The sequence below is a fragment of the Triticum urartu genome, chromosome 7 (genome assembly GCF_003073215.2).
Source record: "Triticum urartu cultivar G1812 chromosome 7, Tu2.1, whole genome shotgun sequence".
Classification (NCBI taxonomy): Eukaryota; Viridiplantae; Streptophyta; class Magnoliopsida; order Poales; family Poaceae; genus Triticum; species Triticum urartu.
In genome coordinates this window covers 92,697,254-92,769,342 of record NC_053028.1, presented here as the reverse complement: position 1 = coordinate 92,769,342, position 72,089 = coordinate 92,697,254, and the positions used below count along the sequence as shown (strand labels likewise).

The 72,089-nt window shown below is 43.9% G+C and overlaps 1 protein-coding gene, 1 long non-coding RNA gene and 1 pseudogene across 2 annotated transcripts; 1 reads left to right on the top strand and 2 right to left on the bottom strand.

Moving 5' to 3' along the window:
• Window positions 1-25,614: 25,614 nt before the first annotated feature.
• Window positions 25,615-26,705, bottom strand: LOC125520477. Its single transcript, XR_007288688.1, has 2 exons — window positions 26,197-26,705; window positions 25,615-26,085 (listed from the first exon to the last, which is right to left on the bottom strand). It is a non-coding gene; the product is annotated as an uncharacterized LOC125520477 (long non-coding RNA).
• A 986-nt stretch (window positions 26,706-27,691) lies between these two features.
• Window positions 27,692-28,731, bottom strand: LOC125518465 (annotated as a pseudogene).
• Window positions 28,732-29,630: 899 nt separating this feature from the next.
• On the top strand, window positions 29,631-32,308 carry LOC125524791. Its single transcript, XM_048689820.1, has 7 exons — window positions 29,631-29,855; window positions 30,395-30,467; window positions 30,563-30,639; window positions 30,749-30,818; window positions 31,140-31,297; window positions 31,372-31,444; window positions 31,934-32,308. Exons 2-7 carry the CDS (start codon window positions 30,446-30,448, stop codon window positions 32,092-32,094), a joined length of 561 nt encoding a protein of 186 aa, XP_048545777.1. The 5' UTR covers window positions 29,631-29,855; window positions 30,395-30,445; the 3' UTR covers window positions 32,095-32,308.
• Window positions 32,309-72,089: the final 39,781 nt, after the last annotated feature.

The window sequence follows — 72,089 nt, the reverse complement described above, 5'->3', positions numbered from 1 at the left end:
CCAAATATACTCAGACATGCAGGAGTAGGGGTGTTATCTCTCCGGAGAGCCCCGAACCTGGGTAAACTAGTGCGTGCTACTCGCATACCCGCTCCCGGTCCTATCGGCAGCAGTCTTACCCTCACACTAAGCCCCTGTGGCATCTGTCGACTCGCAAGCCCCCCGTGAGAATACCACGACATCGCTTAAGTCAATATGGTGCATATTGTGGCGTAATACACGAACAAGGAACGAAGCCGTACAAGTATAATCATATGCAAGAGGAAAAGCTTCATAAAGGAAGCCCCCAAATAAACGGGGTATTTGAATATGTGTGTCACAAACAAAGTTTGGACAAGGAAATTTTTTACAAGCAACTTTTTTCCAAAAAAGTATAATGCTTGGTTGAACCGAACACAAGTTAAAAATTAAAACTTTGAGCATGAAAGCGACTTAGCTGGTTAATGTGTTCGGCATTGATGACGCGGTCGGAGCTTGATGCGGGACGAGGTTCCATCCCCCAAGCCGGTCCCGAGGTGGCGGAAAGGAGAGCTCGACACGCCGAAGTGGTGACATAGAACGGTCAATGCAGACCGGCAGAATGATGCCGAAGTCCCTCGGCGCTGCTGCTGGTTTCGCAGTCCGAGCGGGACCATCTTCGTCATCTCCGCCGCGACGTCGCCGTCGTCTCTCCGGTAGCGCTCGGGGGCTCGACAATGACACGCCCCTGGAGCGGCCGCGAGGGGCGGCGCGTCCTTGCTGCCGGCGTCGCCATCTTCATCATCACCGCGACGTCGCCACCTCTCCGGCGCCGGTCGAGGGCTCGACATCAGCACGCCCTCGGCGCGTCCGTGAGAGGCGGTGCGTCTTCGTCATCACCACCGCAACGCCGGCTGTCCGTTTGCGCGCGCCGTGCGCGGTGCCTTGCTTTGGTCGGTCGTGTCCGTCCACACGCCGCTCGCGTCTGCTCCCCTCCATGTTGTGCCTTGCTCCGGCCGAAGCACGCATTTTCCACTCCATACCATCTACAAGCTAGCTAGATGCTAGTCAACAATGGTCAAACCGTAACTATACACAAGCCAAATAACGCTTGCACGCTGCTCATACACTACCTGGGCACTGCCCGTATGCTACCCAGTCGACGCGTCGTTCGTTGCTATCACCTGCGTCCGGCCTCCGCCCGTTGCTGCCGCTTCCATGCTACCCGCTCTTGTGCATGTCCGTCCGCCGCACTCCGCCCTACCGATTCTTCACGGCCGCCCTTGGCCTCGTGGCGCAGCTCCGCCCGCATTCGGCCTCCCTCGCTCGTCTCCGGGCTGCTTCTCCCCCGGCTGCCCATATGCTGCTCCACCAAGCGCTGCTCCACCACCATGGTCGTGGCTACCTCAACGCCATGGCCCTGAGCGCCCTTCTCACTCTCCGCCTCATCGTGCTGCTGCAATCAGTCCATGGCGTTCTTATCCTCCTGCCGCCCCATCTCGCTGCTCGTCTCCATCCACGCCCGCGCGTCCGAGCTCCCTCCTACGCTGCTCCGGCCATCGTGGCCGCGCCCCATCCGTCCAGCTCTTCCTACCGAGCCCGGCGCCGCGCTCACTGCCTCCTCCGCCCGCGCCTCCTCGGCCGAGCCCGCGGCCAGCAGCGCCGGCCCCCCTCCACCGTAGCTCGGCCGCAGCTTGCCCCGTCGTCAGCGGCCGCGCCATGCTGCTCCATCCTCCACGCACGCGCGTGGCTCCGCCCGCTCGGCCCAGCGCCCTGCAGTCCGCCCTCGTGTCACCTACTCTGCTTCGTCCGCGTGTGTCGGCTCCACCTCCTGCGCGCCCGCTCCGCTGCGTCCCTGCGTCGTCTCGTGGCGCCTCCGCCTACGATGCCCGGCCCTGCCCCACGGCCGGCTTCGTTGCCCAAACTGCCTACAGCTGCACGCCCGCGTCGGATTCCCCACAACCCGCGTGCCGGCTTCGCCCGCGCCGGATTCCCCGCAACCGCGTGTGCCGGCTTGCCTGCGCCGGATTCCCTGCAACCCGACCTGCCGGCTTCCCCGCAACCCGGCCTGCCGACTTCGTCCGCACGGCTTCCCCGGCCGCTTGCCGGCTCCTCCCGCCAACCCGGCGACCCGGACGCTTGCCGGCTCCGCGCGCGCCCGGGCTGCGGCGTCTGGCCGGCGCCTACCTCTGGCCCCGCCCTGCTCCCGGGCCGCCCATGGTCGGCCGCTAGCTTGCCGGTCCCGCGGCTCCGGTCTTAGCCCTCCCAGGCCGGCTGCCCCGCGCTGTGACAGAAAGAAAAGTAAGATATGCTGGCTGGAAAAAGAAAAAGAACCCGGCTGGTCAGGCCGGATGTGTAAAAAAAGAAAGAGAGAGAAAGGAGAGAGATGTGCGTTCGACTGCACGCGGCCGGCTGGAATTGGCGTCCGACTGCCAGATGTGCGTCCGACTGAAAAATTGTGCCTAATTGCCAGATGTGTGTCCGACCACCTGCTGTAAAGAAGGTGTTGGCCGCCTGCCGGCTGCAAAGAGTCCGGCTGCTGAGTCGGAGTCCGGCTGTCCAGTCGGATGAAAAAGAAATGTCCGTCTGGTTGAGCCCACAGCCGGACAAAGAGAAAAAAAAGAATCAACTTCAACAAAGAAGACAAAGTAGTTGCCGGAAGATACGGCCCGACTGCTCATTAGTCGGCCCAGATCTCGGGGGCTACACCCAGCGGGTGCGCTGACGCGCCCCGCGAAGAAGAAGACAAAGTAGTTGCCGGGAGATCCGGCCAGCAGTCGGCCCGAATCTCGGGGGCTACACCAGCGGGTGCGCTGGCGCGCCCCCGCGAGGATTGCAGACAAGAGAAGAGTTTTGTCCGGTTGCCAGCAGCCGGCAGAAGAGAAAAAGAAGAAAAAGGCGGTTGCAAGACGCCTCGCCGCCTAGCCGGTCGAGCTGACCGAGACGGACCCCCCCCTTCGAGCACCCGGGGCTCGAAGGCTGCACCCAGCGGGTGCGCCGACGCACTCCGTGAGCGCCGAGTCACGCCGGCTGTCTTCGACGACCACAACTACACAAAAATCAATGTGAGCTCTTCACCCGCATACTTTTGCACTACGCAAGCACGGATAACCCCGAGCGATGCTCGGGGGCTATCTCCGTGTTTTATTACAGTAGCATCACTGTTCGCCCCGGCGCCAGCCAGAGTTGGCCCGGGGCTGGCCGCTTGGCCTGAGACATTAGTTCCCGTAGACGGCTTAGTACCGTGTGTGGTACCAAAGGCCCACTCTTAGTCACAGACCGCAGAGCGGCTGTCCGACTAGCAAGAGTGAACGCTGGAGGCCACCCACGAGAAAAACGTCCGGGAAGAAAAATGATTCGGGCGACCCGGTCGTTTCTTTTATGAGTATCTACTCGGTTGAATCTGCTCCTAGACTCTGAGTACTGTACACTCCACTTCACGGCCCACTCTCAGCCAGAGACCGCAGAGCGGCTGTCCGGCGAGCAAGAGCACAAGCCAAAAAGCGGAGGGAACATGAAAAAGATTGAAGGGGGCTCGGACGAAACCGAGTCAGCACCCTCCACATAAAACTTGCAATACTAAAAGCAAACATTTGATATATCTGTGTGGACTAACTTTGTCTTTTTCATGATCATTTCCATGAACACTCACCAAAAAATCTCCGCCCAACTTTGCTAAGTTGCCCGGAGGCTTGGGGGCTACTGACGGAGTAATTGATCACGGGTACCCCGAAGACGGGAAGACAATATTTCAAGACATCGGGGCTAGCAAAGCCCCTCAGTCCGACTGCCCGGCCGCTTCCGCCGGCTCCCCGTCCGACTGCTCTGCCCGGCCGGCTGCCGACTGCTCTGCCCAGCCGGCTGCCGACTGCGCCAACCAGCCGGCTGCCGACTGCAGCCCGACTCGACATCGACAAGACACCGACAAGACATCGACAAGACAGCCACACCGCAGCCATACCTGGCCACTATTGCTGCATTGGCATACACTATTCATCCATCACCATCAACAGTGTGCAGTACTATCAATAGTGTAACTTGTCCCCTGGACACTAGTATATAAAGTGACCCAGGGGAGCAAGCCATCGGGCCATGGCCACAAGGCCTCACACGGGCTAGCAAGCTAACTAGCTATCCATCCATCCATCCATCCGTCCGTCCAGGGGAGTCACCCTCTCACACATGCATGCTAGCTAACAAGATAGCTAGTTAGCTCACACATTCATCCATTCACCCACGGCCAAGCATACACTTGTGCCCATATGCATATACCAAGTCAGATGCACTTGGCACTGATCTCAGATACAGCTCCAAAAGCACTCTGTACAGATATACCAAATATACTCAGACATGCAGGAGTAGGGGTGTTATCTCTCCGGAGAGCCCCGAACCTGGGTAAACTAGTGCGTGCTACTCGCATACCCGCTCCCGGTCCTATCGGCAGCAGTCTTACCCTCACACTAAGCCCCTGTGGCATCTGTCGACTCGCAAGCCCCCCGTGAGAATACCACGACATCGCTTAAGTCAATATGGTGCATATTGTGGCGTAATACACGAACAAGGAACGAAGCCGTACAAGTATAATCATATGCAAGAGGAAAAGCTTCATAAAGGAAGCCCCCAAATAAACGGGGTATTTGAATATGTGTGTCACAAACAAAGTTTGGACAAGGAAATTTTTTACAAGCAACTTCTTTCCAAAAAAGTATAATGCTTGGTCGAACCGAACACAAGTTAAAAATTAAAACTTTGAGCATGAAAGCGACTTAGCTGGTTAATGTGTTCTGCATTGATGACGCGGTCGGAGCTTGATGCGGGACGAGGTTCCATCCCCCAAGCCGGTCCTATCGTGGAATTGTCACGGCAGATGTCCTAATGTAAGGACTTAGTCGCGAGGCCAACGCATCTATGTGGTAGCTTGAAGGGGTTGAGCGGAATCGAGAGACGCAACACGCAAGACGAGGATTTAGACAGCTTCGGGCCCCGGGAAACATCATCCGGTAATAACCCTACATGCTGTTTGTGGCTAGGTCTCATTATGATCATGAGGAAGTCGCCGGTAAGCCGGCTCTCCTCTTTGTGTCTAGCCCTAGATATTGTTTCTTGTTGCCTGCCCTCTTTTGGGGAGCCCTGCCCCTCCTTATATAAGTTAGAGGGGCGGGTTACATGTGGAGTCCAAATAGGATTAGGACTAGCCTATCTTCTACTACAAGCCGGATACAAGTCCGGTTCTTGATTCCTTGTAAGGGAGATATTCCTCACGCCTTTCCTCTTAAGCCGGCCTACCATAACGTAAGCCGGCCTTCTGGGCCTTGAGCCTCCTGGCCCCGGGTCTTGTCGCTCCTCTGATCCGCTTGCCAGGTCACCATAAGTCGCCAGGATCGGGCGGGTCACTTAGTGTCGTCCAGTCAGGGCGGGTCATTAGTGAGTCGCCAAGTCCGGCGGGTTATACATCCAGCCGGGTCATACCGCGGGGTATATCCCCGACATTAGCCCCCAAGTTTAATTTGGATTTATCCATGTTAAACTGATCTGCAACATAAACACAAGAACAAACTTTGACAGGTTGTTACTCCGGGTTAAATTTCTTGTCGGCACCTGATCATCCTTAAGTCCTTGTCATTTCCTTCTGATAATGTACATGTCCATGAATCTCATAGCAAATCTCTTTAGCAGATATGTTCAAACTTTGTCAATGCAAAAAATCCAGATACTTCTTTTGAAAATCCGGGTCAATAGGCCAGCTTCAGAGTCAATTTGCTGACATTGGTCTCTTGTAGAGAAATATTGTAAGAAATAATCCACTTGAGTCGGCTTCAATGCTGTGACTTGACAAAAATATTGGTCTTCAAATATTCAACTTATATTCAGCCGGCTTGAGATATAAAACTTGCCGGTTTATGATTACCAAAATTGCCGGGTTATAAATAGATGATGCCGAGTCATAATTGTCGCCGACGCCGGTTTATGATTTTTGCAGACACCGGGTCAATCTGATTTACTCAAACTGAAAATTTGAAGATATTTCTCCCTTATATCCATAATACCTGTAGCCCCCAAGGGCCGGTTTAATCAGCATGAATAAGCCGGGACTTATCACCATGGCTTTAAATGAAATCCAGTTGTGTAGCCCCCATGAGTCGGCTATAGTCATAGTAGTGTAGCCGGGTCATCCTAGAATTGTCTTAAGCAAAGAGCAATATGCATTAGCCCCCAAGTGTCGGGTCATTATGTAATAATGAGCAGGGACTTTGTAAATATGATGATGTAAATTTGAGCAAGTAACGTGTAGCCCCCAAGGGCCGGCTTAGTAAGATAATACTGAGCTGGGACTTTTCATTGAAAATAATATCATATGATGTAACCCCCATCCTGGGGCTTGAACCCACGTCCACAAGGTTAAGAGCTTTGTGCTTTACCAACTGAGCAGTGGATCCTTCAATATATAATGGAATAAGGCTTGTGTATCTTGAATTTTAACAGGAGCAATTGGTAGCCCCCAAGGGCCGGCTCATTACAATGGGATGAGTCGGGTCTTCAATAAGGCCAATAAAAATGACTTTGCATTAGCCCCCAAGTGTCATGGTGCATGCTTGCAGCGACATGAGACTTGCATATTTGATGTAACCTCAACTTGAATAATGTAGCCCCCAAGTGCCGGGTCGTAAGCCTGCAGCGACTCGGGACTATTCCTCCATTGTAGAATAAATCATGCCATTGAATAATAGCTTTGCGCTAAAGCGACTTTGAAAACCTCAATCATAATACTGGTTATTGATAATCATAATAGAAATCCAGCCATGTTGGCTATTCAAGATTTGAATAATATAACCCGGTTTGAAAACCTCAATCATTCAATATCATATGAAAATCCAGCCAAGTTTGGCTATTTAAAGATTCAAATACCTTATCTGTTGACAAGTAAATCCGGAGTTTAAATACCCGGCGGCTCTTGGCCGATGGCGATTCAATACGCCTTCATTGTAAACCGGAATTTTATGACCCGGCGGCTTATAGCCTTTTGAGAAAAATCCAGAACGGATAATCATTTTGAAGCATCAACTTTGGTAATGAGCTTGAACTTAATCATTTATAGTCATATTTCTGCAAATCCTGCAGAGAGTTTAAACAACATATGCCCTGGCGACTTAGCGTCAAAACCAGGGCGGGTCATAATATCTCACATATAACCACTGTGATATTGAATTTGTACTGCCGGCTTACATAACCTGTGCAGTAAGGGTGATAACCCAATCCTTAGAAGCCAATGCTTCCACATAGATGATGATTGTCATAAACTGGCGACTTATAGTCAAAAGTCAAGCCGGGTTAAGCATAAAACACTTATATATATTTGAGATATAATCCCAAAAAGGTCTCAAGTTAAGTAATTGTGGCTGCAATAAACTTTACCAGAGACAGAATAAAACTTTTTGAGGCTTCTGATTCGGATACGATCAGTAAACCGTTCCAAAGGGGTTAAGCTAAGATTCGAATACGAATCATATAGCCCCCAGTGGCTTTGGCGATGCCGATCAAGAGGGTATCGACAGCTATGTTCTCTTTGGTTCGAATACGACCTATGTTTGAACAGGAAGCCCCCAAATGACCTTGAGAGTTTTTAATGACCTGATTCGAATACGATCCACGTCGGACCCAAAGGGGTTGAGCTATGATTCGGATACGATCAAGAAGCCCCCTAAGTGGGTTTGGCAGTGCCAATCAAAAGGGTATCGACAGCTATGTTCTCTTTGGTTCGAATACGACCTATGTTTGAACAGGAAGCCCCCAAGTGACCATATAAATTTGGCATTGCGCCAATCAAGAGGGTACTGATAGCTATGCTCGATGAGCAAGAAGCCCCCAAGTGATCATAACAAAATAGACCGTAAGGCAGGATACTATGTTTTCAACCGTGCATCATGGCAGCAAGCTCTCTTGGTAACCATTAATTTGTCCGGGAATTCAAACTTGGCAAGAGATTAATTCTTTTTGAACAGAAATTCTTAAACCGGATAATTGAGAACCTCAAAGCTTTGTAAGGGACCAATTTACCTTGAGCCGGATGTTGAACCTGTTTTGAGAGTTTTAAAAGCTTTGTGGGAGAGAGATGTCTCTTGAGCTGATATTTAAACCGGAATCTTCATTTTGAGCCGGAAATTTTCTGACGACTTTAAGTATTCGCCAATAAAACAGTAGCCTCCAGGGCCTGGTTACCTTCCCTTCAATGACCCAGAGTTTTTGAATTCATTGAAACCTGCTAATTTTGCCAAGCCAATACCATTGTAGCCCCGAGTCTCAAGATGACTCGAAGAGTTGGCTTGAGATTCGTCCATATTTGATCATAGCAGAAGGTATATCATTAGCGTTGATAAGGATGTGAATCCACAGAAGGTTGAGGTGACCGCGGCGGGTTATAAATGATCCCGTATGAGCCGTGTCAGCAACTCGGCCAATGGTTTTCTTCTAACTGGTTGTTTGAAGCTTAACCAAACTGTAGTGGCGGTGATTTTGCGCCTGCCCATTGAGCCATCCAATGCAGACGGCGATTGATAATATATGATAATTTGCCTCCAATTTGTTGGAAGAGAAAACCGGGCTTGCCAAGCAGTGACTTGCTCATATCTCAATAAACAGCTCATGCAGACAGGTGCGACCTGTGTGTTGATGTAGACCAGGCGCGAGAGATGAACGGTAAAGACGACCACAATATTAGAGGCAGCTCGGACAGATGAGTCGACCGCGGCATTGTAAGCCGGCGTGGACGAGCGAGTTAATTTGCAAGGACGGTCCCGGTGGGTTGAAGTAGTCCGGGCTGCAAGGGAGGCTTGCACATATATTCATCGAGCTTGATGGCATGGTAAGATACTAGTGCCTTATAATGGTGGCGCGAGTTATTCATCAATGACACAGCCATAACTTTTGCAGTGAATAATTGTCCTATATAAACAATATTGCAGAACAAGGCAAAGATAAACTGCTATTTGACAAAATAATATGTGCTAATAAAATATATTTTAGATGGATATCGCCTGATTGTGTTTAGGCCGAAAATAATCCGCCATGAAGTTGATGATCACCGGATGAAGCTGAAATCAATCACGGTTGAACCGGCTGCAGTGTGGTAATCCGGTATGGACTGGTGATTCGGCCGTGACATTTGTAAGCCGGTGCGGACGAAGAGAATCGGCCACGGCGTTGTAAGTCGGTGCCGACGAGAAAGTCGGTCGTATGTTGATGCAGACCGGACTGTGGGGACAGCGGCTTGCACGTGTCCATTGAGCAGTGACACGGTCGAATGCTAGTGTAAACTCATACTAGCACGCTTCGTAACCGTGACACAATACCACCTTTTGTAATGGATAAGTATCCTGCATGTCAAAATAAATCAAAGCAATTGTTCTTTTGACAAAAATAATATGTGCTAATACAAAATAGACGTTGGATGGGTATCACCTGATGCTTGTGAACGAGAGAGGATCTCGTGGTGTCTCCATAAACAGTGAGCCCTTGTCTTGTTTACCCGGACAAAAGATGACCGATGTGTACGTCCGCCCGAATGTCCCTTGAATGCATCAAAACAAGCTCGAGTCCAAAGAACAGGTTGATCCAGATCGGGCAAGAACTCCATAACGCCAGGGCTCAGTTCGGCTCCGTGACACTGGGGCAGCAGGAGGGACGGCGGCGGCGCAAGTGAGCCGGGCGGATGTGGGAGTTACACCGGCGGCTCATAGCAGAAGCAAGGCCGCGGGAACAGCAGCTCGTTGCAGCACCGACGGTTTTTTGGAAGCGTGATCTTGCGACAGTTGAGGCGCGAATCGGCGGCAATGGAGGCGCAGCAGGTCAACAGAGCAGCTCCAAGGCGGGCCGGTTCTCCCGCAGCAGAGCACGTCGATGGACGAGGCCCTGGTCAAGCTTAGAAGAGCCCGGACACACGGACGCAGCGACCGGCGGCGGGTCGGAGCCCACGGGAGAGCGTCGGAGTAGAGCAGACCCGGCAGGGTAGTTCAGATGAGCCCGCAGGATGACAGTGAGGGCGTCTCGGACTCGGGCGTGAACCGGGCGGATGTTCGAACGGCCGCAGCACTGGAAGCCAGCAGCGGCGACTTTCGGCGGCACTGCAGCAGAGGTGGTGATGATAAATTTGCGGTCACGCAGCCTGAAGGCAACTGACAGTTCAGCCAAGACGGCGGCTCGGCGGTGAGGGAGGAGGCTGACGAGGAGATTCCCCGCGGCTTAGAGACCTGAAAGGCGGCGACCGGCAGAGGTGGCTCGGCCACCGGGGCGCACTGGCGGAGACCGGCGACTCTATCTGAGTTTCGGCGCAGGGGCGGCTCAGAAGCGAGACCACAGCGGCGGAGACCGGATCCAACTCCCCTCCACGTCCTTGTCCTGTTCATCCTTGGTTTGAACATCCACGTCGTCTCTTTCCGTGGATTAGTAGTACTAGCACAACCTCTGCTAATGGATCTACAGGGTGGATGTAATATTTGAACAGAAAATAAATCTTTTATTTATTCCTCCCGGCACATTGAAATTGATGAGGACAACCAGGGGCGGCCAGCGCCGCGCGCATCCGTCGAGCGGCGACTTGTAATCGACCACTTAGGCTGCCTTCGACCTATTAATATGAACCGGACATAGGGACAGCGGCTGTGCGTTCGTCCCCGGGTAGTCGTACTTGTAATTGATTTTCAGGCCTCGATCTCCACGCCTCGGAGTAGTAGCGGTGGATTTGGACTTGATCTTTGGTCAACAACAGCTGATGTAGACGTCAAAAGCAGCCGCAATCGGACTCGACCGTAGAAATCAAGGCGGCGGTTTCAACGGAATATTGCAATATAGTATGTTTGATCCGACGGAAACTCTTGCGGTCTCGACCACAATGAACTCTACGTGACCTGTGTTGTCGCCTGAGCTTTTTCCAATTTTTGAGCGACGAACTTCAGAGTTGATGTAGATCCTCCGTACCATCTTTTCGTCATCCGGTTGTTTGCAAGATTCTTGATCCCTGAGAGAGATCCCTCCAAAAACTCAACACCATCGTGCGTCAGCCCCACGGTGGGCGCCAACTGCCGTGGAATTGCCACGGCAGATGTCCTAATGTAAGTACTTAGTCGCGAGGCCAACGCATCTATGTGGTAGCTTGAAGGGGTTGAGCGGAATCGAGAGACGCAACACGCAAGACGAGGATTTAGACAGCTTCGGGCCCCGGAAAACATCATCCGGTAATAACCCTATATGCTGTTTGTGGCTAGGTCTCATTATGATCATGAGGAAGTCGCCGGTAAGCCGGCTCTCCTCTTTGTGTCTAGCCCTAGATATTGTTTCTTGTTGCCTGCCCCCTTTTGGGGAGCCCTGCCCCTCCTTATATAAGTTAGAGGGCGGGTTACATGTGGAGTCCAAATAGGATTAGGACTAGCCTATCTTCTACTACAAGCCGGATACAAGTCCGGTTCTTGATTCCTTGTAAGGGAGATATTCCTCACACCTTTCCTCTTAAGCCGGCCTACCATAACGTAAGCCGGCCTACTGGGCCTTGAGCCTCCTGGGCCCCCGGGTCTTGTCGCTCCTCTGATCTGCTTGCCAGGTCACCATAAATCGCAGGGATCGGGCGGGTCACTTAGTTTGTCGTCCAGTCAGGGCGGGTCATTAGTGAGTCACCAAGTCCGGCTGGGTTATACATCCAGCCGGGTCATACCGTGGGGTATATCCCCGACAGGTCCCGAGGTGGCGGAGCGGAGAGCTCGACACACCGAAGTGGTGACATAGCACGGTCAATGCAGACCTGCAGAATGATGCCGAAGTCCCCGGATCATTTTCCTGTGCACAAAAAATAGTGCAAATCGGAGATACTAGTAATAATAATAATTAAAAAATCGTTGCATAATAAATAATTTATGCTAAGTGAGTAATAAAAGAAATATGACCTGGCGCCGAAGTCAATGTCGATGCAGGGCTTTGGCTTGATGCAGTAAAGGCATGGCAAAGTCTGAATTCACAGGCAGGTCGGTCCGAGTTTCGGATGCGGCATTCGTCGAACTATATACGGAAACTGACCGAACCACAACGCGACCGTCGTTAATGCGGCCATCATTTGATAGACCTGTGTACAGATGATGGACAAACCATAGTAATAATTCCTTGGAAAAATAAACCCAAACAAGCAAAATAAATACTAGGATTAATAGCACCTGATTTATTTGTTGTAGCAATCCGAAGAAAGATGATTCCCAAAATTGGGACTCGATCCGCACACCCATTGCCTGATGGGCAATAAAGCGACGGTATGGCAATGCTGGCCAAGGTTGGCTCGCTGAGGCAAAGCCCTCAGTCCAGCTATCATGACGGTGTTGGTCGGCTAGTGACGCCGAAGTCTCCGGAGTAGGTTGATGAAGAGATGGCGAAGCCCCCGGTCCAGCCGAGATATCGAAGCCTCGATGTCAGCCGATGAGTCGAAGTAGGTCGGCATGATGGACACCAGCTTGAAGAAGCAATAGTGCGGCCCTGCCGATGCAGGTCATGACGTGGTCGATGCCGGCTTGATGAAGCGACCGTGCGGCGATGCCGGTATGCCCGCTCCGTGTAATCCGTGGGGCAGCGATGTTGGTGATGATTTATCCTTCGCGATGCCGGACTCTTGTTCGGCTTGCCGAGATGATGATCCGAAGAAGTTGAGCTCGGCTCAATGAAGTGACGACGTGTCTAGCACATGTCGGCAACCATGGAGCAATATTGCCGGACTGGTTTGACACCAGCATGATGTTGAAGATCATGTTCAAAAGATCTTAAAGTTGGTGGGATGTGTTCGGAAACAAAACACAGTACCCCATACAAAATTTCCTTCAAAAAGGATGTCCGAAATCCCGTTCATAAAAAAGACGAACTCGGGTCAGATTCGTTTTCGTGCAGAAAACAGATCCGAAAAGTGATGCACTAATCGGAAGGTTCCCGGAGTTTGGACGGTCGGATCGAGCTGAAATTTTGGGAGGTGGTAGATATAGGAATTACGCAGCCGATCAACGGTTGGATCTTCCAAAGTACGTACGAGCTAGAAGCTGGACACCACGCCCTAAACTCGTCCAGATTCCCGTCCAGATTTGACAGGGCTCCGGTATATCGTGGATTGCCAGAGATTTCTTCATCGGAACTCGACGAAATTTTCCTGGGTTGTTGTAGACTCAATTCCGCACAATTCCACCAAAGGGATCGTCAAAGCGATGCTCTAAGAGGTGATGGCAGCGGATACAAGTTTGCTGTTCGGAAAAACAGCACGGTCGCCCGAGGGCAATGTTGACGTTGAGCCCCCGAGCTCCATGGATGATTCCTCCATGATCTTGATAGAGATCGGAGTTGATATTGACGAAGGCCCTCGTCCGAACATGATGATCGGAGATGAAGCACGGTCCTCAATCGAGACAAGGTGACCAATCGAGCCGGCGAAAGATGCCGGTCTCGCAGTTGACCTGCAGACGAGCCATCGATCCTTTTGCCGATCACACAACGGAACTCTTAATGAAAGCACCAATGTCGGTGTCAAAACCAGCGGATCTCGGGTAGGGGGTCCCGAACTGTGCATCTAGGCTGATGGTAACAGGAGGCAGGGACACGAAGTTTTACCCAGGTTCGGGCCCTCTTGATGGAGGTAAAACCCTATGTCCTGCTTGATTAATATTGATGATATGGGTAGTACAAGAGTAGATCTACCACGAGATCAGAGAGGCTAAACCCTAGAAGCTAGCCTATGGTATGATTGTGTGTTGTCCTACGGACTAAAACCCTCCGGTTTATATAAATGCACCAGAGGCCCAGGATAACAAGAGCCCTAGCCGAATGCGCCGGTGGGGAGGAGTCCTTGTCTTGATCACCAAGTCTTGTAGAATCTTTCATGTATGCGGCAGATGTTCGAACTAGCCCATGAGTATACGGCCATGGGGGTCCTCGGTCCAATCTAACAGATCGGGAGATGACGTGGTGAGTACCCCCTAGTCCAGGACACCGTCAGCACTGCTACAGACTTCGTTGGTGAGATGGTTAGGATGGGGGGGAGCACGTGCCTGAAGACTACTATCAAATTTGCCCATGCCATGGTTAAGGTGTTTGGACCAGAGTATCTCAAAGAACCAAATGCGTAGGACATGGAGAACTTTTTGGCTATTGGAGAGTCAAGAGGGTTTCCAGGAATGCTCGGATCAATTGATTGAATGCATTGGCAATGGAAAAACTTCCCCAAAGGTCTGCGGGGAGTGTAACAAGGTCACACCAGAGAGGCCACCATCATACTAGAAGCGGTGGCATCACATGACTTATGAATTTGGCATGCTTTATTTGACATGCCCGATTCTCACAACGACATCAACGTGCTTCAACGATCTCCGGTGTTCAGGAGGCTTTACAATGGGGAATCACCACCATGCAACTACACTGTCAACGGCCGGGACTACAACATGGGGTACTATCTTGCCGATGGTATCTATCCTCAGTAGGCGGCGTTTGTGAAGACCATATCCGAGCCACGTGGCAATAAACAAAGCCACTTTGCAACAATGCAGGAAGTGGCTAGGAAAGACGTGGAGAGGCCATTTGGTGTGCTTCAGGCTCATTGAGGAATTGTGCGGAGCGCTGCAATGATGTGAGAATCGGAAACTTTGTAGCAGCTGATGACATGTTGTGTTATTCTGCACAATATAATTATCGAGGATGAGGGTGATGGTATAGCCCAAACCCATGATTTCGAGGCACTCGGAGAACAAGTTGAAATTCTAGAAGATCAAGATGCGGCTCAGCTTATGAATTTTCTGCAAATGGATCAGAATCTTCGAGATCAATAGGTGCACACGCATCTACTCAATGATCTTGTGGAGCACATGTGGATCCACAATGGCAACCTAGGAGGAAATGCTTGAGTTTGACATTTTAAATAAATTTTATGTAAACGCTATGTATGCTTGATACCAACAATAGATATTTATGTGCGACATTGTGTTGCATGATCGACGTGGATGTATTTGCATGGATTTAAGAGTCCGGATTTGAGATATGTGGATGCCCGGAACGAAATATAAGGGCCCGTCCGGATGCGCCCATGGGCGTGCCCGGGCGTGTCGGGTGCTTGAGGGGCCGGATTTGCCAAGTCCAACTCTAGATGCTCTTATCGGTTGCCATCGAGGATGTAGATGACCTCATAGCCAATCTCGATTACACGCTTAGGTCCGGTCCAGAGTAGAGCACACAACATCTGGTCTATGGCACACAGGGTTCCAGTTCATCGAGTTGTAGATGTGATATGTATTGGCGATCAACAATAATAAACTTCTGCATGCGTATTTTTCTGAAACGATGAGCCTGCGGTTGAATTTGTTGTTTGTCACAGGCATCAAGACAAAAACCCTAAGCCACTGCTTCAAGGGTCCAGAGCATGATTTTGGGCCTCAAACTTCAGCCACCACTTCCAGTTGCTTTGCTATTCGTTCTTTTCAGGGGAAGCATGTCAAGCCAGGACTACCCCGCGGCTCAGGCTGGCAAGAATCAAGAGGAGGCTGCTGCGTCCGAGGATAGCAGCGGTCTATACGGGCTGCGGATGGTGGCGCCTCCCTCACAGGGCGTGGTGAGCAATGACCCGATGGCTGCCACTGACTCGTCTCTGCCGACAAAAGGGAAGGGCGTCGTGGGGGGGCTGATTCTGGGGGGGGGGGCGGGGGGGCGGCTAATTCTGGCTTCGCCGAAGGCCTCCATTGGATTCACTGCCACGACTACATCGCCCCTACCCTCTGTAGGAATAACAAGACCAAGTTGCGCTCTCCGACAATGTTCAACGACAAGACGATCGTCATCGACATGGAGGCGGCCTTGCAGGCGGTGGCGGACAAGCTGGTGGTGGGTCGGGTACTCTCGCCATACCCGGCCGACCCCCAGGCCGTTGTCAACGAGCTGAAAGGGCCATGGAGACTCCGCGGTGAGGCGGTGGCCCAGCGAGTCAAAAGTGAAGATAGGCGTTTCAGCGTCACCTTTTCGGAGGAAGGTGACTGGCGTCATGTGCTGCAAGCTAGACCGTGGCACTACAGGAATGACACGGTCCTGCTCACAGCGTTTGATGGCAGCAGTTACCCTATGGATGTTCCCCTTGATTCTTTCAGAATTTAGGTGCAAATCCATGGGTTGCCGGTTCCGATCAAGACCATGGAAATGGGATGGACCCTTGGCGAGAAGCTCGGCACCGTCATTACGGTGTAACACAAGAACAAGAAGATCATCAATTAGTACATTCGCGTCCGCGTCGAGCATCAGGTGGACAAGCCAGTGAGGAAGTTCATCGACACAACCGACGTTGGAGGCACTAACAAGATATACTTTCCTGTTAAGTATGAAAAATTGCCTAATTTTTGTTTGTGTTGTGGTGTCGTGGGGCACACTACAGTCAAGTTCTGTGGTGTCACTACTGAGCTTCGAGAGAAGAACTTCTCGATCGACCTCAAGGCTTCTGCTCACCCGAAGAACATGCACACTTTGCGGCTTCGACCGGGCGACTCCTCGAGTACGGAGGCCTGTCAGTGGCCCCTGGAGATGAGGAGGTGGCGGGCAGGTCCAAGCTGCCAGAGAAGGAGATCAAGGCGGTGACCAAGGATGTCTAGAAGCTCACGGTCGAGGCGGCGATGGGGGCTGAAGGTTCCCAGGATGAGGACCCCTCTCCCAATGATGTTGAGATAGTCATCGCGTGTGGCCGAGCGGACGGGTCAGATCAGGTTGCTGTAGGGGTCAATGGGGACGCTCCCTCCATCATCTTGAGTGCTCCCGTGACCCCTGCTGTTGTTGCCACCACTTCTGGGGAGCAACCCAAAGGAGCTGTGGATTGTGTCCCCTCAGCCCGCCAGGGTAACATGATGGAAGTATAGGGTACCATGGGCTCCATCAACATGTACGCCCATGCTAAAGGGGAGGTTGCTGACCCAAGCAAGGTAACTGAATCTATTCGAGGCCGATGGAAGAGAGTTTATAGAGATGAGCAGGTGGAGCGGGCTGCTGTCCAAGGCGTGTGCACCAAGCATGTGGAGTTTGGGGTCCCAACACCCCCAAATAGCGGCAGTGACATGTCCAGCCGCAAGGGTGCCTTTGCAGCCATCCTGGAGAGCACGGAAGGTAGTAAGAGGAGTCATCCTGATGATCAAAATTTAGTGTTTAGCATGGATAGCACTAGTTCAGAGAGTATAGAGTATAAGAGTGCAAATGATATAAGTGTTTCTTGTAAAAGAGTCTGTACTGAGAGGGTTGAGGCTGTAGTAGGGCTAGATGGATCCATTGTTCATGTAGCACAGGAGAGAGAGTGGAGAGAGGAGGGGGGTTAAGGATAAAAGGATGGGAATCAGTGGGAGAGGAGAAAGAGGATGGGGAGGAAAAAAAGGAAGCTACCGGCCTTGGGGCTGCTGGTGACCTGACGGGGGTGGATGACACCTGTCAGGAGCCATGAAAATATTGAGTTGGAACTGTCGAGGCTTGGGTCAACCTCGTACAATTCAAGAGTTGGTGTGCTTCTCAAAGATGCACAGACCCAATATTATCTTTTTATCTGAAACAAGAAAGAATAAAGAGTATGTTGAGAGCTTGCGCTATAGGTTGGGTATGAATAATGTTTTTACTATTTCTGGCCATGGTAAAGGTGGTGGACTAGCTTTGTTTTGAGATGAGGCATACTCTTGTGAGCTGAACAAATGTGGTGACCACTTTATTGATTTGTACGTCGACAAGGGAGAGGGAACAAAGTGGAGGTGCACCTTCATTTATGGTGAGCCTAAGGCGAGTGAAAGGTATGTTATGTGGGATCTCTTGAGACGGATTAAACCTCTTGGTGTTGGAGCTTGGTTTATGGTGGGGGATTTTAACGAAGCTATGTGGCAAGATGAGCACTTCTCTCGTCATAAAGAGGTCTACTAGACTAATGGCCAATTTTCGTGAAGTTTTGTCTGATTGCAATTTATATGACTTGGGTTACCATGGTGTGCCTTGGACATATAATAACAAAGATGGAAACAAGAATGTTAAGGTGCGTCTTGATCGTGCAGTGGCATGCCCGCTTTGGTCTTCAATGTTCCCTCGATGTAAGGTATCCCATATTATAAGCTCCAGGTCTGATCACTGTCCCATTTTTGTTGAGGTATTGGGTACTCATCAGGTGGGTAGATTTGTTAATCAGTTGAAATATGAATCTTATTGGGAGTGGCAAGGTGCAGCTTTGGATGACCTGATTAGTGCTGGTTGGAATAGAGAGTCTAATATTAATGATCTTGAAGATATTGCAAATAAGTTAGACAAATTAATGGAATTTCTTCATGCGTGGAGTAGGGTTATAACACCCCGGACACACCCGCCGGTGGTCGTTACTCCTGGCAGGATCTAGACTGGCCCTACGTATCAATACTAGTCTTTTATGTACACTTTGTCATCACTCATGCGCACCCGGGAGCAACTTCCCGATCGGTCACCCATCCTGAAACTGCTCCAAGCTGAGCACGCCTAACTTTGGAGTTCTGTCCGAATGGGCTCCCGGAAAAGAAGGAATTCCTTATTGGTATGAGTAGTCTATCATCCCTAATAAGCCAGGCTATGACATACACCCCCACTCAAAGGAACCGACGTCCTCATCGGGCCACAGGAATGTTCCCTCTTGGCACATATGTCTGTACTTCTAGTCCGGCACATGTGCCATGCTGTGTGCCACGACGGGTCACAAACGTCATGCACAGCATGACCGCGCACCTGTCCGCAAACATCCGTGTAACCGCGAGGGCCGGCTCTGATACCAACTTATAACGCTCCGGACACACCCACCGGTGGTCGTTACTCCTGGCGGGATCTAGACTGGCCCCACAGATCAATACTAGTCTTTTCTGCACACTTTGTCCTCACTCGTGCGCACCCGGGAGCAACTTCTCGGGCGGTCACCTATCCCGAAACTACTCCAAGCTGAGCACGCTTAACTTTGGAGCTCTGTCCGAATGGGCTCCCAGAAAAGAAGGAATTTCTTATTGGTATGAGTAGTCTATCATCCATAATAAGCCAGGCTATGGCAAGGGTTCATATTGGTTATTTACCAAAGAAACTAGAGTGGGCTCGTAAAAGACTAAATGTGTTGTTTAGTAGGAATTATCATTCTGTAGTGATGGAAAGGAAGAAAATTCTTGAAGAGATGGATGAGCTTCTTATAAAGAAAGCGATGCTATGGAAGCAAAGATCTCATTTGGATAAGATAAGAGGAGGAGACCATAATACTAATTATTTTTAGAGAAGGGCTTCATGGAGAGCAAAGAAAAATTATATTGCGGCACTAAAGAAGGATGATGGGTGTCTCATGGAAAATCTGGAGGAAATGAAAGGTATAACAAACTCGTTCTTTAAAAAACTTTATTTTGTTGACGACTCCGTTGACCCCTCCCATATTATTTCGTTGGTCAAACCCGTTGTCTCTGATGATATGAATGATGAGCTTTGCAAACCGTTTTCGGAACAAGAGATTAGTGATGCGCTTTTTCAAATGGGACCGTTAAAAGCTCCGGGTCCGGATGGTTTTCCTGCAAGGTTTTTCCAACAGAATTGGGGTTTGATCAAAGAGGATATTGTTAAAGCTGTCCAACAGTTTTTAAATTCTGGAATTATGCCAAAGGGGATTAATAACACAACTATTGTTCTCATCCCAAAAGTTAAGAATCCTTAGTCTATTAAAGAGTTCAGGCCGATCAGTTTGTGCAATGTTATCTATAAGATTATTTCCAAATGCCTTGTTAATAGACTGCGACCGCTCCTTGATGGTATGATTTCGCCTACTCAAAGTGCATTTATTCCGGGAAGGTTAATTTCTGACAATGCTCTCATAGCTTTTGAATGTATGCATTCGTTAAGTATGCTGAAAGATTTCAGAGGGGAATTTTGCGCATATAAGTTGGCCTTGGCGAAAGTCTTTGATCGGGTGAACTTGCGTTTCTTACAATGTATGATGGGGCTTTGGGTTTTGCACCGACGTGGATAAATTGGATTATGGCATGTGTTACATCGGTGAAATTTGCGGTGCGGTTCAATGGACAATTGTTGGAGACGTTTTCACCTACTCGGGGGCTCAGGCAGGGAGATCCTTTATCCGCGTATTTGTTCCTATTTGTTGCCGAGGCACTTTCTTTACTGCTTAAAGATGCTTCTACTAGGGGAATTCTTCGGGAGTTTCATTTGAACAGACAAGCTCCAGGTATTTTGCACTTGTTGTTTGTAGACGATAGTATGTTATTTTTCAAAGGCTCCATTGATCAAGCAGTTGTCATTACAGATATTTTGACGGAGTATGAGAAAGGGACTAGGCATTTATTAAGTCCTGATAAGTGTTCCATGATGTTTGGGAAAAAGTGTAGTTTGGAGAATCAAGTGGCTATAATGGTAATCTTAAAAATTACGGTCGATGGGTTCGAAGATAAATATCTTCGACTTCCGGTTCCTGAGGGAAGAATGAAAGCTGGTAAGTTTCAATCTACTAAAGAAAAGGTTCTGAAAAGGCTCTCTGACTAGATAGAGAAATACGCTTCTTATGGGTGAAAGAAGACTTAATAAAATCAGTTATTCAAGATCTACCTGTGTATGCTATGGGTATTTTTAAGTTCTCGGCTTCCCTTTGTGAGGAGTTAACCCAGATTATCAGGAATTTTTGGTGGGGAGATGAGGAGGATCAAAGAAAAACACATTGGTTAGCATGGGACAAATTAACAAGGTCTAAAGGTAAGGGGGTATGGGATTCCGGGATCTCAGATTATTTAACCAAGCTCTCTTAGCCAAACAAGTGTGGAGGTTATTGGTTTATCCGGATTCGTTGTGTGCTAAGCTGATGAAGGCAAAGTATTACTCTCAGGGACATATTCTTGATACAATGTTTCCTCAGTCTGCATCATTCACTTGGCAAGGTATTATGCATGGTCTGGAATTACTTAAGAATGGTGTCATTTGGCGGGTGGGTGATGGATCTAGCATTAATATTTGGAGGGATAATTGGTTATCCAGGAGCACTGGCCTTACAATTTCAACTAAAAGGCATAATACTAGATTGAGATGGGTCTCTAATTTGTTCTTGAGCGGGAGAAAGGTATGGGATGAAAATTTGATTAAGTACCTTTTCTATCCCCATGATGCAGAGGAGATTCTTAAGATTTGTATTCATGCTTATGGGGATGGGGATTTTATTGCGTGGCACTATGAGAAGAACGGTATATTTTCTGTTAAAAGTGCGTACAATTTAGCGCTTAAGTTGAAGGATAGTCAAGATAAATTGGGTCAATCTAGTGGAGATCCATGTGGAGAAAGAAGGCTCTGGAATTTAATTTGGAAGGCTAATATCCTTCAGAAGATAAGGATTTTTTTTCCTGGAGGGCCGCAACCAATAGCTTGGCAGTCCAGACCAAGAGAGTTAAGCACCATCAGATTACTTCAGGTATGTGCTCTATTTGTGGAGTAGAAGATGAAAGCACTTTTCATGCCCTCGTTACTTGTTCTAACGCTCGTGCTCTGCGACTGGCCTTGAGAGAATTGTGGAATATTCCTAATGAAGAGTGGTTCAAATTCTCGGGGCCAGATTGGCGGTTGATTCTGTTGGATCATTTGAGCCTGCAACAGCGAGAGCAAGTTTTGTTTCTTTTCTGGCGAGCATGGTACTTGAGAAATGATTTAATTTTTGAAAAAGGGTAGGAATCCATTGCTGCTTCTGCAATTTTTGTGGTAAACTATTGGTCTTCTTTTACGTCCTGCCACGACACTGTCGAGGTTGTTCCTAGTAACAGAAGTAAAGGAAAAATGGAAGATGCTACACTAGTTTTCGCAACATCACAACAACAGGTCGGATGGAAACCTCCACCAGATGATTATATCAAGATCAATGCCGATGCCAGCTATGTGGAGAGTATTAATGCGGCCAGAGTGGGGGTGGTTGTTAGAAACTCATCTGGCGAAGTTATTATATCTTCGTGGGACTTTCTAGGTTAGTGCTACAGCGTGAATGAAGCTGAGCTGCGTGCTTGCCTGGCAGGCCTTTATATAGGGTATTACTCTTCATCAGTCCATTATTTTGGAGACTGATTGTGCTTTTGTCTGTTCTTTCCTTGCAAATGAGAATCTTGATAGGCCCTCGCTCGTTGATCTGAAGAAAGAAGTCTTGAGCATATCGAAGATGCTTAAGAAGTTTAAAATTGCGAAAATTAATCGGAACGCCAATAAGGTGGCTCATGAAATTGCGAGGTTTAGCTTTATAAGTAAATCTGTGGGATTCTTTTTAATAGCGTTCCGCCCTGTGTGGCGAATTTCGTAATGAACGATTGTAATAACATTATTAATTAATTAATGTATGGGGGTTTTTCAAAAAAAACCCAAGCCAACTGATAAGTAGGTCAGTCAGGGCCTAGGGGGGCATATATACTTCATTGTTTTCGTGAGTATATTATGAACAATAATGTGAGTATATATGGGTAGATTGTTTTTCCTTTTGTAAGATTTGATTGCTTTCATTTTTGTGAGTATTTACTTGTACTCCTCTCTGGACCGTCTTAGTTTTTGTGAACAATTTATTTGACAAAAATGCTAGTGCCTTTTTTGTGAAAATCCTTGTTTACTTACAAGTATGTTTAACTTCGCACATTGCATCAACAGAAATCTGGACTTTTAGCTACAATCTGCATTATCTTAATTAATCTCAGAATATTCCAATGTTTTGTTGACAGAAGCGTGTTTCTTTTTACCGCTATTTGATGTTTTTTTGGAAACACATTTGAGGTTTGTCATTGCATTCTTAAACCAACACGAAGGATCCCTTCAAAAGTGAGACATCCTGCTTGACGCTCGTGAGTGTCAAGTAGATGAGCCTCCAAGCGGGTATATGCGTAATAGGCCCCCAGCTCACTCTAGCAATACGCTGGCACGCTCTATCGATCAGTTTTCTTTTGTTTGTTTTTTCAGTCGGGTTTCTTCCAAAAACCAGCTGTTATGATATTTTTTAGGACTTTAAATATATAAGAACCTAGTAAAATAAATTTGAAAACTACATATTTTTTTCATCATTTATAAATAAAGGGTTCAGTATGTGTCTAAAAAACTTTAGTCTATATTTAAAAAGTTCAAGCACGTATTATAAAACTGTTCATCATATGCTAAGAAAGTTTTCAATGTATATTACAAAAATGTTCAACCTGTAAATAAAAAATGTTCAGCATATATTACAAAAATGTTCATGTATACTAAAAAAATGTTTCATTTTCAATTTGAAAAATGTTCACCATATATGAAAAAATGTTCAGTTTGTATTTTAAATAAGTTCACCGTATATTAAAAAATATTTATGTTACAGACAACTATAAAATATGAAAGTGCAAACAGAAAAACAGGAGAAAAAAAACTTGGAAGAGAAAACCCCAAAAGGAAAAAGAAACAGAAGAAACCTAGCAGCAAAACCAGAAGAAAAACTAATAATTTTTCATTTTTCATTTTATTTCTTTTTAAAGGGTAATACAAATGCCGCAAATTCATTTTTTTTCTTAGAAAACTACATTATTATTTTTTCAAGTTTTTTTCATTTATTTTTTCTTAAAGAGTACTCCCTCTGTAAAGAAATATTTAGTCCTTGCAGATGGAGTAAAATACCGAAGCCACTAATTCATTATTTCTTAGAAAATTTCATTATTTTGATGTTTTATGGATTTTATTACATTTCCTTTCTTCTTTAATGGTAATACCAATGCCACTATTTTTTTCCTTCTTAGGAGACTTTTTTTGAAACATCCACTATTATATGCTTATTCTTGTATAAAGTAGAGCAATTTCTATGTAATTTATGTGCAATTTTTTCATTACTTATTTTATTAGTTTTCATTTTCTTTCTTCTTAAAGGGCAATATCAATGCCGATAATTCATTCTTTGTTAGAAAACTTAATTATTTTTATTTTTATTTCTTTTTCTTTTTTCTTTGAGGGTAATACCAACATTACTAATTCATTTCTTCTTAGAAAACTTTATTTTAATTACTTATGCTATTATATGCTTATTCCTGCACATTATAAAAGGTGTAATTTCTGTTTAAATGGTGTGCAATTTTTTTATTTTAATTTGTTTTTGGATTTCTTTCTTCCTAAGGGTTACTTTTGTTTTTTTTTGTATGATGGGTATTGCGTGCATGTAAATCCTTTGGGTTCCTAGCGAGATGAAAGCAAGTGAATCGCTGAGAGGATTTTAGTACCTTTTTTAGCCAAAGAACTTTTATACTCGCTCCGATCCCTATTACTTGTCATTCAAACTAGTATATCTAGGCGTATTTAAGTGATAGATACATCCGTTTGAGCGATAAGTAATATGGATCGAACGGAGTAGCTTTTGTAGTGGTATAAGAACTTTTGTAGCTTGGCATTGTGCATAATCTCTAGCAGCCTAGCACTAGTTGTGCTTGGTGTTTGGCCCAGACTGTTAAAAATAAAACTTAACCTACCGTTTCATTTCATGGACCAAGGGAAAAGGCCTAGGAGGCCCATGTAAGGCCACTCTTCGTCGTTTTCTTTTCCATTCGGCTACGATTCCCAAGCTCTTCGTAATGCGGAAATTGACAAAGGTAGAAATCGAGAAAAACATCAAGTGTTGATGGTAGACAAGACCACTAGTTTCAAGAAAAGGGCAGAGGGAAGAAGGGGAACTTCAAGAAGAACAGCAAGCAAGTTGCTGCTCAAGTGAAGAAGCCCAAGTCTGGTCCTAAGCCTGAGACTAAGTGTTTCTACTGCAAAGGGACTGGTCACTGGAAGCGGAACTACCCCAAGTGATTGGCAGATAAGAAGGATGGCAAAGTGAACATAAGTATATTTGATATACATGTTATTGATGTGTACTTTACTAGTGTTTATAGCAACCCCTCAGTATTTGATACTAGTTCAGTTGCTAAGATTAGTAACTCGAAACAGGAGTTGCAGAATAAACAGAGACTAGTTAAGGGTGAAGTGACGATGTGTGTTGGAAGTGGTTCCAAGATTGATATGATCATCATCGCACACTCCCTATACTTTCACGATTAGTGTTGAACCTGAATAAGTGTTATTTGGTGTTTGCGTTGAGCATGAATATGATTTGATCATGTTTATTGCAATACGGTTATTCATTTAAAGTTAGAGAATAATTGTTGTTCTGTTTACATGAATAAAACCTTATATGGTTACACACCCAATGAAAATAGTTCGTTGGATCTCGATCGTAGTGATACACATAATCATAATATTGAAACCAAAAGATGCAAAGTTAATAATGATAGTGCAACTTATTTTGTGAAACTTTGCCCAGTCATGCTCACCGACTCTATGTGACGATGTAGGAAGCATGAAGTCGCTCATAAGCTTGCCTTGCTTCGTGTCGGACGCAAGCATCCCTTCCTCGGTGAGGGAGGAGCATGAATTAACTGATGATGTAGTCCAGATATCGATTGGCATCGAGGACATAGACGACCTCATAGCCGACCTCGATTACACACGGTCAGTCCGGTCCAGAGTAGAGCACACAACATCTGGTCTATGGCGCTCGGGGTTCCGTCTATCAAGTTGTAGATGCGATATGTATTGGCGATTCATTTGATCACTACAACAAAAACGAGTGAATTGCAGAAAATATCTACATTGAAGGCTAAGGTTGCAGAAATCATATTTCTACGGTTTTGTGCCAAAAAACACAAATTCCGAGACTATTTTTTGCAAAAAACACTAGTCACCCATTTAGGCCGTTTTGAGTACAATTATGACAGGTGGGTCCCGCTGAACAGGATGACATGGCAAAGAAAAAAAGCAATTACATCCCGATACAACTTATTTTGCAAAAGGGCCCCTGAATAATAAGCAATCGGGTCCTTGGTCACTTCATCTTCCCCCGATCCGATGGTGGACGACGGCGGGCACTCCCTCCCCGTGCGTGTCGCCGCAGCTGCTGATTGCTCTGGCGGCGGGGCATAGGGGAGCTCCGGCGTGGTCGAGGACGGGCTGCAGAATGGCGTGGATACGGCGGCGTTGTCGGTTAGAACGGCGGAGCAATGGAGCTCCGGAGGCGGCGGCTTGAGCATCGGGCGGCCCTGGATGAGCTTGACGGCGTGGTTCCTGCTGGCGGCGGCACACATCAGAAAGATTTGGCTCGTCGGAGGGATAGACTGGAGAGATATGGAGGGCACCCGCGGCAGCGGAGCTCATCATCAAGCATATGGACCGCACCTCCATGCCCACAGTTTGTGGATTTGGCTCGTCGACGCGCAGCTGCGGCCGCGGCGAGGCGCCCTCCCTCACCACGCCTACGCGGGCCGCCGTCGCGCCTCCTCTTCACCTCGCCGGCGCCGATGTAGGTGAGCAGCAAGGGGAGGCCGAGGCCGGGGCGCAAGAGGTCGAGTCCAGGGAGCGGGAGGAAGCTGGAGGCGTGGGAGAGAGGAGGGGGAGGAGCGTCCTGGAGCCGTCGTCCATTGCGAACTCGCCGGCCGAGAACTCGTGCGCACGGCTGGGCGCTGGGGAGAGGAAGGACGACTCACACCTTATCCTCTCTTTTTTTTTTAACAGCACCACCTTATCCTCTTTGGCCTTTTACAGTTTAGTCTATCCCTTTCTGTCTATTTATGATCTGTTATGTTATGCCACGTCACACTGTTCAGTGGGACCCGCCTGCCATAATCATGGTCAAAATGGCCTAAGCGGGCGACTAGTGTTTTTTGCAAAAAAAAAGGCTAGGAATTAGTGGTTTTTGGCACAAAACCGTAGAATTGTGATTTCTGCGACCCTAGCCTTCAATGTCGATGTTTTCTGCAATTCACTTCAACAAAAACAATACAATAAACTTCTGCATGTGTATTTTCTGGAATGATGAGCACGCGGTTGTATTTGTTGTTCGTCACAGGCATCGAGAAAAATCCTGAGCCAATTGACAAGTACCAACATGCATAAACTTCACGGCATCGGAAGTTGGTTCTGCCCATGTTTGCTTTGGCTGTGATTGTGACGGCTTCAAGCACAGGTAGGAGGGGAAGTGACACGGCCATTGATTGGGAGCAAGGAAGTGTAGCTTGTTCGTCGGATCGGTCCATGTAGACGTTTGTGCATTTTGTATATGGCGTTTTTTTGTATGTGCATCAGGGTAAAGATTGGATTATTCAATGGACATTTGGTGCGATGATGTGACGATTCTTTGTAGTGCAATGGATGGAAGAACTGTGTTGTTCTTGTGCCTCGCGTTCTCTGTGAACCGACTGACTTTTCTTGTTCTCGATGAAATCGCGAAAGAATATGTTGATGCATTTTAATTTGTAGATTTTTGCTGGCAGCCACTTATCTGATTTTCAGTTCGCCGCAGTTGATTTCTCTTAATAGATTGTTTTTCCTTCTGTAAGATTGGATTGCTTTTGTTATTGTGAGTAGTTACTAGTACTCTGGACCGCCTTAGTTTTTGCGAACAATTTATTTCACAACAATGCTAGTGCCTTTTGTGTTTTTGGCTCTTTGCAACTCACAACTGTATTTTCATATAATGCTTAATAAAAGATAGTTTGATACATTATAGTGAAAAATACATGATCATTGTCCAATAGAAAGCTCCACTTAACAAAGACTTTACAACTAAAACATGACAAAACAATAACATAATAATAATAATAATAATAATAATAATAAGAGCAAGTCCTACGAAAGCCTTAATTTACATATCCTTAATTGAATTGATCTATATCTATTTGCGCGTGACGACCGACACATAAGTAAGCTCAACGGATCCATGAACAATCTGCCACCTTTCCTCTCCACCACCTCGGTCGGCCTCACGCTCTTGGGTCCTCTCATCTCCTCGATTATTTTTCCGTCAACATCGATCCTCAGGGCAAGCAGGTGGCTATCGACGCCAAAGGGGAGCTCGTCCTTCTCACGGTGTAGCGCCACCCAGTATCCTCCTTTCTTATCAGGCCTCACATTGTCTGGATATCCCGGGAGGTCGGCAAATAGCTCCATCGTGCCCGCCTTGGAGCCCTTGATCCAGTATCGTAGCAGCTTACACGGCCCAGTCGATGAGATGATTAAATGTGTTCGATCAGCACTGATGGCGAGGCCGTTGGGGTAAGTGATGTCAGCTTGGAGCACAACGGCCTTTCCTGTCCGTGGGTCATACCTCAATAGCCGACCCGTCGAGTCTCCGGTTCTTGTGACCATCTCATGTTGTGACCTATTGTAGTTCCTGGAGCTGTCCGTGAAGTAGACCTCGCCGGTTACCTGGTCGATGTCCACCCCGTTGGTGAAGCGGAGAGGCACGCCATCAACCTCCGTGACAAGCACAGTCGCCTCCCCGCCACCCGGCGCAACCCGCATGAGTCCCTTGTAGGCATCGGCCACGTAGAGGTACCCGGACTTGAGGTGGAACCGCAGACCGAGCGGCCGGCCGCAGTGGCCCTCGGTGGCAGTCTCCGGGCGAAGGAGAGACGCCGTGCACGCCTCGCTGCTGTAGTCGGGGTTATAGGTGTACGTCGACCAGCCGAGCTTGTGGCCGTTCCACTTCAGGACGCGGCCGTCTGACACGCCGCTGTACGGGCCGTTCCCTTTGGCGTCGAAGGTGACGCTCTCAGGGCCGCGCAGCAGTCCGTGTCGCAGCGGCAGGTGGCGCGTCCGCGTGGCATCGATGCTGGGGACCGTGGCGGCGGCGGCGGTGATAGGCAAGAAGAGCACGAGCAGCACGGCTAGCGTGATCGTCGCCGCGGCGAGATCCCTCCTGCCGCTCGCCATGTCGACTTGCCCTCGTTGGCGATGGTGTTCGACGACCCCGTGTTCCGCTGGACTGTTTCTGATGGATTGGTGTTCGTGTTGCCTCGATGGATTGATTGATGCCCTGGTCCGTTTGGTGCCTCTCTTCTTATAGCGTAGCGATGGAGTGTCCGAGTGCCTGCATTAGTCGGCCTGCCTTCTCCGTGTCAACAACTGACGGCTTGAGCCCGAGTCCATATTCTTGTCGTCCAGCAATTCCGATTTCTTTTTTGACCAATTTGAATTGTATTCCCTTTTTCTTATATACTCCCTCCGAAGTACGTATTGAAATACATATAGTCTGTATAATTTTTTTTAGAGATTTTAGTATGGAATATAAGTCATTTTCGGTTACTCATGTTATAGTTGGGATGCTAATGTCCTGGCTCATCAGTGACAAGTTTTCAAGTGGACAAGCATGTCTCTCCCTCACAAAAAAAAAAAAGAAGAAGAAGAAGAAAACCATGTCTCCGCAGGAGATTGGATAGGGCCCACCAGAGAAGTCGTACGACCAATCAAATTGATAAACACTAGGACTAGAAAAAAATGTCAAGATATAGAAGGCAAGTTTTGCAAACCAAGGAGAAAGTTCTGTTCGGTCAATTTATTAGGCATGTTTGAGTCAGCTAGCTATACTAGTATCAAACACAATATTGGCGAATGCAAGAGCACCCTCTCACTATGTCCACGTTGGCAGAGGTGCATTGTGTGGTGCAGCGAATGGCGAGAGAGGTGCATTGTGTGTGTAATGAACATGTGTCTTTGTGTGTGTGTGTGTCTTTGTGTGTGTGTGTGTGAGAGAGAGAGCACGTGTTTTGTCCTTCCCAATTGGCCAGCCCCTTGTCTTCTCCTCACACACGCAACCTCGTCTCTTTCCGCACCCAGCACAGCCGATCTCAGCGTTGGCAGATCTGGTGAGCGTCAGGAGGAGAAGAACGAGTCTGCGAGGCGACGACCGTGGGGGGATCGACAGATCCGCCGCGTGCCCGTCCGGAGGACGGGAACACGGTGACAGGGGCTGGTTCAGCGCGCACCTCCGCCACCGAGCCTTGCATCGCCGGCCACCATCCCCTCCTCTCACACGCCGCCATTGTCAAGATAAATCGGTGCGCCCCTCCTCACCATCAAGCCGCAGGTCAGGTTCTTCCGCAGAAACCCCTTCGTGCGCTCCCTCTTTCTAGCCCGCGCCGCCTCTCTGACTCCTTCCTCCTTCCTCGCCGCCTCTCCCTCTCTTCGCCAGCAGTTCTGGCTTCTCACCATAGCCGCTGCCCCCTCCCCCTTCCCGTGTCGATCTTGGCCATACCCATCGCCGGGAAGAGCGAGGGTTGTCGCTCCTGCAACTGCTCAACCCGGAGAAGCTTGCCGTCGTAATCGACAGACCGTCTTCCTCGTATCTTCCAGGCTATTCTTGTATAGCCGGAAATTGCTCTGGCCCAACGATCCCCTCCCCATGCTATCTTTTGAAATCTTATTGGCTGATGATGTTCGTATTAAGAGAGGAGACACACCATATGTGCTCAATCAATCAAAAGAAATATTCATCCTTTCCATAAATCAGTTTCAGATGCGTAGGTGGTGTTTAGGCCAAGGTTTTCATGTGATCCATTCACTCTGCTTTAACTTGAAGAACTATTTTTTGTATCAGGAGACGCGTGCTGATCCTTTAGTGAAGAACTGTGCTTTGGAATGCCAAGATATGGAAATGTCTGAAGAGTCAGGTTCAGATAAAGCTACCCAAGCCTGCTTATTTTTCATATATGGTAACTGGTGTTCCCAAGTTTTTACTCTATGTGTTCCAAAATTTTCTTTGAAGGTGCCACGAGTAAGTACAACGATGATGGCCAGATAGATGATTTTCTGCAATCAATTCAGAAAATACGGGATGAAATTGTATGTTATATGTCTTTTCTCTTATTTCAGAAAAAATTATGCTTGTTTCCTATAACTTTCTTCTAGTTGAGAATCTGATGTAAACTCTCCTATTCTCTCTTCATTTCAGCTTCGCAAGGAAAGCATACTTCAAGAACGAAGTGCTCAGTGTGATATGGACATCCAGACACTCTTGAGTGGTATTCTACCCATGTCACATTTTAAACATGGTTACATTTACAATCACGTTGTAGAACTGCTATAGTTTTGCCGTCAACACTGTCGACAAGTATTTCTGGGAGCCATATGTTTTCAAAAGTTCTGCGCTAAACTATGGTGTATCACACTTCTCATTGCGGACAAGTCGTCCACCGCACTTTGTGATGTACAAATCATCCGTCGAAACTGTGGCCAATTTTGGCAAGATGTTTTTTTTGGATTTTTTAAAATGTTTTGGCAAGAAGTTGCTTCTATATTAGTTCTGTATTTCTTGTACTTATCATGTTTTAAAAATTATGCAGAAGGAAAGATGACACCCAAAGCTGTATCAATAATAAGAAAATACAAGGAAACTTGCTCAGATATGACAAAAGTTACCAATTCATCTTGCTCTGGAGATGGTGGCCAATCTATCACTAAGAGGAAGAAATTGAAGGTGGCACTCCTCCGACAATGCAAGGTAAGAAACCTCGAGGTGAACCTATGTATTGCAATTTTAAATGCCACTAGTACCATTGACACTTGACAATGCAGGAGCTTGATGAGATCTGTCGTGGGGCCCATTGGATACTCCCAAGATACACAGTATTACCTTCAGTATCAGATGGTATGTACAAATGTTTACTTTTATCTCTTAGCTATTCTAGATAGGCAAGTATTAGGTCCTTGGACCATGGAGGCATAACAATTAGGAATATCATATGAATGGGTCCTGTGCCACGTACTTCCTGCTTCTCATTTATCGAATTTAATCCCTATAGGTACTGGTTCGTTTTGTGCATTGAGATGATAATATACATAGTGTGCTACGCTAACCATGCTTGGACAAAAAGAGTTTTCAAGGTGTCAGATCAATAGTCAGGGCTTGCTACTCTCTTGATGTCAAAGTAGCAATCCAAATAAGCCGCTTGTTTATTTATCACATGTTATGCTCCGTTGAAGTGTTAGGTTTGTTTTACATTCGATAACTGGTTATCTTAGATCAGACTGATTAGATCCCCAGTTAGCAATAACCAAAATGTATGTTTGATTGACTATCATCTGTGTGTGTTGACTTTTGAGCACTTCTTCAATGGTCCTTTTCCTATCTTTTTAGGAATGTATCACGCCAGTGTACGTTTGAGATGCCCTGATTTTGAGATGAGCCTCACTGGTGGTCTTCATCCTACCCCACATGAGGCGAAGTGCTCGGCAGCTGCCAATATGATACTGGAGCTTCACAAGAAGGCGGAAGAGCAAGAACAGGAGGGTACCTGATGCAAAATCACCTTGTTAAACTCCTGAATCTAGGAAATTGCGGGTGGATGGAACTAGTTACTTGTCATTACAACTTTGAATGCGACTTCTTGAGAAACCTAATTGTGTTGGTACCTTGTTGTTAGCTATTTTACCTTCCGGAGGTTGACTCCTTGTGTTGTTGTTGGTATTATGGTTGTTTATTAAGGTCGTGATAAACTTTAGGCTGCTATTTGAGAACTCTATGATGCTTCAGTTGCGCTGGCTATTTTATTATGGGACCCACACCGACGTGTACCGCGGGGCCATCGAGGCCCGCGCGTGCTCGACATTGGCAACGGCTTTATGGCAAGCGGTGGCGTGTTCGACGAGGCCGCCACGGCCATCCGCGACGTCTCCCGTGCGTGGAGGTGATCGGTGAGTCGGGGTGGTACTCCGCGGAGATGGCCTTCGCACTCGCGGCACACGGGCGGCGAGGTGCAGGAGTACTGGATCGACGACGGACTCTACGGCTCCCTCAACTGCGTCCTCATGGACGACTATGTGCCCTGCCCGAGGCAACTCGCCACCCCACACGCTGGCGAGGAGACGTACACATCGACTGTGTTCAGACCGACGTGTGACTCACTCGGCATGGTGGTGACGTGGTACCGGCTGCCGGAGATTCGCGTGGGGACTGGCTCGTGTTCGGTGACATGGGCGCCTACTCCATCGGCTCCGGCTCCCAGAAGTAGGAGTAGTAGTGTGTATGTATGTATGTATATATATATATATATATATATATATATATATATATATATATATATATATGGTATATATACAAGAGTTGCTTGTAGTTAAGGGCTCACATTCGTTTGTCAGCCGATGGATTACAAAAAATATATAATTGTGGATAAAGGAGGAAATGACATGATCTGAATAAAACAAACTAAGACCTAAAGACACTGATCAAGCTTAGCATCATACACAAATCCATATAGCTTTGATTTATTAAGGTGAAAACATCACAATCCGAAGAAAAAAACAATTAATTATTCACAAACCCAACTAAGAGACAACAATTACAGTATATTTCTCTTCCTCTCACATTTTTTAGACGCAAGCCCATGAAAAGTTATTTAGTACTACTTAGCTTGAGGACAGAGGGAGTATAAAAGGAAATAGTCAACATGTATATTATTAACCAGCGCCAAGCTCATTGTGAATAATACACCGATTCAACCTCTCATGGCGTGGCAAATTGGCAAGTGCACATAATATGAAACTTAAAGAACATGTATATATATTTGTACAAAACAAATCGATATTTTTCAAAGCTTTTATATTTAGTCAACCAATTTGTTTATAATATCGATTTGTTCTATATTTAGTCTTGATGAAGCAACTAATTAATTCTCTAAATTCAACGGAAAAGAGGCTAGCTTTCTTTCTTGGTGGAGGATGATGCATGTTTCATCAAAGCTCTAACGCTAATTCCTCAACAAAGAAAACATAAGATAATCAAAATTGCATCCTTACTGCGATGAGCCATGATATGTCTTCAACGTATCTATAATTTTTTATTGTTTCATGCTGTTTTATTATCAATATTGGATGTTTTATAATTATTTTATATCATTTTTTGGTACTAACCTATTGACATAGTGCCAAGTGCCAGTTGCTGTTTTTCCATGTTTTTTACATCGCAGAAAATCTATATCAAACGAAGTCCAAATGGCAAGAAATTTCACGATGATTTTTTATGGGCCAGAAGGAAGTAGATGGGCCCTGGTTGCACCTGGGGGAGTCCCGAGGAGGGGACAACCCACCAGAGCGCGCCAGGAGGCCTTGGCGCGCCCTGGTGGGTTGTGCCCACCTCGGGTACCCCCTGGACCGCCTCTTTGCTCTATAAATGCCCCAAAAATCCCAGAACCCTAGGGGAGTCGATGAAATATTCATCTAGTGCCGCAGAGTCCAGAACCACCAGATCCAATCTAGACACCATCACGGAGGGGTTCACCATTTCCATTGGTGCCTCTTCGATGATGCGTGAATAGTTCTTTGTACACCTTCGGGTCCGTAGTTAGTAGCTAGATGGCTTCATCTCTCTCTCTCTCTCTTGATTCTCAATACAATGGTCTTTTGGAGATCCATATGATGTAACTCTTTTGCGGTGTGTTTGTTGGGATTGATGAACTTCAAGTTTATGATCAGATCTATCTTTTTATATCCATGAAAGTATTTGAGTTTCTTTGATCTTTTTTATGCATGATCTCTTATAGCCTTGTATTTCTTCTCTGATATTTGGGTTTTGTCTGGCCAACTTGATCTATTTATCTTGCAATGGAAAGAGGTTCCCGGTAGTGGGTTCGATCTTACGGTGCTCGATCCTAGTGACAGAAAAGGAAACGACACGTATATATCGTTGATACTAAGGATAAAAAAGACGAGATATATATCTACCGCCATATAGATAAACGGATCTTGTCTACATCATGTCATCGTTCTTATTGCATTACTCCGTTTTTCCATGAACTTAATACAGTAGATGCATGCTGGATAGCGGTCGATGTGTGGAGTAATAGTAGTAGATGCAGACAGGAGTCGGTCTACTAATCTTGGATGTGATGCCTATGTAATGATCATTGCCTGGATATCGTCATAATTATTTGAAGTTCTATCAATTTCCCAACAGTAATTTGTTTACCCATCATTTGCTATTTTTCTCGAGAGAAGCCTCTAGTGAAACCTACGGCCCCCGGGTCTTCTTTCTCATATATTTGCCTTACGATGTACTTTTCCTTTGCTTTTATTTTTAGATCTATTAAACTGAAAAATACAAAAATACCTTGATGTGTTTTATCTTTATTTACTTTATTTGGCGTTCGATCTATCAATCTACTGCAATTTACCTCACAACCGTTTGCCTATCTTGAGGCGCCGTACCCCGGAAGGGATTGACAACCCCTTTAACTCGCCGGGTTGCGAAGTATTGTTATTTGTGTGTAGGTGATGTTTACGTTTTGTTGCTTGGTTCTCCTACTGGTTCGATACCTTGGTTTCATAAATGAGGGAAATATCTACCGTCGTTGTACTACATCATCCCTCCCTCTCCGAGGAAATACCGATGTAGTTCCAGCTGCCATCAAAGAGAATTTCTGGCGCCGTTGCCGGGGAGGATCTTCAACATAACCAGGTTCCTAATCACAAATCTCATCTCCTTGAAATTTACATTATTTGCCATTTGCTACCTCTTGAGCACTGCATTGGTTTTCCCTTGAAGAGGAAAGGGTGATGCAGCAAAGTAGCGTAAGTATTTCCCTCGGTTTTTGAGAACCAAGGTATCAATCCAGTAGAAGGCCACACGCAAGTCCCTCGTACCTACACAAACAAATAAGAACCTCGCAACCAACACAATAAAGGGGTTGTCAATCCCTTCACGGTCACTTACGAGAGTGAGATCTGATAGAGATAATAATGATAAGATAAATATTTTTGGTATTTTTATGATATAGATTAAAAGTAAAGATTACAAAGTAAAATAGATTGGAAACTTATATGATGGAGAATAGACCCGGCGGCCATAGGTTTCACTAGTGGCTTCTCTCAAGATAGCATAAGTATTACGGTGGGTGAACGAATTACTGTCAAGCAATTGATAGAAAAGCGAATAATTATGAGAATATCTAGGTATGATCATGTATATAGGAATCAAGTCCACGACAAGTAGACCGACTCCTGCCTGCATCTACTACTATTACTCCACACATCGACCGCTATCCAGCATGCATCTAGAGTATTAAGTTCATAAGAACAGAGTAACGCCTTAGGTAAGATGACATGATGTAGAGGGATAAACTCAAGCAATATGATATAAACCCCATCTTTTTATCCTCGACGGAAACAATACAATACGTGTCGTTTCCCTTTCTGTCACTGGATCGAGCACCGCAAGATTGAACCCAAAGCTAAGCACTTCTCCCATTGCAAGAAAGATCAATCTAGTAGGCCAAACCAAACTGATAATTCGAAGAGACTTGCAAAGATAACCAATCATGCATAAAAGATTTCAGAGAAGAATCAAATATTGTTCATAGATAGACTTGATCATAAACCCACAATTCATCGGATCTCGACAAACACACCGCAAAAAGAGTTACACCGAATAGATCTCCAAGAAGATCGAGGAGAACTTTGTATTGAGATCCAAAGAGAGAGAAGAAGCCATCTAGCTACTAGCTATGGACCCGAAGGTCTGAAGTAAACTACTCACACATCATCGGAGGGGCCATGGAGTTGATGTAGAGGCCCTCCGTGATCAATGCCCCCTCTGATGGAGCTCCAGAAAAGGCCCCAAGATGGGATCTCTTGGGTACAAAAAGTTGCGGTTGTGGAAATAGGGTTTCGTGGTGCTCCTGGATGTTCTCGGGGTATGTGAACATATATAGGAGGAAGAAGTAGGTCGGTTGTGCCACGAGGGGCCCACGAGGGGGGAGGGAGCACCCAGGGGGGTAGGCACGCCCCCCTACCTCATGGCCACCTCGTTGGTTGCTTGACGTCCACTCCAAGTCCTTTGGATCACGTTTGTTCCAAAAATCACGCTCCCGAAGGTTTCATTCCGTTTGGACTCCGTTTGATATTCCTTTTCTGCGAAACACTGGAATAGGCAAAAGGGACTCCGTTTGCACTGGGCCTTGGGTTAATAGGTTAGTCCCAAAAATAATATAAAAGTGTAAAATACAGCCCATTAACATCCAAAACAGATAATATAATAGCATGGAACAATCAAAAATTATAGATACCTTCGCGACATATCAGCATCCCCAAGCTTAATTCCTGCTCGTCCTCGAGTAGGTAAATGATAAAAACAGAATTTTTGATGTGGAATGCTTTCTAGCATGTTTCTTCAATGTATTTTTCTCTATTGTGGCATGAATGTTTAGATCCAAAAGATTCAAGATAAAAGTTTATTGTTGACATAAAAATAGTAATACTCCAAGTATGCTAATCAAACAATTATGTCTTATCAAAATACTATAGCCAAAAAAGCTTATCCCTACAAAGTCATATAGTTTGGCCATGCTTCATTTTCGTCACAAAAATGCTCTCATCATGCACAACCCCGATGACAAGCCAAGCAATTGTTTCATACTTAGCCTTTTCAAACTCTTTCAACTTTTACGCAATATATGAGCGTGAGACATGGACATAACACTATGGGTGGAATAGAATATGATGATTGAGGTTGTGTGAGAAGAAAAAAAGGGAGTAAGTCTCACATTGACGCGGCTAATCAATGGGCTATGGAGATGCCCACCGATTGATGTCAATGCAAGGAGTAGGGATTGCCATGCAACGGATGCACTAGAGCTATAAATATATGAAAGCTCATCAAAGAAACTAAGTGGGTGTGCATCCAACTTGCTTGCTCACGAAGACCTAGGGCATTTGAGGAAGCCCATCATTGGAATATACAAGACAAGTTTTATAATGAAAAATTCCCACTAGTATATGAAAGTGTCAAAATAAAAGACACGCTATCATGAAGATCATGGTGCTACTTTGAAGCACAAGTGTGGAAAAAGGATAGTAACATTGCCCCTTCTCTTTTTTCTCTCTTTTTTATTTGGGCCTTCTTTTCTATTTTTTATGGCCTCTTTTTTTCGTCCGGAGTCTCATCCCGACTTGTGGGGGAATCATAGTCTCCATGATCCTTTCCTCACATGGGACAATGCTCTAATAATTATCATCACACTTTTATTTACTTACAACTCGATACTTAGAACAAAATATGACTCTGTGTGCATGCCTCTGGCGGTGTACCGGGATTGCGATGAATCAAGAGTGACATGTATGAAAATTAAGCATGGTGGCTTTGCCACAAATACGATGTCAACTACATGATCATGCAAAGCAATATGACAATGATGATGCGTGTCATTATAAATGGAACGGTGGAAAGTTGCATGGCAATATATCTCGGAATGGCTATGGAAATGCCATAATAGGTAGGTATGGTGGCTGTTTTGAGGAAGATATAAGGAGGCTTATGTGTGATAGAGCATATCATATCACGGGGTTTGGATGCACCAACGAAGTTTGCACCAACTCTCAAGGTGAGAAAGGGCAATGCACGGTACTGAAGAGGCTAGCAATGATGGAAGGGTGAGAGTGCGTATAATCCATGGACTCAACATTAGTCATAAAGAACTCACATACTTATTGCAAAAATCTACAAGTCATCAAAACCAAGCACTACGCGCATGCTCCTAGGGGGATAGATTGGTAGTAAAATACCATCGCTCGTCCCCGACCGCCACTCATAAGGAAAGCAATCAAAGAACACCCCATGCTTCAAATTTGTCACATAACGTTTACCATACGTGCATGCTACGGGACCTGCCAACTTCAACACAAGTATTCCTCAATTTCACAATTACTCAACTAGCACACCTCTAATATTACCACCTTTATATCTCAAAACCATCTATCAAGCATCCAACTTCTCTTAGCATTTAAAATTTATAACCAAAGTGAATTACCATGCTGTCCTAAAGGACTCTCAAAATGATATAAGTGAAGCATGAGAGATCAATTATTTCTATAAAATAAAACCACCGCCATGCTCTAAAAGATATAAGCGAAGCACTAGTGCAAAAATTATCCAACTCAAAAGATATAAGTGAAGCACATAGAGTATTCTAATAAATTCCAATTCATGTGTGTCTCTCCCAAAAGGTGTGTACAGCAAGGATGATTGTGGTAAACTAAAAAGCAAAGACTCAAATCATACAAGACGCTCCAAGCAAAACACATATCATGTGGCGAATAAAAATATAGCTCCAAGTAAAGTTACCGATGGACGAAGACGAAAGAGGGGATGCCTTCAGGGGCATCCTCAAGATTAGGCTTTTGGTTGTCCTTGGATTTTACCTTGGGGTGCCTTGGGCATCCCCAAGCTTAGGCTCTTTCCACTCCTTGTTCCATAATCCATCAAATCTTTACCCAAAACTTGAAAACTTCACAACACAAAACTTAAAAGAAAATCTTCGTGAGCTCCGTTAGTAAAAGAAAACAAACCACCACTTCAAGGTACTGTAATGAACTCATTCTTTATTTATATTGGTGTTAAACCTACTGTATTCCAACTTTTCTATGGTTCATAAACTCTATTACTAGCCATAGATTCATCAAAATAAGCAAACAACACACGAAAAACAAAATCTGTCAAAAACAGAATAGTCTGTAGTAATCTGTAGGTTTCGAATACTTCTGGAACTCCAAAAATTCTAAAATAAATTTATGGACGTGATTAATTTATCTATTAATCATTTTCAAAAAGAATTAACTAAATATCACTCTCCAATAAAAAAATGTCAGCAATTCTCGTGAGCGCTAAAGTTTCTGTTTTTTACAGCAAGATCGCAAAGACTTTCCCCAAGTCTTCCCAAAGGTTCTACTTGGCACAAACACTAATTAAAAGCATAAAACCACATCTAAACGGAGGATAGATGGATTATTTATTACTAAACAGAACCAAAAAGCAAGAAACAAAAATAAAATTGGGTTGCCTCCCAACAAGCGCTGTCATTTAACGCCCCTAGCTAGGCATAAAAGCAAGGATAGATCTAAGTATTGTCATCTTTGGTATGCATCTTTTTAATGGAATTATGCTCGAATCCGGGAGGTTCCTTACGTTTCCCTTCATACTCGGAGATTTTTAAATATAGAGCATCCAACCGCTTATTGCAAAGTGTAATCAATGTATTCATGCGGTGAAGGTTCCCTCCAACATTTTTAAGAGGTTCAATAGACTTTTGCAATTCGCATAATTTTTCTAAGATTTGGGTTCCCTCAGGAGATGGTCCCTTTTGTGGGGGCAGTATTCCTACTATCCCTTCTATAATTTCATAAGCAACACTGGGATCAATATCAATAAAATTCCCTTTGGCGGCAAAATCAAGGAGTTGCCTATGGGGTATGGTGAGCCCAATATAAAAATTATGAAGTGAAATCTTAGAGTCTCCCTCTATAGTGCAATCATGATAATATTTTATCATCCTATACCAAGCATCTTTTAAGTTTTCTCCTTGTCTTTGTTTGAAGTGGAGTACTTCAAAATTGGGAGACAGAGGAGTAGATAAAGGACTAGCCATAACGACGAAGCAAGCGAAAGAAAAGGCGAATGGAAAAGAGGGCGAATAAAACGGCAAGGGTGAAGTGGGGGAGAGAAAAACAAGAGGCAAATGGAAAATAATGTAATGCGAGGGATAAGAGTTTGTGATGGGTACTTGGTATGTCTTGACTTGTGCGTAGACTCCCCGGCAACGGCGCCAGAAATCCTTCTTGCTACCTCTTGAGCACTGCTTTGGTTTTCCCTTGAAGAGGAAAGGGTGATGCAGCAATGTAGCGTAAGTATTTCCCTCAGTTTTTGAGAACCAAGGTATCAATCCAGTAAGAGGCCACACGCAAGTCCCTCGTACCTACACAAACAAATAAGAACCTTGCAACCAACGCGATAAAGGGGTTGTCAATCCCTTCACGGTCACTTACGAGAGTGAGATCTGATAGAGATAATAATGATAAGATAAATATTTTTGGTATTTTTATGATATAGATTAAAAGTAAAGATTGCAAAGTAAAATAGATTGGAAACTTATATGATGGAAAATAGACCCGGGGGCCATAGGTTTCACTAGTGGCTTCTCTCAAGATAGCACAAGTATTACGGTGGGTGAACGAATTACTATCGAGCAATTGATAGAAAAGCGAATAATTATGAGAATATCTAGGCATGATCATGTATATAGGCATCACGTCCACGACAAGTAGACCGACTCCTGCCTGCATCTACTACTATTACTCCACACATCGACCGCTATCCAGCATGCATCTAGAGTATTAAGTTCATAAGAACAGAGTAACGCCTTAGGTAAGTTGACATGATGTAGAGGGATAAACTCAAGCAATATGATATAAACCCCATCTTTTTATCCTCGATGGCAACAATACAATACGTGTTGTTTCCCTTTCTGTAGCCATAACGACGAAGCAACCTCACTGGGATCGAGCACCGCAAGATTGAACCCAAAGCTAAGCACTTCTCCCATTGCAAGAAAGATCAATCTAGTAGGCCAAACCAAACTGATAATTTGAAGAGACTTGCAAAGATAACCAATCATGCATAAAAGATTTCAGAGAAGAATCAAATATTGTTCATAGATAGACTTGATCATAAACCCACAATTCATCGGATCTTGACAAACACACCGCAAAAAGAGTTACATCGAATAGATCTCCAAGAAGATCGAGGAGAACTTCGTATTGAGATCCAAAGAGAGAGAAGAAGCCATCTAGCTACTAGCTATGGACCCGAAGGTCTGAAGTAAACTACTCACACATCATCGGAGGGGGCATGGAGTTGATTTAGAGGCCCTCCGTGATCAATGCCCCCTCCGGCGGAGCTCCGAAAAAGGCCCCAAGAGGGGATCTCTTGGGTACAGAAGGTTGCGGTGGTGGAAATAGGGTTTCGTGGTGCTCCTGGATGTTTTCGGGGTATGTGAACATATATAGGAGGAATAAGTAGGTCGCTTGAGCCATGAGGGGCCCACGAGGGGGAGGGCGCACCCCCTGCCTCATGGCCACCTCGTTGGTTGCTTGACATCCACTCCAAGTCCTCTGGATCACGTTTGTTCCAAAAGTCATGCTCACGAAGGTTTCCTTCCGTTTGGACTCCGTTTGATATTCCTTTTCTGCGAAACACTGAAAGAGGCAAAAAAACAGCAATTTGCACTAGGCCTTGGGTTAATAGGTTAGTCCCAAAAATAATATACAAGTGTATAATAAATCCCATTAACATCCAAAACCGATAATACAATAGCATTGAACAATCAAAAATTATAGATACGTTGGAGACGTATCACCATTTGCCTCTCGTTTTCCTCTCCCCCAATTCACAAAAAATTGCCGTTTTATTTGCCTCTCTTTTTCTGTTTGCCGTTTTCTTGACGGATCTGTTTTTGAGTGCAATCTTGTTGTGTGGTCATCATGACTCAAGAGAACACCAAATTATGTGATTTCTCAAATACCAACAACAATGATTTTATTGGCACTCCGCTTGCTTCTCCTGCCACTAGTGCAGAGACTTGTGATATTAATACTGGTTTGCTGAATCTTGTTATGAAAGACCAATTTCCCGGTACTCCTAATGAGGATGTCGCGTCCCATCTTAATACCTTCGTGGAATTATGCGATATGCAAAATAAAAAAGATGTGGACAATGATGTGGTCAAGATGAAATTATTTCCGTTATCTTTGTGTGATTCCGCAAAAATTTGGTTCTCTTCTTTGCCTCGTAATAGTATCGATTCTTGAAATAAGTGCAAAGTGTTGGGGAACGTAGCAGAATTTTAAAATTTTCTACGCATCACCAAGATCAATCTATGGATTCATCTAGCAACGAGGGAAAGAGGAGTGCATCTACATACCCTTGTAGATCACGAGCGGAAGCGTTCAAAAGAACGGGGTTGATGGAGTCGTACTCGACGTGATTCAAATCACCGATGACCAAGTGCCGAACGGACAACACCTCCGCGTTCAACACACGTACGGTTGGGAATACGTCTCCTCCAACTTGATCCAGCAAGGGGGAAGGAGAGGTTGATGAAGATCCAGCAGCACGATGGCGTGGTGGTGGAAGCAACGGTGATCTCGGCAGGGCTTCACCAAGCGCTGGGAGACGGAGGAGTGTCACGGGAGGGAGAGGGAGAGGCCAGGGGCTTGGGTGCGCAGCCCTCCCTCCCCCCACTATATATAGGGTGCCTAAGGGGGGGCGCCGGCCCTAGGAGATCCAATCTCCTAGGGGGGGCGGCGGCCAAATGGGGTGCCTTGCCCCCCAAGGCAAGGGTGGCGCCCCCCACCCCTAGGGTTTCTAACCCTAGGCGCGGGGGGAGGCCCAAGGGGGGCGCACCAGCCCACTAGGGGCTGGTTCCCCTCCCACTTCAGCCCATGGGGCCCTCCGGGATAGGTGGCCCCACCCGGTGGATCCCCGAAACCCTTCCGATGGTCCCGGTACAATACCGGTGACCCCCGAAACCTTCCCGATGGCCGAAACTGGACTTCCTATATATAAATCTTTACCTCCGGACCATTTCGGAACTCCTTGTGATGTCTGGGATCTCATCCAGGACTCCGAACAACTTTCGGGTTACCGTGTGCTAATATCTCTACAACCCTAGCGTCACCGAACCTTAAGTGTGTAGACCCTACGGGTTCGGGAGACATGCAGACATGACCGAGAAGCCTCTCCGGTCAATAACCAACAGCGGGATCTGGATACCCATGTTGGCTCCCACATGCTCCACGATGATCTCATCGGATGAACCACGATGCCGAGGATTCAATCAATCTGTATACAATTCCCTTTGTCAATCGGTACGTTACTTGCCCGAGACTCGATCGTCGGTATCCCAATACCTTGTTCAGTCTCGTTACCAGCAAGTCACTTTACTCGTACCGTAATGCATGATCCCGTGATCAACCACTTGATCACATTGAGCTCATTATGATGATGCATTACCGAGTGGGCCCAAAGATACCTCTCCGTCATACGGAGTGACAAATCCCAGTCTCGATTCGTGCCAACCCAACAGACACTTTCGGAGATACCTGTAATGTACCTTTATAGTCACCCAGTTACGTTGTGACGTTTGGCACACCCAAGGCACTCCTACGGTATCCGGGAGTTGCACAATCTCATGGTCTAAGGAAATGATACTTGACATTCAGAAAAGCTACAGCAAACGAACTACACGATCTTTGAGCTAAGCTTAGGATTGGGTCTTGTCCATCACATCATTCTCCTAATGATGTGATCCCGTTATCAATGACATCTAATGTCCATAGTCAGGAAACCATGACTATCCTTTGATCAACGAGCTAGTCAACTAGAGGCTCACTAGGGACATGTTGTGGTCTATGTATTCACACATGTATTACTATTTCCGGATAACACAATTATAGCATGAACAATAGACAATTATCATGAAGAAAGATATATAATAATAACCATTTTATTATTGCCTCTAGGGCATATTTCCAACAGTCTCCCACTTTCACTAGAGTCAATATTCTAGTTACATTGTGATGAATCGAACACCCATGCAGTTCTGGTGTTGATCATGTTTTGCTCTAGGGAGAGGTTTAGTCAACGGATCTGCTACATTCAGGTTCGTATGTACTTTACAAATCTCTATGTCTCCATTTTGAACACTGTCACGAATGGAGTTGAAGCGACGCTTGATATGCCTGGTCTTCCTGTGAAACCTGGGCTCCTTGGCAAGGGCAATAGCTCCAGTGTTGTCACAGAAGAGAGTCATCGGGCCCGACGAATTGGGTATGACTCCTAGGTCGGTAATGAACTCCTTCACCCAGACTGCTTCTTGTGCTGCCTCCGAGGCTGCCATGTACTCCGCTTCACATGTAGATCCTGCCACAACGCTTTGCTTGCAACTGCACCAGCTTACTGCCCCACCATTCAAAATATACACGTATCCGGTTTGTGACTTAGAGTCATCCAGATCTGTGTCGAAGCTAGCATCGACGTAACCCTTTACGACGAGCTCTTCGTCACCTCCATAAACGAGAAACATTTCCTTGGTCCTTTTCAGGTACTTCAGGATATTCTTGACCGCTGTCCAGTGTTCCATGTCGGGATTACTTTGGTACCTTCCTACCAAACTTACGACAAGGTTTACATCAGGTCTGGTACACAGCATAGCATACATGATAGACCCTATGGCCGAGGCATAGGGGACGACACTCATCTTTTCTCTATCTTCTGCCATGGTCGGGCATTGAGCCGTGCTCAATCTCATACCTTGCAATACAGGCAAGAACCCCTTCTTTGACTGATCCATTTTGAACTTCTTCAATATCTTGTCAAGGTACGTGCTCTGTGAAAGACCAATGAGGCGTCTCGATCTATCTCTATAGATCTTGATGCCTAATATATAAGCAGCTTCTCCAAGGTCCTTCATTGAAAAACACTTGTTCAAGTAGGCCTTTATGCTTTCCAAGAATTCTATATCATTTCCCATCAACAGTATGTCATCCACATACAATATGAGAAATGCTACAGAGCTCCCACTCACTTTCTTGTAAATGCAGGCTTCTCCATAAGTCTGCATAAACCCAAACGCTTTGATCATCTCATCGAAACGAATGTTCCAACTCCGAGATGCTTGCACCAGCCCATAAATCGAGCGTTGGAGCTTGCACACCTTGTCAGCATTCTTAGGATCGACAAAACCTTCCGGCTGCATCATATACAATTCTTCCTTAAGGAAACCATTAAGGAATGCCGTTTTGACGTCCATTTGCCATATCTCATAATCATAGAATGCGGCAATTGCTAACATGATTCAGACGGACTTCAGCTTCGCTACGGGTGAGAAAGTCTCATCGTAGTCAACCCCTTGAACTTGTCGATAACCCTTAGCGACAAGCCGAGCTTTATAGATGGTCACATTACCATCCACGTCTGTCTTCTTCTTAAAGATCCATTTATTTTCTATGGCTCGCCGATTAACATGCAAGTCAGTCAAAGTCCATACTTCGTTTCCATACATGGATCCTATCTCGGATTTCATGGCTTCCAGCCATTTGTCAGAATCTAGGGCCGCCATCGCTTCTTCATAGTTCGAAGGTTCACCGTTGTCTAACAACATGATTTCCAAGACAGGGTTTCCATACCACTCTCGTGCGGAACGTGTCCTTGTGGACCTACGAAGTTCAGTAGCAACTTGATCTAAAGTTTCATGATCATCATCATCAACTTCCTCTCTAGTCGGTGCAGGCACCTCAGGAACATTTTCTTGAGCTGCGCCACTTACCGGTTCAAGAGGTAATACTTCATCAAGTTCTACCTTCCTCCCACTTATTTCTTTCGAGAGAAACTCTTTCTCTAGAAAGGACCCATTCTTGGCAACAAAGATCTTGCCTTCGGATCTGAGGTAGAAGGTATACCCTACAGTTTCTTTAGGGTATCCTATGAAGACGCATTTTTTCGATTTGGGTTCGAGCTTTTCAGGTTGAAGTTTCTTGACATAAGCATCACATCCCCAAACTTTTAGAAACGACAACTTAGGTTTCTTCCCAAACCATAATTCATATGGTGTCGTCTCAACGGATTTCGACGGAGCCCTATTTAAAGTGAATGCGGCAGTCTCTAAAGCATAGCCCCAAAATGATAGCGGTAAATCGGTAAGAGACATCATAGATCGCACCATATCTAATAGAGTGCGGTTACGACGTTCGGACACACCATTACGCTGAGGTGTTCCAGGCGGCGTTAGTTGTGAAACTATTCCACATTTTCTTAAGTGTGTGCCAAATTCGTGACTCAAGTATTCTCCCCCACGATCTGATCGCAAGAACTTGATTTTCCTGTCACGTTGATTCTCAACCTCACTCTGAAATTCCTTGAACTTTTCAAAGGTCTCAGACTTGTGTTTCATTAAGTAGACATACCCATATCTACTCAAGTCATCAGTGAGGGTGAAAACATAACGATAGCCACCGCGAGCCTCAACACTCATTGGACCACACACATCAGTATGTATGATTTCCAATAAGTTGGTTGCTCGCTCCATTGTTCCTGAGAACGGAGTCTTGGTCATTTTACCCATGAGGCATGGTTCGCACGTGTCAAATGATTCGTAATCAAGAGACTCTAAAAGTCCATCTGCATGGAGCTTCTTCATGCGTTTGACACCTATGTGACCAAGGCGGCAGTGCCACAAGTATGTGGGACTATCATTATCAACCTTACATCTTTTGGTATTCACACTATGAATGTGTGTAGCATTACGCTCGAGATTCATTAAGAATAAACCATTCACCATCGGAGCATGACCATAAAACATATCTCTCATATAAATAGAACAACCATTATTCTCGGATTTAAATGAGTAGCCATCTCGTATTAAACGAGATCCTGATACAATGTTCATGCTCAAAGCTGGCACTAAATAACAATTATTGAGGTTTAAAACTAATCCCGTAGGTAAATGTAGAGGTAGCGTGCCGACGGTGATCACATCGACCTTGTAACCATTCCCGACGCGCATCGTCACCTCGTCCTTCGCCAGTCTCCATTTATTCCACAGCTCCTGCTTTGAGTTACAAATGTGAGCAACCGCATCGGTATCAAATACCCAGGAGATACTACGAGTACTGGTAAGGTACACATCAATTACATGTATATCACATATACCTTTCGTGATGCCGGCCTTCTTGTCCGCTAAGTATTTGGGGCAGTTCCGCTTCCAGTGACCACTTCCCTTGCAATAAAAACACTCAGTCTCGGGCTTGGGTCCATTCTTTGGCTTCTTCCCGGTAGCTTGCTTACCGGGCGCGGCAACTCCCTTGCCGTCCTTCTTGAAGTTCTTCTTACCCTTGCCTTTCTTGAACTTAGTGGTTTTATTCACCATCAACACTTGATGTTCCTTTTTGACTTCTACCTCTGCTGATTTCAGCATTGAAAATACTTCAGGAATGGTCTTTTCCATCCCCTGCATATTGAAGTTCATCACAAAGCTCTTGTAGCTCGGCGGAAGCGATTGAAGGATTCTATCAATGACCGCATCATCCGGGAGATTAACTCCCAGCTGAGTCAAGCGGTTATGCAACCCAGACATTTTGAGTATGTGCTCACTGACAGAACTATTTTCCTCCATCTTACAGCTGAAGAACTTGTCGGAGACTTTTCATATCTCTCAACCCGGGCATGAGCTTGAAAAACCATTTTCAACTCTTCGAATATCTCATATGCTCCATGTCTCTCAAAACGCTTTTGGAGCCCCAGTTCTAAGCTGTAAAGCTTGCCGCACTGAACGAGGGAGTAATCATTAGCACGTGTCTGCCAAGCGTTCATAACGTCTTGGTTCTGTGGGACGGGTGCGTCACCTAGCGGTGCTTCTAGGACATAATCTTTCTTGGCAGCTATGAGGATGATCCTCAGGTTCTGGACCCAGTCCGTATAGTTGCTGCCATCGTCTTTTAGCTTGGTTTTCTCTAGGAACGCGTTGAATTTGAGGACAACGTGGGCCATTTGATCTACAAGACATATTGTAAAGATTTTAAACTAAGTTCATGATAATTAAGTTCATCTAATCAAATTATTCAATGAACTCCCACTCAGATAGACATCCCTCCAGTCATCTAAGTATAACATGATCCGAGTTAACTAGGCCGTGTTCGATCATCACGTGAGACGGACTAGTCAACATCGGTGAACATCTTCATGTTGATCGTATCTTCTATACGACTCATGCTCGACCTTTCGGTCTTCTGTGTTCCGAGGCCATGTCTGTACATGCTAGGCTCGTCAAGTCAACCTAAGTGTATTGCGTGTGTAAATCTGGCTTACACCGGTTGTATTCGAACGTTAGAATCTATCACACCCGATCATCACGTGGTGCTTCGAAACAACGAACCTTCGCAACGGTGCACAATTAGGGGGGACACTTTCTTGAAATTATTACGAGGGATCATCTTACTTAAGCTACCGTCGTTCTAAGCAAATAAGATGTAAAACATGATAAACATCACATGCAATCAAATAGTGACAGGATATGGGCAATATCATTTGCTCCTTTGATCTCCATCTTTGGGGCTCCATGATCATCGTTGTCACTGGCATGACACCATGATCCCCATCATCATGATCTCCATCATCGTGTCTTCTTGAAGTTGTCACGTCAACTATTACTTCTACTACTATGGCTAACGGTTTAGCAATAAAGTAAAGTAATTACATGACGTTTATGTTGACACGCAGGTCATAAATAAATTAAGACAACTCCTATGGCTCCTGCCGGTTGTCATACTCATCGACATGCAAGTCGTGATTCCTATTACAAGAACATGATCAATCTCATACATCACATATATCATTCATCATTCATCACAACCTTTGGCCATATCACATCACAAAACACTTGCTGCAAAAACAAGTTAGACGTCCTCTAATTGTTGTTGCAAGTTTTTACGTGGCTGCTATAGGTTTCTAGCAAGAACGTTTCTTACCTACGCCAAAACCACAACGTGAATTGCCAATTTCTATTTAACCTTCATAAGGACCCTGTTCATCGAATCCGATCCGACTAAAGTGGGAGAGACAGACACCCGCCAGCCACCTTATGCAACTAGTGCATGTCAGTCGGTGGAACCGGTCTCACGTAAGCATACGTGTAAGGTTGGTCTGGGTCGCTTCATCCCATGATGCCACCGAATCAAGATAAGACTAGTGCCGAACGGGGTTGATGGAGTCGTACTCGACGTGATTCAAATCACCGATGACCAAGTGCCGAACGGACAGCACCTCCGCGTTCAACACACGTACGGTTGGGAAGACGTCTCCTCCAACTTGATCCAGCAAGGGGGAAGGAGAGGTTGATGAAGATCCAGCAGCACGACGGCGTGGTGGTGGAAGCAACGGTGATCTCGGCAGGGCTTTGCCAAGCGCTGGGAGACGGAGGAGTGTCACGGGAGGGAGAGGGAGAGGCCAGGGGCTTGGGTGCGTAGCCCTCCCTCCCCCCACTATATATAGGGTGCCTAAGGGGGGGGCGGCGGCCCTAGGAGATCCAATCTCCTAGGCGGGGCGGCGGCCAAAGGGGGTGCCTTGCCCCCTAAGGCAAGGGTGGCGCCCCCCACCCCTAGGGTTTCTAACCCTAGGCGCAGGGGGAGGCCCAAGGGGGGGCGCACCAGCCCACTAGGGGCTGGTTCCCCTCCCACTTCAGCCCATGGGGCCCTCCGGGATAGGTGGCCCCACCCGGTGGATCCCCGGGACCCTTTCGGTGGTCCCGGTACAATACCGGTGACCCCCGAAACCTTCCCAATGGCCGAAACTGAACTTCCTATATATAAATATTTACCTCCGGACCATTCCGTAACTCCTCGTGACGTCCGGGATCTCATACGGGACACCGAACAACTTTCGGGTTACCGTGTGCTAATATCTCTACAACCCTAGCATCACCGAACCTTAAGTGTGTAGACCCTACGGGTTCGGGAGACATGTAGACATGACCGAGAAGCCTCTCCGGTCAATAACCAACAGCGGGATCTGGATACCCATGTTGGCTCCCACATGCTCCACGATGATCTCATCGGATGAACCACGATGCCGAGGATTCAATCAATCCGTATACAATTCCCTTTGTCAATCGGTACGTTACTTGCCCGAGACTCGATTGTCGGTATCCCAATACCTTGTTTAGTCTCGTTACCGGCAAGTCACTTTACTCATACCGTAATGCATGATCCTGTGATCAACCACTTGATCACATTGAGCTCATTATGATGATGCATTACCGAGTGGGCCCAGAGATACCTCTCCATCATACGGAGTGACAAATCCCAGTCTCGATTCGTGCCAACCCAAAAGACACTTCCGGAGATACCTGTAATGTACCTTTATAGTGACCCAGTTACGTTGTGACGTTTGGCACACCCAAGGCACTCCTACGGTATCCGGGAGTTGCACAATCTCATGGGCTAAGGAAATGATACTTGACATTCAGAAAAGCTACAGCAAACGAACTACATGATCTTTGAGCTAAGCTTAGGATTGGGTCTTGTCCATCACATCATTCTCCTAATGATGTGATCCCGTTATCAATGACATCTAATGTCCATAGTCAGGAAACCATGACTATCCTTTGATCAACGAGCTAGTCAACTAGAGGCTCACTAGGGACGTGTTGTGGTCTATGTATTCACACATGTATTACGATTTCCGGATAACACAATTATAGCATGAACAATAGACAATTATCATGAACAAAGAAATATAATAATAACCATTTTATTATTGCCTCTAGGGCATATTTCCAACACAAAGATGCTTTTTTCACTAAGTATTTTCCTCCCGCAAAAATCATTTCCCTTAGAACCCAGATCATGAATTTCAAGCAACTTGAACATGAGCATGTTGCACAATCTTGGGAAAGTATGAAAATGATGCTAAGGAATTGCCCAACTCATGGGTTAAATCTTTGGATGATCATACAAATTTTTTATGCGGGATTGAATTTTGTTTCTCGTAATCTTTTAGATTCCGCCGTGGGTGGTACCTTTATGGAAATTATTTGGGTGAATCCACCAAATTTCTTGATAATATAATGGCAAATTATTCACAATGGCATATCGAAAGAGCTCCTACTAGTAAAAAAGTTAACTCGGTTGAAGAAATTTCTTCTTTGAGTTATAAAGTTGATGCTCTTATGAAATTGGTTGCTAGTAGAAGTGCTCCTATTGATCTTAATTATACGCCTTTGTCTACTTTGATTGAGCAAAATAGTGATGCCATTGATGTGAATTTTATCTCTAGAAATAATTTCAACAACAATGCTTATAGGGGCAATTTTAATCCTAGGCCTTTTCCTAGTAATTCCTCTAATAATTATGGTAATTCCTATGGGAATCAATCTTACAATAATAATAGGAACACCTCTGATCTTGAGAATGATATTAAACAATTTATCAACATAGAAAAAGTTTTCAACACTTCCATAGAAGAAAAGTTGAATAAGATTGATGATTTGTCTAGAAGTGTTGATAGAATTGCTCATGATGTGGAAAATCTCAAGATGAAATTTTTTGTGCCTAAAGTAGATGAATCAATTAAAGCTATTTATGTTTCTACGGATGAACGTAAGAAAAGAACTGCTATTCTTAGAGCTAAAAGAGGATTTTTAGAAAAAGCTTTTTCTAGTGATTATTCTTGCAAAGATGATGAAGATCTTAAAATGCTTGGTGTTTCTTCTATTGATTCCTTGTTTAGTAAAGTTAAGAATGATGAAAAAAGGACTGGAGAAGAGTCAACTTTAGGTAGAAGGCGTCCCAATATTTCGGAGGGTGAAAATCTTGTTGAGAAAATTGATGAAAGTGGGTTTAGAGAGGTCAAAACTTTAACTAGTGATGTACCCACTCTTTTGGATTACAAAGACTTTAATTATGATAGTTGCTCTTTGATTGATTGTATTTCTTTCTTGTAATCCATGATAAATTCACCCCATGCTTGTGAACAAAATAAAGCTTTTACTGAACATATTGTTGATGCTATGATGAAAGCTCTTGAAGAACAATTGGAATTGGAAGTTTCAATTCCTAGAAAATTGCATGATGAATGGGAACCTAATATCAAAGTCAATATTAAAAATTATGAATGTTTTGCTTTGTGTGACTCGGGTGCTATTGTTTCTACAATTCCGAAATCTTTATGTGATGTGCTTGGTCTTACCGATCTTGAATCATGTTCTTTGAATTTGCACTTGGTGGATTCTACTATTAAAAAGCCTATGGGAAGAATTAATGATGTTCTTGTTATTTCAAATAGGAATTATGTTCCCATAGATTTTATTGTTCTTGATATTGATGGCAATCCATCTTGTCCAATTATTCTTGGTAGACCGTTTTTACGCACTATCGGTGCCGTGATTGATATGAAAGAAGGCAATAATAAGTTCCAATTTCCTTTGAGGAAGGGTATGGAACACTTTCCTAGAACTAGAATTAATCCACCTGATGAATCAATCATGAGGACATCTTATGGATCTCGAACCAAAGATGACAAAACTTAGATCCTTGTTATATGCCTTGCTAAGGGCATAAAACTATAGCGCTTGTTGGGAGGCAAGCCAATGAATAAAATTTATTTTTGCTTTTTGTTTTATGTTCTTATGTGTTTACACAATTATGCTACTGTTATGATTGTGCCTTTTGTGTTTAATTTAGTGTTTGTGCCACGTAAAGCCTTTAGGATCTTCTTGGGCAATAATTGTTTGATCTTGCTGAAAAACAGAAACTTTTATGCTCACGAAATTAATTTTCATTTTTATCAGAGAGAGATAAAATACCCATTCCACTTGCGGTAGATCAATATACAAATTTCTCAGTTCGTCCTAATTTTTCAGAGTTTTTTGAGTTACAGAAATATTCGAAATAGTCAGATTGCTACAGACTGTTCTGTTTTGACAGATTCGGTTTTCTTTGTGTTGTGTGCTTATTTTGATGGCTCTATGGTTTTCTTTGATGAGTTTTTGCCATGGAAAAGTTGGAATACAGTAGATATAATAAAAAACAAAATATGAATTGGTTTGATACAACACTTATAGTAGTGATTTATTATTCTTATACTAACGGCTCTCACGAAGGCTTTGTTGAGTTTTATGTGATTGAAGTTCTCAAGTTTTGGGTTATCTTACGATGGATGAAGGAAATATGTAAGAGCCTAAGCTTGGGGATGCCCTGGCATCCCAAGCTATTATCCAAGAATGAGCAACCAACTAAACTTGGGGATGCCCCCGAGTGGCATCCCCGCTTTCTTCCAACAACTATCGGTATTTTACTCGAGACTATATTTTATTCGTCACATGATATGTGTTTTGCTTGGAGCGTCTTGTATGATATGTGTCTTTTCTTTTCTTGTTTTATTTTTTGTTTTAAGTCATCAATCCTTGCTGGACACACCTATTTTAGAGAGCTAAAATTATATCATGACTTGTTAGAATTGATCTCTATGCTTCACTTAAATCTTTTATGAGCTAGGACTTGCTCTAGTGCTTCACTTATATCTTTTTGAGCACGGTGTGCTTTGTTATTTTTGAGATTATTCGTTTCTTGGTTGGTCGCTTCCCAATCTTTTGCTAGCCTTCATTTTGCACTAAGTATGACCTCTACTTGTGCATCCAAAATCCTTTAAACCAGTTTTGCCACATGAGTCCACTATATCTACCTATATGCGGTATTCTTTTGCCGTTCGAAGCAAATTTGCATGTGCCATCTCTAATTTTCAAAATAAACTTCTCTTTTGTGTGTTTGTTTCGCTTGTGGAACGGTAACGGGTGGCTAATATTTTCCATGCTAGATGTGTTATTCTCAAGATGAGTGTTTATTCACTTGTCATTGCACGAGAGTATGGCAAAGGTTTTAGGGATGCCCAGTCCCGAAATGCAAAAAATATATTTCCTTTATGTTGTCAAATAATAAATTCCTTGGAAAGTATTGGTATGGAGGGCACCCGTGGATATGGTTAGCCATGAAAAGTGAAAGTTATGGTGAAAAAAGGAATAAACTTTATTTTCTGTTTGGGAACCGCCTATGGCATATCTAGCATGGAAAGTGTTCGGAACTCTAAGTCATTTTCGTTGGTGGGATGGATACACCTCCCAAAATGTTTTTATCTCTAATTTTTCGCTTTGAGCTCTAGCACCTCTACAAATCCCTACTTCCCTCCGCGAAGGGCATTTTCTCTACTTTATGCAATTTTTATTTTGAAATTTGAGTCTCCATCTTATCTCATAAAAGCACCAACTAGGAGGCAATATGATCGTGCTCAAGTATTGGGTGTAGTTAATATTCGAGTGTGTTTCATGAATGGATCAATGTTTGAGCATGACGGGCTAGGGATAACTTGTTTTAGCATTGATATTTTGAAAGCCATGGTTGCTTGTTGATATGCTTGAGTATCTAAATTATTATGTCAAAACTAGATTATTTCTTTGAATCACATAAAACTCTAAATGTCCATGCTATAAAGAAAAGAATATGATATTACTTGACTTGATGAACATCACTCCACATCAAAAATTCTGTTTTTATCACTTACCTACTCGAGGACGAGTAGGAGTTAAGCTTGGGGATGTTGATACGCCTCCAACGTATCTATAATTTTTGATTGTTCCATGTTGTTTTATTATCAATCTTGGATGTTTTATAATTATTTTATAGTCATTTTACATCATTTTTTGGTACTAACGTATGGACATAGTGCCAAGTGCCACTTGTTGTTTTTTCCATGTTTTTTACATCGTAGAAAATCAATATCAAATGGAGTCCAAATGGCACGAAACTTTACGATGATTTTTTATGGGCCAGAAGGATGCAAATGGGCCCTGGTTGCACCTGGGGGAGTCCCGAGGAGGGGAAAACCCACCAGGGCGCGCCAGGAGGCCCTGGCGCGCCCTGGTGGGTTGTGCCCACCTCGGGTACTGATAATCTCCAAGTGCAGGGAATCATCATAGCAATTCCCAAAGGTGGAAGTGATAAGTATGGAGTGTCGAGCCCACAAGGAGCTAAAGGTAAGATCAATATTCTCTCAAGCCCTATCTGCCACTGATATGTCTCCAATGTATTTATAATTTTTGATTGTTCCATGCTATATTATATTCTGTTTTGGACATTACTGGGCTTTATTATACACTTTTATATTATTTTTGGGACTAAACTATTAACCGGAGGCCCAACCCAGAATTGCTGTTTTTTGCCTATTTCAGAGTTTCACAGAAAAAGAATATCAAACGGCGTCCAAACGGAATGAAACCTTTGGGAACATGATTTTTGGAACGAACGTGATCCAGAGGACTTGGACCCTACGTCAAGAAAGCTACTAGGATGGCACGAGGTAGGGGGCGTTCCTACCCCCCCAGGCGCGCCCTCCACCCTCGTGGGGCCCACATTGCTCCACCGACGTACTTCTTCCTCCTATATATACCTACGTACCCCCAAACTACCAGATACGGAGCCAAAAACCTAATTCCACCGCCGCAACCTTCTGTACCCGTGAGATCCCATCTTGGGGCCTTTTCTGGAGCTCCGCCGGAGGGGGCATCGATCACAAAGGGCTTCTACATCAACACCATAGCCTCTCCGATGATGTGTGAGAGTTTACCTCAGACCTTCGGGTCCATAGTTATTAGCTAGATGGCTTCTTCTCTCTCTTTGGATCTCAATACAAAGTTCTCCATGATTCTCGTGGAGATCTATTCGATGTAATCTTCTTTTGCGGTGTGTTTGTTGAGACCGATGAATTGTGGGTTTATGATCAAGTTTATCTATTAAAAATATTTGAATCTTCTCTGAATTCTTTCATGTATGATTGGTTATCTTTGCAAGTCTCTTCGAATTATCAGTTTGGTTTGGCCTAGTAGATTGATCTTTCTTGCAATGGGAGAAGTGCTTAGCTTTGGGTTCAATCTTGTGGTGTCCTTTCCCAGTGATAGTAGGGGCAGCATGGCACGTATTGTATTGTTGCCATCGAGGATAACAATATGGGGTTTATATCATATTGCATGAGTTTATCCCTCTACATCATGTCATCTTACTTAAAGCGTTACTCTGTAATTTTGAACTTAATACTCTAGATGCATGTTGGATAGCGGTCGATGTGTGGAGTAATAGTAGTAGATGCAGGCAGGAGTCGGTCTACTTGTCTCGGACGTGATGCCTATATACATGATCATACCTAGATATTCTCATAACTATGCTCAATTCTGTCAATTGCTCAATAGTAATTTGTTTACCCACCGTAATACTTATGCTCTCGAGAGAAGCCACTAGTGAAACCTATGGCCCCCAGGTCTATTTTCCATCATATTAATCTCCCATCAACAAGCTATTTTTGGCACTGTTTTTATTTCGCTTTATTTACTTTGCATCTTTGTCATAAAAATACAAAAAATATTATCTTATCATATCTATCAGATCTCACTTTCGTAAGTGACCATGAAGGGATTGACAACCCCTTTATTGCGTTGGTTGCGAGGATTTTATTTGTTTGTGTAGGTGCGAGGGACTCGTGCGTGGCCTCCTACTGGATTGATACCTTGGTTCTCAAAAACTGAGGGAAATACTTATGCTACTTTGCTGCATCACCCTTTCCTCTTCAAGGGAAAACCAACACAGTGCTCAAGAGGTAGCAAGAAGGATTTCTGGCGCCGTTGCCGGGGAGTCTACGCAAAAGTCAACATACCAAGTACCCATCACAAACCCTTATCTCCCGCATTACATTATTTGCCATTTGCCTCTCGTTTTCCTCTGCCCCACTTCACCCTTGCTGTTTTATTCGCCCTCTCTCTTATCCGTTCGCCTCTTTTTCGCCGGCTTCTTGTTTGCTCGTGTGTTGGATCGCTTGCTTGTCACGATGGCTCTACCTAGATTTGGTGATCTTCACCTTAAAAGGATAGAAGAGATCGAAAGCAACGTCCGGAGTTTTATGGTCTTACGATTTGAGCATAATAATTTTTTAGAAACGAGCTTAGGGAACAAAAAGGCTTTATGGGTTATATGAATAAAGATCTTGATGATATGTCTAAAGAATTTGATGATTTGAAATCTCAGATTGCTCATCTTGAGAAGTCAATAGCTGAAGTTTCGGATAAGCAGGCCACCTTAGTTAATAAGATGGCCGCTAAGCCGGATTTTTTTTGGGAAAATAAAGATGAAGATCTAAAAGTTATTGATGTGTCCCCTATTAAATCTTTGTTTTGCAATATGAATCTTGATAATGATGGGACTGAATATGATCCACCTTTACCTAGAAGGCGTTCCAAAAATTTGGAGTTTTTAGATCTTGATGCAAAAATCGGTAAAAGTGGGATTGAAGAGATCAAAACTCTAGATATTAATGAACCCACTATTTTGGATTTCAAGGAATTTAATTATGATAATTGCTCTTTGATAGATTGTATTTCCTTGTTGCAATCCGTGCTAAATTCTCCACATGCTTATAGTCAAAATAAAGCCTTTACCAAACATATCGTTGATGCTTTGATGCAATCTTATGAAGAAAAACTTGAGTTGGAAGTTTCTATCCCTAGAAAACTTTATGATGAGTGGGAACCTACTATTAAAATTAGATCATGAATGATATTCTTTGTGTGATTTGGGTGCTAGTGTTTCCACGATTCCAAAGACTGTGTGATTTGCTAGGTTTCCGTGATTTTAATGATTGCTCTTTAAACTTGCACCTTGCGGATTCCACCATTAAGAAACCTATGGGAAGAATTAATGATGATCTTATTATTGAAAATAGGAATTATGTGCCCTTAGATTTTATTGTTCTTGATATAGATTGCAATCTTTCATCTCCTATTATTCTTGGTAGACCTTTCCTTAGAACGATTGGTGCAATTATTGATATGAAGGAAGGGAATATTAGATTCCAATTTCCTTTGAGGAAAGGCATGGAACACTTCCCTAGAAAGAAAATAAAATTACCTTATGAATCTATTATGAGAGCCACTTATGGATTGCCTACCAAAGATGGCAATACCTAGATCTATCTTCGCTTTTATGCCTAGCTAGGGGCGTTAAACGATAGCGCTTGTTGGGAGGCAACCCAATTTTATTTTTAGTTTTTGCTTTTTGCTCCTGTTTAGTAATAAATAATTTATCTAGCCTCTGTTTTGGTTGTGTTTTTTGTGTTTAATTAGTGTTTGTGCCAAGTAGAACCGTTGGGAAGACTTGGGGAAAGTCTTTTTGATCTTGCTGTAAAAAACAGAAACTTTACCGCTCACGAGAATTGCTGCCATTTTTATTTGGAAAGTGCTATTTAGTTAATTCTTTTTGAAGATGATTAATAGATAAATTACTCACGTCCAGAAATTTACTTTAGAATTTTTGGGGTTCCAGAAACTTGCATTAGCTACAGATTACTACAGACTGTTCTGTTTTTGATTCTGTTTTTCGTGAGTTGTTTGCTTATTTTGATGAATCTATGACTAGTAAAATAGTTTATAAACCATAGAGAAGTTGGAATACAGTAGGTTTAACACCAATATAAATAAAGAATGAGTTCATTACAGTACCTTGAAGTGGTGTTTTGTTTTCTTTCGCTTACGGAGCTCACGAGATTTTCTATTTTGAGTTTTGTGTTGTGAAGTTTTCAAGTTTTGGGTTAAGTTTTGATGGATTATGGAACAAGAAGTGGCAAGAGCCTAAGCTTGGGGATGCCCATGGCACCCCAAGGTAAAATTCAAGGACACCCAAAAGCCTAAGCTTGGGCATGCCCCGGAAGGCATCCCCTCTTTCGTCTTCGTCTATCGGTAACTTTACTTGGAGCTATATTTTTATTCACCACATGATATGTGTTTTGCTTGGAGCATCTTGTATGATTTGAGTCTTTGCTTTTTAGTTTACCACAATCATCCTTGCTGTACACACCTTTCGAGAGAGACTCACATGATTTGAAAATTATTAGAATACTCTATGTGCTTCACTTATATCTTTTGTGTTATATAGTTTTTGCTCTTGTGCTTCACTTATATCTTTTAGAGCACGGTGGTGGATTTGTTTTATAGAAACTATTGTTCTCTCATGCTTCACTTAGATTATTTTGAGAGTCCTACAAAACAGCGTGGTAATTTGCTTTAATTATGATAGGCATTCAAGATTAGTAAAAAAATCTTATGAGTGTGTTGAATACTATGAGAAGTTTGATACTTGATAATTATTTTGAGATATGGAGATGGTGATATTAGATTCATGCTAGTTGAGTAGTTGTGAATTTGAGGAATACTTGTGTTGAAGTTTGTGATTCCCGTAGGATGCACGTATGGTGAACCGTTATGTGACGAAACCGGAGCATGATTTATTTATTGATTGTCTTCCTTATGAGTGGCGGTCGGGGACGAGCGATGGTCTTTTCCTACCAATCTATCCCCCTAGGAGCATGCGCGTAATACTTTGTTTCGATAACTAATAGATTTTTGCAATAAGTATGTGAGTTCTTTATGACTAATGTTGAGTCCATGGATTATACGCCCTCTCACCCTTCCACCATTGCTAGCCTCTCTAATACCGCGCACTTTTCGCCGGTATCATATACCCACCATATACCTTCCTCAAAACAGCCACCATACCTACCTATTATGGCATTTCCATAGCCATTCCGAGATATGTTGCCATGCAACTTACCACCGTTCCGTTTACTATGACACGCTCCATCATTGTCATATTGCTTTGCATGATCATGTAGTTGGCATTGTATTTGTGTCAAAGCCACCGTTCATAATTCTTTCATACATGCCATTCTTGATTCATTGCATATCCTGGTATACCACTGGAGGCATTCACATAGAGTCATATTTTGTTCTAAGTATTGAGTTGTAATTGTTGAGTTGTAAGTAAATAAAAGTGTGATGATCATCATTTTTAGAGCATTGTCCTAAGTGATGAGAGGATGATGGAGACTATGATTCGCCCACAAGTCGGGATGATACTCCGGACTGAATAAAAAAAGGGGATGCCATAAAAAAAGAGAAAAGGCCCAAATAAAAAAAGGGACAATGCTACTATCCTTTTACCACACTAGTGCTTCAAAGTAGCACCATGATCTTCATGATAGAGAGTCTCCTATGATATCACTTTCATATACTAGTGGGAATTTTTCATTATAGAACTTGGCTTGTATATTCCAATGATGGGCTTCCTCAAAATGCCCTAGGTCTTCGTGAGCAAGCGAGTTGGATGCACACCCACTTAGTTCCTTTTGTTGAGCTTTCATATACTTATAGCTCTAGTGCATCTATTGCATGGCAATCCCCACTCACTCACATTGATATCTATTAATGGGCATCTCCATAGCCCGTTGATACGCCTAGTTGATGTTATAATATCTTCTCCTTTTTTGTCTTCTCCACAACCACCATTCTATTCCACATATAGTGCTATGTCCATGGCTCACGCTCATGTATTTGTGTGAAGATTGAAAAAGTTTGAGAACACCAAAAGTATGAAACAATTGCTTAGCTTGTCATCGGGGTTGTGCATGATTTAAATACTTTGTGTAGTGAAGATAGAGCATAGCCAGACTATATGATTTTGTAGGGATAACTTTCTTTGGCCATGTTATTTTGACAAGACATAATTGCTTAGTTAGTATGCTTGAAGTATTATTTTTTCTATGTCAATATTAAACTTTTGTCTTTAATCTTTCGGATTTGAATATTCATACCACAATTAAGAGAATTACATTGAAATTATGCCAAGTAGCATTCCACATCAGAAATTCTGTTTTTATCATTTACCTACTCGAGGACGAGCAGGAATTAAGCTTGGGGATGCTTGATACGTCTCCAACGTATCTATAATTTTTTATTGTTCCATGCTATATTATATTCTATTTTGGACATTATTGGGCTTTATTATACACTTCCATATTATTTTTGGGACTAACCTATTAACCGAAGGCCCAGCCCAGAATTGCTGTTTTTTGCCTATTTCAGAGTTTCGCAGAAAAAGAATATCAAACGGAGTCCAAACAGAATGAAACCTTCGGGAACGTGATTTTTGGAACGAACGTGATCCAGAGGACTTGGACCCTACGTCAAGAAAGCTACCAGGAAGGCATGAGGTAGGGGGCGCGCCTACCCCCCCCCCCCAGGCGCGCCCTCCACCCTCGTGGGGCCCATGTTGCTCCACCGATGTACTTCTTCCTCCTATATATACCTACGTACCCCCAAACTACCAGATACGGAGCCAAAAAACCTAATTCCACCACCGCAACCTTCTGTACCCGTGAGATCCCATCTTGGGGCCTTTTCCGGAGCTCCGCCGGAGAGGGCATCAATCACGGAGGGCTTCTACATCAACACCATAGCCTCTCCGATGATGTGTGAGTAGTTTACCTCAGACCTTCGGGTCCATAGTTATTAGCTAGATGGCTTCTTCTCTCTCTTTGGATCTCAATACAAAGTTCTCCATGATTCTCGTGGAGATCTATTCGATGTAATCTTCTTTTGCGGTGTGTTTGTTAAGACCGATGAATTGTGGGTTTATGGTCGAGTTTATCCATGAACAATATTTGAATCTTCTTTGAATTCTTTTGTGTATGATTGGTTATCTTTGCAAGTCTCTTCGAATTATCAGTTTGGTTTGGCCTAGTAGATTGATCTTTTTTGCAATGGGAGAAGTGCTTAGCTTTTGGGTTCAAACTTGCAGTGTCCTTTCCCAGTGATAGTAGGGGCAGCAAGACACGTATTGTATTGTTGCCATCGAGGATAACAAGATGGGGTTTATATCATATTGCATGAGTTTATTTCTCTACATCATGTCATCTTACTTAAAGCGTTACTCTGTTCTTTTGAACTTAATACTCTAGATGCATGCTAGATAGCGGTCGATGTGTGGAGTAATAGTAGTAGATGCAGGCAGGAGTCAGTCTACTTGTCTCGGACGTGATGCCTATATACATGATCATACCTAGATATTCTCATAACTATACTCAATTCTGTCAATTGCTCAATAGTAATTTGTTTACCCACCGTAATACTTATGCTCTCGAGAGAAGCCACTAGTGAAACCTATGGCCCCCGGGTCTATTTTCCATCATATTAGTCCCCCGTCAACAAGCCATTTCTGGCACCGTTTTTATTTCGCTTTATTTACTTTGCATCTTTATCATAAAAATACCAAAAATATTATCTTATCATATCTATCAGATCTCATTTTCGTAAGTGACCGTGAAGGGATTGACAACCCCTTTATTGTGTTGGTTGCGAGGATTTTATTTGTTTGTGTAGGTGCGAGGGACTCGTGCGTGGCCTCCTACTGGATTGATACCTTGGTTCTCAAAAACTGAGGGAAATACTTACGCTACTTTGCTGAATCGCCCTTTCCTCTTTAAGGGAAAACCAACGCAGTGCTCAAGAGGTAGCAACCACTGATACGACTCTACGTACACCGAACGTTTGCTTCCAACTAGAAACGAGAAATAAAACTGCGTTGTGGGTATGAAGAGGATAACTTTGCATGATATCGGAGAGCTAAAATATAAAAGTAGGTGTTGTTATCATAAATTTAGAATATATTACTAAATCTATACCTACTAATAAAGCAAAGTGTGTTTCACTAATTTTTTCATCCATTCACCTATTATTTTTTATTGCTATATCCAAGGTCGTACTAATTATCAAAAATGTGTTCTGCGCTCGTACAAACTCCTAGGCTTTTGTGGTGCTATGCTATCTGGATTTTATGGGCCACATTGGGCCTCTCAACGGGATTGCTAGGAGCCAGGTGTCAATGTAACAACAGAAATAAATGCAAAATAAAATATTGGGAGTTCCTGGTATCGATCCTAGGTCTGCACGGTATGAAAACGAGTTAGGCAAACCAACGGGCTATGCATGTGTTTGTGAAAAAATTGCAACTCTGTATTTTAACTACAATCCAACTGATTTACGAGAATCAAACACAAGCCATGGCCTCCGTTGTGCTCGATGCTTAATAGACAACGACGAGCTGTTGGGGTTTGCCTGAGTGTCTTAGCGACGCGCGTGGCGTAGCGTTAGGCGCATGGGTGCGCAGGTGAGCGCGTCGAAGTGCAGCAGCAGCAAGGAGCGGCTGAACTAGAGCTTGTGGCCATGGGTGTTCATGGCGGCAACCTAGGCCGCGCGGATCGGCGGCTATGTGGACAAATGAGACTGGAGAGAGAGATGGAGAGGAGCAGAGCTTCGCCGTAGGGGTTCATCTGGAGTCGTATGAGGTCAATTGTGACTCGAGATGGCGGGAGGACGCGCAGACGGCTGGCGTTGTACCGGAAGAAGACAACGACGTGCTCTAGGAAGAAGACGATGTAGCAAAGCGGGGCACATGTAAAGAGCTGCAATGTGTAGCATGTTTCTGTCAGGAACAAGCCAAGGAGTCTGTATGTACAACCTTTCTTAGGGAAATTCATACGTACAAGCTGGATTGATTCCTAGGTATAGGCTACAATAACACAGACCACGTTCCTCCCTTAAATAGTCCCACCTTGCTTTTTTATGTTCAATATCACCAACTTATATACGTTCCCAAGTTACCCAGGGCATCAACAAGCCATCTTGGGAATTGATAAGGAGAGGGTGAAGCGTTGAACTGATTTATCCCATGAGAAAAAAATGATTAAAGGCTGCACAATGAGCCAACACGGTTTGAAGAAATAAATTAAGGGAATGGAATCAAAGGTTGCACAATGAGCTCTAATATTCCAAGGAAGGCCTGATTAAAGGCTGCACAATGAGCCAACACGGTTTGAAGAAATTATCCATGAAACAACGAGCAGACATGGAAGAAATTATCCATGAAACAACGAGCCACAACAGCCTGAGTAAGGATCCGAAGTTGGCATACCAGAAACAATGAGCACATTTGGAAGAAATCATCCATGAAGTGAAATTAAATTGTGGGAGTGAGATCAAACTAATTAAATTTGGCATGGGACTTAAATTGAAATTTGGGGCCTGATTAAAGGTTGCGTATTTGGGATTATGTTGTGGCCTAGGACCCAATGACATATTAAAATTATGTGATACGTGTTCATATTTATTTAATAGATACACATATTGTAATATGGTTTTGCTACTCAATGCTAATACTTTCATGATGTATGAGCGGCTGATAAACCTTGGTGTGCGTCTTACAGCAGATCATCAGCATGCATTCTTCTTATACTTACTTTTTGTTTATGTACATGATGCCTTTTGGTATATGTCTGCAGATCCTTCCGGAGTATGTAACGGCAGTGCCATGTCAAGTCAACCATCCGTGAGAGACCTATGGCGTCAGGGTTATGGGACATCGGGAGGCGTGGACAGGATTAAACTTCCCTCCACGGCAGTGTCGATGATTTTGTGTCATCTCTTGATTACGGTAGACTCTGTTCCACAAGGTCACTATAGTAGCTTTGGCGTAGGGGGCTAAACCTGCATTTGTTGTGAGAATTTGCTCTCTTAAAGTTAAAGTTCATACCGCTAACCTTCAATGTTTTCAAGCCGTGGTTCATGATGAGTGACTACACAATGCTTTGTCTTTTCGTGCCAACACTTAATAAGATTAGGATCCCCCGCAAAAAAAATAAGATTAGGAGAGCAGACATTGCACAAATCAATCATATCATTATGTTGAATTAACAAATCTAGTGTTAGTTTGAACTTCTAATGATCCATGTAAGAAAAGTAAACATAGATTCTTGATAAAACAAAATTTCTATTGAATTTTTTTGTTGTTGATGGGAGCCTTTGTACTTTTGGGCCTCATTCGGTTTGGAGGATTTCTATAGGAAAAACGTAGGAACAATGATTCCGTAGGAAAAATTCCTATAGATACATTCGGTTTGTAGGAAACGCGTACAGAGATTTCATAGGAATACTATTCATTTCCTGTCTTTTTGGAAGAATCTACACATCCACTCAAAGCTCATTTTGTGCATAGGAACGAGGCAAGGCAATTCCGTAGGATGGCAAGTGCCATCCTATCAAATTCCTATACTACTCTTAATTCCTACATTTTGATTTCCTCCAAACCGAATGAGGCCTTGTTCTGCTAGGGCTTGATGAATTGGGAGATGTAGCGTCTACCGAAAGGTTGTTGTTGGGTTCTTATTTTGCCAAAGCACAAGTATGAAAATACCATAATCTTAGATAGAGGTGAATCGACTATACTAGGGTTTTGCACCGTACCCAGAATGCCGGCCATCAACTCGGGTTCTATAGTGTTGGTGAGATGCAACCCTACCTCTCCATCTCTCATGCTATGACGCAGGCGTCTGCCGTTGAGGAATGGGAAAGTGGTGCAATGAGGAAATAATACGGGTGGAAAAATACAATATGGGGGAGCAATGAATTTAGGATCGATCTACCATCCCCCTCAAGTCAGGCCAAACATAATGACATGCCACGTCGTGTTTGTGCTATCCTCTCCAATCATTGTGTACTATAGCCTCATTTTGTTTTTTTCTCAAAGTTGAGAGATGATGGATAAATAATATTTGTGCTCAAATCTTTATTAGTTTGTCCTGTTTTTAGAAAACAAATTGATATTTTTTATTCATTAGTTTGTCATAATAATATTTTCACTAGAGTGCACAACAAATTGCACAAATTGGCATATGCTTATGACATTACTGTTCAATAAATGAACATATGTACTCCTGGGATCCATAGTGTGGAAAGAATTGAGTTCACAAAGATTCGCTCAAAATCAGCTCACCTTATAGTAGTTCCATCAATGGTTAAGATGGCCATACTTCACGTGCTTATATTTTTTCTCCCGTTGCAACGCACGGGCATGTTTGCTAGTATTATAAATAGCGAGTGTGGAATAATGATGGATCGGTGTGCGGAATTATCCTAGGCAATTGTTAACAAGACCGATAGTCGTCATTGCAATTTCATATGAGGGAGAGGCATAAGATAACATACTTTCTCTTCTTGGATCATATGCACTTATGATTGGAACTCTAGCAAGCATCTGCAACTACTAAAGATTATTAAGGTAAAACCCAACCATAGCATTAAAGCATCAAGTCCCCTTTATCCCATACACAACAACCCCCTTAATCGGGTTTCTGCTTCTGTCACTCAAGCAACCCACTATAGGCGAATCATGAACGTATTGCAACACCCTACAACGGGAATCCCTCACGCTTGCGCGACACGGAGGGCACAATAGGACAGCACCAAAATAAAACATGTAACTCGTACCAATCTAGATCATCAATCAACCCAATGACAAAGGATATCTACTCAAAACATCATAGGATGTCAACACATCATTGGATCATAATATGTGGCATAAAGCACCATGTTCAATTAGGGATTATAGCGGGGTGCGGGAGAGTGGACCGCGTAAAAGAGACGAGGATGGTGATGATGATGGTGATGTTGATGAAGACGATCACCGCGGCGATGATTCCCCTCCCGATGGCACTCCGGCGCCACCGAGAGAGAGGAGGAGAGGTTCTCCCCTTGTGCTTCCTCCTCCATGGCCTCCCCCTGGATGGGGAGAGGTTCCCCCTCTGGTCCTTGGCCTTCATGGTGATGATGGCCCCTCCGGGATCCTCCTCCATGCCCTCCGGTGATGATGGCCCCCTCCGGCAGGGTGCCAAAGAGGGCCTAGATTGATTTCTCATGGCTACAGAGGCTTGCGGCGGCGGAACTTCCGATCTAGGTTATTTTCTGGAGGTTTGGGCATTTATAGGAGAGGTTGGCATCGAGAACAAGTCAGGGGGGCCCACGAGAAGTCCACGAGGCACAGGGGCACGCCCAGGGGGTGGGCGTGCCCCCCACCCTCGTGGGGCCCATGGGACTCCCCTCCGATAGATTTTTGTTCCAGTATTTTTTATATTTTCCATAAAAATTCTCTGTTGATTTTCATCGCATTCCGAGAACTTTTATTTCTGCACAAAAACAACACCATGGTAGTTCTGCTGAAAACAGCGTCAGTCCGGGTTAGTTCTAAGCAAATCATACCAAAATCATATAAAACTATTATAAACATGGCATGAATACTTCATAAATTATAGATACGTTGGAGACGTATCAGCATCCCCAAGCTTAATTCCTGCTCGTCCTCGAGTAGGTAAATGATAATAGAAATAATTTATGAAGTGTGAATGCTAGCAAGTGCATAAATTTGATCAATGATAGTTCAAATCACTTTTTCTAGCATCATAACAGTAGTTCAACTCATAAAACTTCTCATGATCAAGTAACAAGCTATTCACATGTTAAAGTATAGATCACAAACTTTCTTGAGAGCTAACAAACCATGCTCTTAGTCATCAAACAATTGCAATTCATCTTATTTTTGGGAAGAGTCTATGTAAGAGCTTTGATTCAGCAAACTCCACATGCTCAACTATCATTTAGTATTTCACAATTGCTAATACTCATGTGATATTAATGGGTTCAAAGTTTTAATTGGACACAGAGAAAGATAGGGGCTTATAGTTTCGCCTCCCAACTTTCTACCTCAAGGGTAATGTCAACAATAATAATTTGTGAAAACCTACATCCAAGTGGATATATATATATATATATATCCGGATCGCTCCAGCACAAAGTGCTTGCCAAAGGAGAAAGTGTAAAAAGGAAAGGTGATGATCACCATGACTCTTGTATTAAGGGTAGAAGGTAAAAGTAAAATATAGGCCCTTCGCAGAGGGAAGCAGAGGTTGTCATGCGCTTTTATGGTTGAATGCACAAAATCTTAATGCAAAAGAATGTCACTTTATATTGCCTCTTGTGATAAAGACCTTTATTATGCACTCTGTCGCTTTTATTTCTTCCCTATCACAAGTTCGTTTAAAGCTTATTTTCTTCGCACTAATAGATCATACATATTTAGAGAGCAATTTTTATTGCATGCACTGATGACAACTTACTTGAAAGATCTTACTCAATCCATAGGTAGGTATGGTGTACTCTCATGACAAAACTGGTTTAAGGAATGTTTGGAAGCACAAGTAGTATCTCTACTTGGTGCAAAGAATTTGGCTAGCATGAGAGGGAAAGTCAAGCTCAACATGTTGGATGATCCAAGACAATATAACGTTTCGGATATAGGAAAACATAACCCATTAAGTTGTCTTCCTTGTCCAACATCAACCTTTTATCATGTCATATTTTAATGAGTGCTCATAATTGCAAAAGATGTCCAAGATAGTATATTTATATGTGAAATCTATCTTCCTTCAATATCCTTTCATGAATTGTTCAAGTGACCAATTCTGCGTTTGCTAACTTCCAATAAGTTTACTACCTATACTTATTATGTGTGAAGTCATTACTCCCCATGTTGTAAGCATATGAAATGTATATAAATTCAGATTTATGATATTCAATTCATTCAACCATTTACTCATAGGATATATGTGAAGCACGTGAGTAAATGACAAACTACTCCAAAAAGATATAAGTGAAGAATACTGAGTAGTCAAATAGTTAAATAGCCATGGGAGGATTCTTTTTCATTCAATATTTCAGATCCAAAGATTTTATTCAAACAGCAATTAAAATTTAAAATACGCTCCAAACAAAACACATATCATGTGACGAATAAAAATATAGCTCCGAGTAAGGTATACCGATAGTTTTGAAGAGGAAAGAGGGGATGTCTTCCGGGGCATCCCCAAGCTTAGGCACTTGAATCTTCCTTGAATATTACCTTGGGGTGCCTTGGGAATCCCCAAGCTTATGGTCTTTACACTCCTTATTCTCCTCATATCGATATCTCACCCAAAGCTTGAAAACTTCAATCACACAAAACTTAACGGAACTTCATGAGATAGGTTAGAATGATAAAGAGTAAACCATTCACTTTGGTACTGTCAAAGACAAGGTTCATAATTGTTCTCACACAATTCCTACTGTACCATATCATTTCTACAATTTATATTGAGAAATATAAGCCATAGAAACTAGAAAACAAGCAAACTATGCAATGAAAACACAATCTGTCAGAAACAGAACAGTCTGTAATGATCTGAACACCAACCATACTTCTGCTACTCCAACAACTATGAAATAAATTGTTGGACATGAGGAATTTGTCTATTAATCTTCTTAAAAAAATAATCAACTCAATCACACTCTTCTTTAAAAAATGACAGCTAATCTCGTGAGCGCAAAGTTTCTGTTTTTTACAGCAAGATCACATTAACTTTCTCCCAAGTCTTCCCAAAGGTATTACTTGGCACTTTATTGAAGAAAAAGCTATAATACATGATTACTACAGTAGCTTAATCATGAGAACACACAAAAAAAGTAAGGGTAAATATTGGGTTGTCTCCCAACAAGCGCTTTTCTTTAATGCCTTTTAGCTAGGCATGATGATTTCAATGATGATCACATAAAAAAATAAGAATTGAAACATAAAGAGAGCATCATGAAGAATATGACTTGCACATTTAAACCTGACCCACTTCCTATGCCTAGGGATTCTGTGAGCACACAATTTATGGTAACAAGAATCAACTAGCATAGGAAGACAAAACAAGTGTAACTTCAGAACTTTAAGCACATAGAGAGGAAACTTGATATTATTGCAACTCCTACAAGCATGTATTCCTCCCTCATAATAATTTTCAGTAGCATCATGAATGAGTTCAACAATATAACCAGCACATAAAGCATTCTGTTCATGATCTACAAGCATAGAAATTTCACTAGTCTCCACATAAGCAAAATTCTCCTCATTCGGAATAGTGGGAGCAAACTTCTTCTAAATCCACTTTAGATGATAGTATTATTCATACTCCAAAATATATAAGTGAAGTTCATGGACCATTATACAATTAATATAGCCTAACCAATATCCAAGCTCAAAATATATAAGTGAAGCACACGAAGCATTCTATAAAACCATACTCAAAAGATTTAAGTGAAGCGCAAAGAGCAATTCTATAAGATCATACTTAAAAGATATAAGTGAAGCACGTGAAGTATTCTATAAATCAATGAAGGGCTATCTCATACTAGCATGGTTCTTAAAGGAAAAGCAAAAAAAACACAAAGGACACAAATCATGTGAACGAAACAAATTATGTGAAATTGCAGACTAAGGCATAGCCTAGTGGTGGGAAGGGGCTGATGCCTTCCCACCCACCCAGGTTCAAGGCATGGTACTTGCAATTTGGGTTTGTTGCACCAATTATACTGTAGGGGGTTCCCTTACAGTCTTTCTGTCAAAAAAATCATGTGAACGAAACAAAAACCGAGGTATACCGATAATTGTTGAAGAAGAAAGATGGGATGCCAACCGGGGCATCCCCAAGCTTAGATGCTTGAGTATCCTTAGAATATTTACTTGGGGTGCCTTGGTCATCCCGCTTGAGCTCTTGCCTCTCTTTATTCTTCTGACATCGGTAACTCCTCGTTCTTTGAACACTTCATCCACACAAAACTTTAACAAAAACTTTGTGAGATCCGTTAGTATAATAAAGCAAATCACTACCTTTAGGTACTGTTGAAAACTCACTCCAATTTCATATTACAACTATATATACTGTATTCCAACTTCACCATGGTTCATACCCCCTGATACTACCCATAGATTCGTCAAAATAAGCGATCAACACATAGAAAACAGAATCTGTCAAAAACAGGACAGTCTGTAGTAACCTAGAAGTTTAATATATTTCTGTAACTCCAATAATTCTAAAAAATATGAAAATTTGAACAATTTATACAGAAGTAATCTGCAAAAAGTTTCAGACCCATTTGACTTTCCAGTAAAAAATGTAAAATCACGCGCTACAGCCAAAGTTTCTCTTTTTGTACTGCACAAAGTAAACAAGCAATCTAATCATCCTAAAACCAAGGCTTGGCACATTATTTTTATAATACAATGGATATATACAAGGGGATAATTGTTTTCAGAGAAGCTTCCATGAATTTTTTTACATTGTTTCCATGAGCATGAACACAAGTGTTCAAGGTCGAACCTCACTTCTCCGATGCATAACCTTCCAATCACTTCTCTTATTGAAAAACTTTTTAGGTATGAGAGGCAAGTAATTTTTTTTGTATTTTCATTCTTTATTTTTTTTGTATGTTTCACCCACAACTAAACATAAACAAAACGGGGAAAACAAAATCTACTTAGTGAAGAAAGCAAACAAGCATACAAAAGAATATCAACCGCCGCTATTGCTCCCCGGCAACGGCGCCAGAAAAGAGCTTGATAATCCCCAAGTGCAGGGAATCATCATAGCAATTCCCAAAGGTGGAAGTGATAAGTATGGAGTGTCGAACCCACAAGGAGCTAAAGGTAAGATCAATATTCTCTCAAGCCCTATCTGCCACTGATACGACTCTACGTACACCGAACGTTTGCTTCCAACTAGAAACGAGAAATAAAACTACGTTGTGGGTATGAAGAGGATAACTTTGCATGATATCGGAGAGCTAAAATATAAAATTAGGTGTTGTTATCATAAAGTTAGAATATATTACTAAATATTATAAATAGCGGGTGTGGAATAATGATGGATCGGTGTGCGGAATTATCCTAGGCAATTGTTAACAAGACCGATAGTCGTCATGGCAATTTCATATGAGGGAGAGGCATAAGCTAACATACTTTCTCTTCTTGGATCATATGCACTTATGATTGGAACTCTAGCAAGCATCCGCAACTACTAAAGATCATTAAGGTAAAACCCAACCATAGCATTAAAGCATCAAGTCCCCTTTATCCATACGCAACAACCCCCTTACTCGGGTTTATGCTTCTGTCACTCAAGCAACCCACTATAAGAGAATCATGAACGTATTGCAACACCCTACAGCAGGAATCCCTCACGCTTGCGCGACACGGAGGGCACAATAGGACAGCACCAGAATAAAACATACAACTTGTACCAATCTAGATCATCAATCAACCCAAAGACAAATGATATCTACTCAAAACATCATAGGATGGCAACACAT

Bases quoted from the DNA above. Each gene is read 5' to 3' on its own strand.
- LOC125524791 (XM_048689820.1), top strand. From the start codon at position 30,446: ATGGAAATGTCTGAAGAGTCAG. The intron at 30,468-30,562 runs GTTCAGATAAAG...TTTTCTTTGAAG, and splicing joins GGAAATGTCTGAAGAGTCAG to GTGCCACGAGTAAGTACAAC. The intron at 31,445-31,933 runs GTATGTACAAAT...CTATCTTTTTAG, and splicing joins ATTACCTTCAGTATCAGATG to GAATGTATCACGCCAGTGTA.